Source organism: Molothrus ater, chromosome 1 (genome assembly GCF_012460135.2).
Source record: "Molothrus ater isolate BHLD 08-10-18 breed brown headed cowbird chromosome 1, BPBGC_Mater_1.1, whole genome shotgun sequence".
NCBI lineage: Eukaryota > Metazoa > Chordata > Aves > Passeriformes > Icteridae > Molothrus > Molothrus ater.
In genome coordinates, this window is record NC_050478.2 from 114,930,452 (window position 1) to 115,002,540 (window position 72,089).

The window sequence follows — 72,089 nt, forward strand, 5'->3', positions numbered from 1 at the left end:
ATTCCACAACCACATCCTACTCTCACAGAGAAGCAGTTTTTGCAAAAGCCTTTTGTTACACCATCTGCAATGGCCAAGAAGGGTGTAACCCTGATATCTCTGCAGCTATGCCTCAAGCTGCTATAAAATTGTCTCTTAGCTTTCCCTTCTCCCTGATGTAAGCCCAAGTAACAGTAATAATAACAAATACATTCCTAATATTTTAATAGTCATAATTTCTCTTTATCTACTGGTCATGATACACCTCGCATGTATTTTGCTTTTTTTGCAATGAGACACTGACCCTGGCTCATCTTATGGTGTCCACAAGCTTATTTTTCTGTAAAAAGGTTCATTCTTTCACCTCACAAGAAATGAAAAAAAAAGACATTGGAACATCAATTTTTTGACACTTCTCCTTAGCACTTATGAAGTGACTGTGTGATACCTTAGCAGTCTCAAAAAGAGTAAATTGCAACCGGAAAAATGTGGGTAAACCTTAACTTCATTGCTAGGCCAAGACACTGAGCTCAGTAAGATCCACATAGATATAAATTCATGCTCATGTTTGAAGTTGCCATTTTTCTGCATTCTAAAAGAAATTTTCTAAATTTAATTCACTATTTTCTAAATCAAAATGGAGGCAGAGGAGAACAAATTGCTCTATGAGCTCACAAGCCAAGTCTGTCCCAGACTCCAGGCATATAGCAAAGAGGAAAAGTTGCTCATTCCCCACAATTTAGCCCTTTCAGTGAAAAGTGGAGTGCATTTATCTGTACCTCTAGATAAATGCACTCCTGCCTCTACTTCTGCTGTCTATAGCACAGAGGAGCTGAAAGTTCCTTGAACTGCTCAAATTCACCTAACATTACCCCAATCCTTTCCCAGTTAATCTCCCAGCAGAAGTTTCTGCTTCCTAGGGCACAGTCATGTACCAGGAACTGAGAAGGAAAGAAAGGAAGTGGCAATTTGGAAAGGTTTTGATTTTTAGATCAGATATAAATCGTTTAATGCCTTATAACAAAAGAGAAAATGAAAATAGATTTTGTTTTAAAACTGCCTCCACCATCATAGAAATAGTTCTGCAGACTTGTTCCTTTTCCTTTTTATGCACAAAGTATTTGAAGCCAACCTAGGGCTCTGAAGGAAAATAGAGAAGCAGAATTGTCTCTGAAGTTTCAGATGTCTAAGAGCTTTATTGATAAAAACTGCTCAGAAATATACCTATTTTAACATCCACAAAAAGAAGAGAAATTCAGAAGTTCCTTGTGCCAAAACCAGGCATACATCTGAGACAAAAATTAGAACTTTATGATTTTGTTTTACTTTAAATTCCCATCCTGAGTTTTATTATGAAGGAGTTTGTGGGAATTCACCCTGGAAGGATTTTCAAAGCACTCAAGTATTTGCAGTTCTGATTAAGGACTCACAAACCCTTCCACTGTAGCAATCAGCTGAATAATGCAGTTTAGATTTAAGTCAAACCCCATCACAAAATGCTTTGGAGTCTTCCAGACACGATGTACTCCTGAGACAAAACTACTGTCTCCTGCATAAAAATCAAGGGTTTCCACTTAGGTTACAAGGAGGAAACAGAGCCTGAGTCCACCTCATGTCCTTACAGAGGATGATCTGAATTTCTACCTAAAGTAATACAGTTTTGCCCTTTGGATAATGCTCAAATTTCTTAGGGAGAAATGGCTGTACTGAAGCAGCAGGAAATTGATGTAATTCATCATCTGAACACCCTCAGATGTTCTGTCCATTCTGTAACTAAGGGCACCATAAGGGTGACATAGGAGAAGGATTACTGCAATGAACCACTTAAAACAAGAAGCATATGATCATACTGATCTGAGAAAGCCCCTTTTTATTGCCATTTTTATTGCACACTTGTGAAGGTAGAAGTGTTAACAAAAAGCTCCGAATACGATATTTATAATATTGCTCAGATCTGTGCCTTTGGAAATGTAAAAACCCCCAACTCCCTTGATGGCTTAAAAAGGAAAGAGGAAGAGTCTGTTACTGTCAAGAATTTTAATATTCAGTATAGTGAAATAAAAGGTTCTTCCATTAAGAGAAAAATATTTCTAGAGATGTTGAAAAGCCTGCAGTGTTGAACCTGGAAAACTTTTTTTTTACATTATTTGTCCCATTTTTAAATAGTGTCATCCACAAACTAGGGCATGGCAGACAAATACAGATGAGTGGGTTCTTCAACATGGAAAAAATATTTGAATCATTAATTATTCATTACCATTTCAAGCAAACTCCCTGTGCTTTGTCTGTTAGGCACTTACAATATAATACTGAAATACTGAAGCATAAAAGAGTGAACTTTGTATTTTTAATAAATTTTGGGTTTAATGGATGTTAGTTCAAGTAAGAAACACCTACAAACAAAAGGACCAAGAACCACAAATCAAACCAAAACCTAAGTAATTAATCTATGCATTTTTTTCTGCTTTGGCTTAAAAGCAAGTTTTATTAAATACCATGGATGGATATTTTCTTCTTGGCTGTCAATATGTAATCATCATGATTTTTCATCTCATTTTAACATGAAATTTTCAGACTAAATATTTGGTTTGAGTGATCATTGACATGGTCCCTACATCATCCCTCTCTCTAAGCTGCAGAAGTGTGGAGCTGATAGTCAAAGTGTTCAGTGCATGAGGAATTGGCTGGAATGTCCCATCCAGAGGGCAGAGGTCAGATGGAGCTCAGTGATGAGTGATGCCCCGTGAGAGCCCACACTGAGACCAGTGCTGTTTTATACCTCCATCAGTGGCACAGTGAGCTTGGGTGCACCCTCAGCAAGTTTGCAGGTGGCCTTGCCTCTGATGAGCCCAGTGAATGTGTAGGACAATGAACCACCACCCCCACAGACACACAGAGAAGCTCAGCCAAGTCCTGATGCAGAGAGACTGCGCTGCAGAAAGTGCCTGTGATGAACACAGACCAAGAAAGACTCAGTGATTCAAAGCATTTCAATTTATATTGTGGACAGCTGCTCAAACAAACAGACGATGCTTTCTTTTTTTTTTTTTTTTTTTTTTTTTTTTTTTTTTTTTTTGTTAACACTAGCTTTCTTTTCTTAATTCTCTTTCGTCTCCCAAAGTAGCTAAGTATTTTCACATTTTAAGTATTGCACTTAAATATGCAGCTATATATAATTAACAGAAGGAATGACTTGCACACATAAATGACAACTCCCAAATTAGCTCTCTATTCAAAGTTAGCGTGCCTAGCTTTCCCCAGCTCTTCTTTTTGCTGTTGTTAGATTTTCTGGTATCTGTACCATCCCTCTGGCAGACAAGATCACATTTACATTGGCTTTCAGTAGGAGAGCAACCATCCCTGCAGGAGAATGAAGTTTGGGATGTAGCAAATGGATGTTCTCCAGAACTGCTCCCCTCTCTCATCTTGCCTCAGGCTTGACTGACTGAGAGTCTGTGGAGAGCAATGCACCCCTGCTTCAGCTGGGCAGCTGGAGCAAGGGGCACATGGGCCTTCCTTTTTTTCTCTGTCCCACAGGCCTGGAGGTGACAGTCACTAGAAGTCCATGTGGTACAAATTAAAGGCAATGCAAAGAAAGAAGTAATATCACATTTTTAATACAGTACTGGAAGGCAGTTGTGGGTGAAAGCACAGCTAGCTTCCTGCAAAAGGCTGAAACAGAAAATTACTTCCTTTTTTCTCCCTGCATGTGAGAAGTGAACACAAAGGACAAGAAATGCCAGTGGCAAGAGATAAGAAAAATAAACTCCAAACAACTTCAGTAGCAAGAAACTGATAAAATATTATTTTGATCACTGTTCTTGCAAGCACAGTGGCCTCAAAGAGCCTGGAAATGTGTGATGGAGTTGCTTCAAGATGTAACATTTCCAGATAAGGATGGGTACAATTGCTCTCATGTTTAAGAAAGGTCAAAAAGAAATCTGTTCTTTGCTATCTTGAAGGAAGAATTAATTGTATCAATTGTGCTCGCTTAACTGAAGACATGTCACAAGTGAAGAAAAAAAATGGTGACTTTTCTTTGTAAAAATGAAGCAGGAGTGTAAGTTCATAGGCATCAAGATCGTTTTGGCTCTTCAGGCGATTCATGAGAAGACAGAGCCCTCTACTGGCCTCTGCCCCTCTCTGTTCTCCTCTGCTCTAAGCCTTTTAGCGATCCCAGTGTCAACACTAAAACTTCTCTGCCATATGTAGTGTTCTTGGTCTAAATCTGTCAGGATGAAGTACAATTCAGGTTCCAAAAGCCATTGTTCCACCTGCATAAAACTATTTTTGTAAGAGAAGATTGTTATCTTATCAGAATAGCAAAGAGAGATCTGGGTTACTTCAGTTCCAGTAGAAAATGTTGCATACAAGAAATACTTTACTTTTGCTTAGATAACTAAAATCTTTACTGCTGATACAATTATTTCCAAGAGGTTCAATTATTAAGATTCCAGAATATTATCAGAAGCAGGTTAAAGCCCTTGCCTTTCCCCTAGTACAGATCTCATATCTATTTTATCCCCTTTATTTATTTTAGTTGAACACTATCCCCTTGCAGAAATAGAATATATACCATGTTATTGGCCCTCTGCAAATACAAACAGAACATACCCACCCAGCCCAGGTGGATTTCAGATGAGAGGACTGCAAACTCAACACATCCTTAATTCTATAATGAACACATCACTTCAGAAGAAAATGAGCAGTTTTCAAATGTAAAAGCCAAATCTGTCAAGTTTCACCTTTGTCCATACCCTAACAGAATTATCACCTATTAGCACAATGTTTGTTGTGCTTTTTATTTAGAACACAGCAGTTAATTTGGAAGAATTCCTGTAATTTTACTTAAAATGTACGATAAGTAAAGGGTCACCAGGATTAGGCCCACAGCAGAGATAATGGGCAGCCACTCCATTTTGTCTGCCCTGATTGCAAAGCATTCCCACAGCCCCTTCCCAGCCACCTGACTGAGCAATCTCTGCTTCTCTACCCACTGCCGGGGCCAGGCCAAACTTCCATCCTCTCCAGCAGGACTTCAGCCCCTTGCCTGGGGATCAGACATTCTCTTTGACTGACAGACTCCTAGAATACCTTGAAGCAATGGAGTTAGGGCCCAGGCCAAGTTAAAACAGTGCTGTGCAGCCTTATCCTGGAAAACAGTTTAGTTGTTGTAGCAGTGTGAATGAAGCAACATTTGTAGGAGGGCTTTTAGTGACAGAAGAGCCTTCAGCTCAGTTGCTTAGAGCACAGTTTTGCAAATGATGCCAAGCTTGTGGGTTTGATCCCTGTATGGGCTTAAGAGCTGGACTCTTTGTGGGTTGCTTCCAGCTCAAAATATTCTGGGTGCAGGATGCCTGTGTGCCAAGAGGTGAGAAGCCTACTCAGGACAGCCTTGCTACTGTACAAAGAAAGAAACAGACAAGTGGCCCTCAGGCATGCACAGCACAAACTAAACTTTCTGCATTTTTTAACAAGCTTAGCTTACATTTATAAATCAAATATGGACAGCATGATTGTCTGAAGAGAATAAACAAAACCAAGAAGTTGTGGAACACAAGATATGCAAGAAGCTGACCCAAAAGACAAACAGGAGACAAATTAAATTTGGTTTATGTTGTTGAGAAGCAGGACCCCACCATGGGCTGTATAGTTTTTGTACAGTGTTACATACTACCTTTCACGCTGCTTTAAATAATGAAACTTGCAAAATGCTGGCCCTGGGGCAGGACATGATAGATCAGGTGTGAGAAAGGCACATTTGAGAGCCTCATGGAAATGGCTGACAGCATAGAGCACACGTCTGCCTCTATCTGGACCCTTCAGGGATCCCAAAGGATACAGCTGTTTACAACAAGCCATGTACCACATGCACACAGACATTCACTTACTCATTGTGCAAGGTGGGAAGAATCCCTCCTCCTCTGGGTTGCTCTTGGGACTCTAGCTGGCGAGAGTGACCCCAAAATGTATTAGAAAGTCTCTTTTCCCAGCCCGGCAGTCAGAGAAGGAGTCAGAATTCTTCATTTCTTGGTCTCAAGGCTGTTTATTGTTCCTTATCTATAAAATTCTTTCTCCCAACCTGCTAAGGTCTGCTCAGCAAGACAGTCAGAGGCACTCTGCCTGCCCCCAGGCAGTGTTATCTTTTTAAACTAAAAACTACGTGTACAATATTTACAATTACTTTCCAATACCTATCACCTATGTTAGACAGTGAGCTTCTACTCTAAACCAGTCTAAAAGTGCCAATATCACAGCAGAAGATGGAGGCCAAGAAGAAGGAGAAAGGCTGGACACACCCAGATTCCTCCATCTTGCTCCCTGAACCCCCATTCTAAAAACCCAAAAAAAAAATCTATTTTTCACCCCGCGATAAATTCACTATCATTCTACTTAAACTTTTGTGGCTTGTAATTCTTCATATAAGGTTGGTAATTGTTTTTTCCAAGGGCTAAATCAAAGGCACAGGGGTCTTGGGCTCTGTGCCAAGGTCTCTGAGCGTCCTGGGCAGGGCCTTGAGTCCTCCAGGGCAGCCAGAGGAATTTCGCAGGTTCTGACAGGTTGCGTCTTCTCTGAAGAAGCGTTTTGGAGCATCACAAGAGACTCCAAATTCCTTATCTTGATAGATCACACATAATCTAGGGTTTTCTAAACATCTGTGTACAGCTCTGTGGCATATATTACCTAAGTCCAGGATGACAGAAAATTTCATTGTACATCCAGTCTTGCACATATTGGTAAGGGTGAAAAGAAACATATTTGAAGTTGCATCAAGAACTGCCCAAAATGCCATATTGATGGGGAACATTAAAGGATCTTACAACTTGCTCCATGGTTTCATTTATGAAGAGTGGGACATGAATACAATAAGAGCTAACAATGGTACAGTTACTACCCTGCTACTATTCTCATGGAAGCAGATTTGAGCAGAATAGTGTAACATAATTAGGAAGAGATGTGGAAATGATGATGGAAAGAAAACTTCTTTAGATCCAAAGAGCAATATTATCTGGGGGATTTCTAAGCACTCACTTTCACAAACTGACCAGCTTTCACAGCAACACAGGTATGAAAACAAAACCAGTGGAGTTCTTGAATTATATTTACCATAAACTTGGCTGGACTTATTAGTAACTCCTCGGGCAGGAAGTCTCACACACATGATGGATACAGCACAACTGAAGAAACATGACGTGCATTACTGGAAAAAAAATCTGGAGCACTAAGAATAAATATCTCCTAGAAAGACAAAATATAGAAAAACACCCTCACAAACCAGTATTTTCAGAGAATTTATTTATAGAATTGTTACTTCAATTTGGCACACAATTGGAAAATGCTAATACAATTTGGTGGGACAAGAGTAAAAATACTGGAGAGTTGCTGATCCTTTGGAGAGAAAAAATGAAATATATTTTGCAAATAAGGAACAACTGGTGTAGGAAACAATGTTACCTGAAAGTGGGCTCTATCAGCTGTAGAATACAAAAAACCTGAAAGACCTCAGACACAGGGATGACATTTCCAAATGTAGACTGAAGCTGTTAAGAGGCAACTTTAACACAACACAGGTTGTTTGCTCTATTGACAGAGGTTGAGCTTTTCAGAATTCAGCTTAACTTACTGTTCCTGTTTTATCTGGCTTGGTGCTGTTCACATTGAGTTCTGTGGGAATACTGCTATTGAGTTCAACAAAATCAACAAATCCTTTCACAGAGGACCAATGCAGTCTCTTTCATAAGCAATGAAGCTCTGCACCCAGAGGGGCACAAATGCCAAATGCTTGGAACATTATAATAACATTATAATGAAAAACCATTTTCTCCTTCTTTTTGGGCGTTTAACTTCTTGTATGTTCAGTACCCCTAATTGCATGAACCTCTCCATGTTCCCATTATTTCATTGGCAGCTTCTGGTTGAATCAGTCACTACCTTAGACCTTAGTCCCAAACATTACCAGCTTCAGGATAAGGTGGATAGTTGACTGTTGGGGTCCTCTCATTCTGGGACTGTCTTCATCTCTGATCTCTCATTTTTCTTGTGCACATTGACTAAAAAAGGATCAAGGATCAGAATGGAAGAGCAAAGAGGGAAAAGTGGCCACTGATTAATGGCTCCAGAGAGAGGAAACTGGATGAGCACTTCTCACAGAAGAGCTGAAAGAGCTGCTGTGGCACCTGAAAACCAAAATATATAAGGCTTCAACAGCTTCTCAATATGGATGCATGGCCTGCTTGTGGGGTGGGAAGACAGTCGCAGCAAGTCCTAGGTCATCACTGCAAGAGCTGTCACAAGGAAGCTGTGGCTCACAAGTCAAGCAATTGGGTCCTCAGAGTTACCACGTTCTTGTCTCAGGGAGTTACACTACAGTGAAGCAGATATAGTCCAGTTTTATCACTGACAACAGCAGATTAGAAGACAAGACTAACAGTGATATTTTGGCAAAGTCAAATCTGTAATTGTTTGTGTGAAAGGGCCTAAACCACTAAAGCATGGACAAAGGGCTCAGCATGAGTGGCCTGACTGAAAACCATCCATTGAGGTTTGCCTTGGTTAGAGGCAGTCCTTCCTGCCCTCCTCCTGCTTGGGCTTAAAATCCCACAGGCATTTATTTGTGGTCCATTGAATCTTACCTGAATTAGCTAAGTCCTGAAAGACAAGAGGTATGAAACAATTACTGCAATTTAAAAATAAAGAAACAAAAATAACTGTTCTCTGTTGCACATCCATCTCCTTCTTTCAACTGCTTGTTTACTTCAGAAAACAGATCTACAAAGAAGTTGGGCATAACTGGGGAGCCAGTAGCCTGGGAAAACAGTGGTCTGTGAGAGAAACTGCTACTGGAATGACATCCAGGAAAGCACAAAGCAGCCCTTCTCTGCTGGCATAGCACAGCAGAAGCCCAGAACAACACCTGGTCACTTCTCGCTGCACAATTCTTGGGAGGTGCGGACTCCTTGTTTTAGACATTAAATCAGGAGTATAAAGTACTGCACTACTGTTGTACAACCCAAACAGGTAACAGGATGCTACAAAGACATTGGAATACACTTATTTATAAACAAAAAAGCAGAGATGAACCCCATACTGACTCCCCTCTCCACCTCTGGTCTCCAGCCATTGGCCATTAAAAAAAAAAAAAAATCAAAACTTTTCTCACACCTGAAACCAATTAGAAAATCTGTCCCTTGTAACAACCATGAAGTAAATATATGGAACAATATCACTAGATGACTTTGCAGCTTCACCTGTATGGTTAACTTACTCTCCAAGTATGCCAGATCTGCTAAGTATTTTCATTATTATTACATGCTCTGTAGATCAGAAAAAACAGCTCTTAAATCCATCTGTAAAAGTCTGGCAAACAGGTTAATCTCAAAACCAGTTAAATACAATATTCAACCCATTTATTTCTGTCTCCATTTATTTAGAAAATATTCATTCAAGGAATGAAAGCTAGGACTCTTGGTACAATACCAGGTATTATCTATACTATCATACACTCTTTTTAGAAGAATGAAAAAGAGAAAATACATATAGCTTTAGAATAATTTCACTTGCAACCACCTTAATCATAATAGCCACTCAAAATATCCACCATTGGAAAACCAATGCTAAAATAATACATTCTCTTACTTTCCTTATTTGGAGCTAGAACTCTACTATGATTTTTAATTAAGATTTTTTAAAATATATAGTAGTTTTGTAGGACCTACCTACAACATGCAACTGTTTTAAGTAGCATCCCTAAAAATGGTGTGCGACAACTTCACGTGGAAAAGGCTAAGATGTAAAGAACACGGTTGCAGCCCAGCAGTGAGATTTGGGTATGGCATCATTTCCTATCCTCTGGGCATAAGGTTAAGTCACATCCACGCTGATGAGACCAGACAAATATTCAAGCCAGAATGTAAGCAGAATGTTTCAGAATGGAGTGTAAACAGTCAAAGAAATGACAAGCTGAGTGTTAACACCATGCAAACAAAGTGCACTGGGATGTGTGCAGTAAGCAAGCACTTGTGAATACTTGCTGGTCTGCATAAGAGTTACATTTATTGCAAAATGACATCTGAAACTGATATTCACCAGCTGCTCACCTATTCTCACACCAAAGCTCTTTAAATTACACTGGGAGACCACAAGCACTACCTTAGCCCTCAACTGTGGGAAATGAGCTCAGGCTCTCCTACAAGTAATTAACTGGGCACCACATTCCCACCTCTTCCTCAATTTCACCAGGAGTGAGATCAGGCCAATAATGGTCCCCTGTGAAAGGTACCAAACACTGTGATCCATTGCAACAAAGCAATTTAGGATATTAATGTGTCTGAACAAGCACAAGTCTTCCTAATGGAAGGCTAGGCATTTTAGCCAGCATGTGGGAAGAAGGAAAGGAGGGCCTCTCCTAAGGTACTTTGTTTTCCTAAGGAAAAATAATGTAGGCAAATACTTTTGTTCACTGATCTATGCCTTCAACTAATACAAGTAAGCCCTTGTACATTACATAACATTTTTCATTTCCCATACAGGAAGTCTGATCACAGCTTATGCAAGGATGTGATAGAAGCATTCCCCAGAATAAAAGCAGTCCAATTTTTAGGAAGTATGTTTACATAGGATTTCAAGCTGATTCTAAAACCCCAACTTGCCACAGATTTTATCTTAATTGCATACTTAAATATTGTGCATTTCTTCTCTGTGACACAATCAGGTTTTTATACTAGGCTAACTATGGCTATTTCTCGTATTTAATTTTTAATCCATGTTCTTTAACAAATAAACATACAAACAGCTGTTTTCATTAAATTAGGCTTTAAGACATTTAAACCAGCCTTAAAAAGCTGCAATCTTCTTGTAAAATCTTAAAACCTTGATAAATATGTTTCTTTTAGTCTTCACTGAAGTTTGGAAGCTCAACAACTTTTTGAAATAGATCAAATCCTTTTTAAAAAGGGCATAATCACTTATTTGTCATAGCATATAGAAGTTTCTTATATTTAAGAATTGAAAGTAAAACTTCTTTGTGTATTATCTACATGTGTAAAAGTTATTTTCAAAGAGCAGCAATAGTGTCTGTGTTGGAAAAGAACTTCTCCAAAAACTACCTGTACCAAAAGGCTTGTAGGACTAAGCTTCAGTCTCCTTTGCCAGTGAGTTTAAGAAATAAAAGTGTGTATCTGTACTTATCCAACATCTGGAAGTCTTTTGGAAATGTGAACTTCAGCTAGAAGTTGAAAGCAGTATCTAAACATTCCCCACTACTGACCTAAGGAATAAAAACCTCTTTTTAATCAGAACAGCAGTTCTCATTAACAATATGAAAGAAGTTAAAATTAAAGAATTAAGGGTTTTGATCAAGCAGCCTAAGCCTTTACTGAACAAACTTTGAACAGAAACCATCTATATTAACTTAGAATTTTAGCATTCTTGGGGAGAGATGGGCAGCTTATTTCTGGTAATTCAAATAACACATGTATTTTAACCTTCTGAAACCTTTCAGGGGAATGCAGAGAACAACAATGCAGATGGTTACATGTTTGGAGATAGAAGTCCACAACTTTTAGAGGTACAACAAATTGTCATTTGATATCAAAGGACTTGCATTCTGTTCTGTATGTACTGGATTGCAAAGAACATTTTTCAGTAAAATTTTGCAGACCCTGCTGTACTTCACGTGCCACATGTTCTTCAAACTTGCTTAAGCAGATTCAAGTTCAAATGGTCTCTTCTCTCTCTGTAAATTATCACAAACCAAATAAACACAAGCTGTTTGGAATGGCTGAAGAGCTTTCTGCAGGAGAGCATGTGCTGCAAGCTAAAAAGACAAAGCTGTTCCTGGAGTTGTAGAAAAAGTGCTGGTTTATATCTTGTGTTGGAAATGGAACTAACCATTCAACCTACTATTTCTGTAAAACTCATTCCCTATGACTCTGTCCAATGGAAAGAAAATCCAAACAAGCAAAATAAGAGGTAATGAAGGAAGAGGCTGCTTCTATAGGCACAAACATCACATGATGAACAAGCCCTACATTAGAGAAAAATCTAGCATGCATCTTCAACACTGCTTGCAGAAATCAAGGACAAGAAGTAACTGCTAAAAACTATACAAGGAAATGCTGCCTTCTTTTAAAAAGGTATAAGGAAATAATTACACTGATTAATAAAACACCGATATTCACAACCCACCTGAACTAAAACTGGTTTACATCTTCAGGAAAGAAGTCAAAAAACATTTCCTTTTTTCTCTTAAAAAGCAGAGAGTGCCACACTGTCAAAGATAAACTGTTGCTGCATATAGATTTGAATCAACCTTCTTGTGCTTTCCATTCAGGGGATACAAAATACGAGGTCATGATTCCTGATAAACCATTTACAGTTATCAGATGCCTATAAAAATCAAGCTTTTTTTCTACCTAATTTATTATGGAATCACTAAAACTACAATAAGATGTAAAAGGTTTCAAGAAATTCCTGTGAGAAATACTTAGGTTATTTTACCAAAAAAATTGGATTTTTCTTTAGTTCACCTATGTTCACCAATATATATGGTAAATGCACCTTGAGTATAATAACTGCATCAAAACAGTCTGAAAAAAATAAAACATGGAAACTGATGTGCGAGACCATCGTCCCCTTCCTACTTCCAATTATTATTATTATTTTATTCTTTTTAAATACCACCACTGACAAAACCCAATGCAAGATATAGTTCCCAAACCCACACCAAACTGCTTTGTTGTGCATCTTTTCCAGCAGGTTTTCACACCTGCTTCTTCAGACAGAGCATCTGGAAGCTACAAAAGCACAACTTGTACTTCTCCACCAGTCATGCTTATTTGTGTGATGTTTTTTCCAGATCTGGAAGTTTTTCAATTAGTGCTTTATGGTTCATATTGATACTGGCTATAAGTCCTCCTTCATTGCCATCTGAGCCAGTGTAACTAATTTCTTCACCAGTCAGGGTAGTCATATGACCACCCAATGCTCTCAACACTGCATTTCCAGCACATATGTCCCACTTCTTAATGTAGGTGACATGGATATACACATCAGCTTCTTCTTGATTCTTTTCAGGCACGTCAAGGAGGGCCAACACTTTATAACCTAGAAGAAATGGGCAGAGGAAAAAAAAAAATTAAACCAAGCTTTCCTGTCAAAACACATTAAAAGAAGACGACCAGACACTCAAATATAGTTCTGCTTTTATGTTTACTCATTCATTTCTCAATCTCTATATCATGCTCAAGTCTATCTTTTTCTCCCTGGCTTTTTACTGCAATAGAACCGCTCTTTAATAAAGTCAATCAGCCCAGGGCATTCCCCTATATTATTCATTATACAGTACAAAGTAATTGCTCAAAACAGTATCCATTCTTTTATGGATTTTTTTCAAATTTTCAACTCTTTGACCAATAGTCTTGATTCACTAATCTGTTCATTTCTTCATCTTCTTAAACAGAGTCAAGCCCTGGACAAGACCTGCTATAATCAGTTACACTTTCACTTTCTTTGTCATTTAGTCATTTTCAAGAAGCAATACAAGACTTTCTGGACTAAACAATCTGTAAGGGAACTCTGGCTTTTCACATTAAGGGCACAGAAATATACATTTCTGCAAAAATAAGGAAAAAAAGCCTAGTGCCTCCCATTTATGTTCTGTCAATAACATGCACAAGAACATTGCATAAGTAAAAAGTACTTTAAAATTCCTTTAAATTGAGTATTAGGCAGATAAAAATAGACTTTAGTGATACTAATTTTCCTTTTTTGACATAAATGCAATAAACAATACCAAACTTTAATGGCCCTTTTTTAATTTTTTTTTTAAATCAACCATACTAACAGCTAACTAACAACCAACAGATTCTCTTCCATGATTGTGCCTGTGGTCACACAACACTTTTTCTCCCACTGAGGCATCAGTGCCTTCCATGAACACACATCAGTGTGTTTCAATGAAAGGACCACAACAGCATTTCTGGCCTAGGCTTAGACTCAGTAACACACTGACTTGTGAACAGCCTGAAGTCTGAATCAAGTTTGCATGTAGGCTCCTAAATACAGAAAAAACTTTGTCCCTATTGTCAAGTGTTTGCTTTCAGTGATGTGAAGATCAAAAGACAAAAGGAGAAAGAGAAGATACCACAGTACACCCTTTTGTCTAGTAACAGCTACACCATTAAATTATTCAGAAGCAATAAAATGGATAGGATGCTTGAAGAACCAAACCTGCTCCACCAGCGGGGATTATCACAGTTTTATTTCCAAATGTCTGCCGTGCAACCTGCTCAACTTTTCCTGCATGGGAGCGGGACACGATAATCCTCGGAGTCTTCTCATTGTAGGAGGAACGAGCTTTTACGTTTGACCCACCATCCACCATTGCCCAAGCTACAAGAGAAACAAAAATTCTACTAAGTTTACAAAAGACAATCTCTGTTAAGTGTGAGGAAAAAAGGGTACCTATATAACAATATGTAATTAATACCACTGACTGAATATCTCTCACTACTGTAAAAGAGAAAGTTTGGGCTGACAGAGGATGGGGGGAAAACAAGGGAAGTGAAAGAGGTCACACACACATTGGTGCATATGGCATTATCCCAAACCTGACTGTTCTTGTGTAACAATTCCAAAAAACAGAATAAGAAGGAAAAGTCCCAAGTAGTTAATAATCAGAATTTGCAACTGGAAAGCCACCAAAGTTAAAAGGATGGCTCCTAGTCAGAAATACATCCAGTATTTCCTCAGACAATGTTTTTATGTAAGAACAAAAAGCCCCACTACCCTTTAAAGCAGATACTAAAAATGCTGTTGAGTCATTTAGTTCAGAAGGATAGTAATGCTAAAGAAGGAAATAGCTCAGGAGGATAGTGCTACAAAGAAAAATATTTGATGTTGTGTTTCAGAGAACAGAATTTAGAATCCACAACTTCCCACTTATTTCATCATGAAGTTCAAAGCCAAGCTTGGTAGGTGGTATCCCCTAACCATTAATCTGACATTTACTTAGTAAACTACCCAGAAATTTCATCTCAGCAGAGAACCAGATTGTTTGGCAACAGACTGAGCTCTGTGTAATAACAATGCTGACTGCCCTTTATTGCTTTGTATTTGTGTGGTAGTATTAGGAACAATCTGACTCAAAACATATCGGTATTTCCAGCTTGGAAAATGAATACTTGTCATGCAGAATGACAGAATTCATTGCATCTCCTCTGATTCTATGTCTGAACATTGTGCACTTCACTCTTATCAAAGGAGATAAATTCTCAACATTACAATGCTAAAAACCCATTTTTTAGATAGATATTGATATCTAAAAACATATGTTCCAAAATCTCCAAGATTCTTAAAGCATATTGGAATATAGTACATAAGTGACTGGTAATTAAATTCATATTTATAGACAGCAAAACATTTAGCACAAAATGTTGAGTGTTTAGTCTTAGGGCCAAAAAAGGACAACAAATACAAAATGCATTTATTCAGACAGTTTTTGTTCTAGAGCTACTGCAAAACTTCAGAACTCTAGAGGTCAGTATCGCCTAAGGGAAAATATAAACAGCAATTCCTGTTTTAAATACACAGTAAGACATGAATACTTAAATTACTTTGAAGCTTTCAGAAGTGCATGCAAATTGCCAAACTTGCAGCAAGGCTCACTGATACATCATTAATACTGAAGAATTAATTACTTCACAGCTGTGGCATTAAAAACATGTCAGATAATCAATAGGACTATGCTAGACAGTCTTGCCTGTTACACACAAACCGTTGCCATTAAGATCTTTATTCGATCTTCTTTTCATTCACAGCGAATACACAGCAGCTCCTGGGTATATTATCACAGATCCAAGCTATTCTGCTAAACGAGCAAAGCACTCTTTTTGCTAAAAACTAAAAGCACACATCAAACTGGCCAGTATTTGTAGGTTTAACTTTTTTTTTGTTTGCAATAAGCACTCTAATTGAAGGGATCTTAGCTCTTTAAAATATTTTCAGTTTGTTTGTTCTAAATGCATCATTTTTATTTTAAACAAGGGCAGCATTTTCCTTTGGTTTTATAGCACAGAACACACCTACAGCTCTAATTGTGTGGTCTGCTGCAGTGACCTTTTGCTGCTGGTACTATTTTCTCATTTATACCTAGACATGTTCTCTCAAACATCAAATTTCAATTAATCCTATGACTGACTGTCATGGAAATAGGTGAAGGCATGAAGATACCTGTGTATGATGAGAAGGGCTTGTGTATCACACCTATTACTGGTTTACCATTTACAGCCACACAAACCATGGTCGTGACATACTGTCGAAGATCCTCTGTGGGCAAAACAAGAAAGTGAGCAAGTTTACAATCAGATGCCAAGAACACAAAAGGAAAATAGACAGGAGATTATTCAGATTATTCCCTAAAGACTAGTTTATATTCTAACTCTTGCAGTTATATAACTTTGATGTATCTTCAAATAACCTTTCAGTTTTCAAAAGACTTTGAAGACTTTTCAGGTTTCCAGGAATTTTTCCTGTTCAGTAGATGTAACCTATACTCCTACCAGATCTAATGCTAACAGCTGTGTCTTATGCAACATGTATTTTTGTGGCAATCTGTGCCCCTTCATTCTCCCTTCTCTGCCTCACCTCCTATCCTCTATTGGCTCAAAAATGCTAATTCAAAAACCAAAGAACATCCACTTGAAAGGATAATTGTATCAATTACATAGTCACAAGAAAAAAAATCCCACTTTTCCAGTTGTTCCTTAGTACCTTTCAGCAAGAATTTTAGTTGGATTGCCTTGAACTGCTTATGTGACATCCTAAAACATTTGAAAAGGGGGAAGACTGAATTATGCATGTTTTTTGAAAAATGACAACAAAAAATTTCTTTTATCAAGTTACATTGGATACTTAGTATTCCCTTTAAATAAACAAAACTAAAAATCTAAGATACTTAGAGTTGCCACAGTAATGACTAAAATAAAGAAATGTGTAATTCCAGTACAATCCATAATTGACAGTTACCATTTATTATAGCAACTAGTTAGTTGTAAAGGTACCAAAGTAATTTCAGAGTTGGAATACATAAAAGCAAATGTTGTAAATTGAGAACTACAGAGATTTCATGATGCAATCTGTTCAATTAAATCACGCTAGCTTTGACATAAGAAGCTAGCGTGCTTCAATTAAATCACGCTAGCTTTGACATAAGACTTTAACAAGAGATGTCCTTTTAAATACTTACTATCTTGTCTCTGGTAAAAGGCAAACATCAGAATTACACACATGATTTGTCAACAAGAATCAGCTACCTGTGTATTCTTGTGTAGCATCTAATGGATCGATCCAGACAGTGACACTTTCTGCTGGCACCTCTTTAGGCTGTATTTTTTGCTTTATGTCTTCGGGAATACTGTGATCCCAGGAGACTGTCTCCTGATCAGCTGTATCAACACGCTCCTCAGAATTTATCTGTGGTAAGACAACAAAAGTAGTTGCATTAACATAGATACAGTATGTTGCAACTACAGAAGTAGTTGCATTAACTGCAAATAAAGTAACTGTGGCACTTGTGAAAATTACAGGTTTGCTCACATTTTCTTTTTCTTCCTTCAACTCAATTACAGGAATTTTTTTCATTTTTTCATTATTACAGTCATGTGATAAGCAATGCAAAACCACAATCCAGGATTTTACTGTGAACCACACCACAGCTGGACACTGTTGCTTTGGCTGCAGGTCTCCCTACTGAACATTCCCACAATATGAATCAATTTTTTTAAATCAAGATTTAAATGCAATTGCTTCAAGTACTACAGGCAGAACATTTGACTCTGGAGAAATCATACAGTACACAGACAGTAGGGGGTCTAAAATTCAATTTATACAAACCAGTAGAAGCACATGGAAATGTAGAGATATACTATCACAAGATATTGTGCAGACTCTGCATGACTTGGACAAGAAGAAATCTTAGTATATACATTCCTGCTGCAAGCATTGAGTTACAAGTAGAAGATTAGGCAGCCTAGTTGAATTTAACCACTACACAACTGTTAGACAAATTTTTTTCACAAACAAGTAAGTAACATCCCATACCCATTTTTAGGGTAGGTTGGGGTAAGGTCCTAAGATGGCCCATGAAGAACATTTATTAAAAGCAGTCAAAAGTCATCTTTAAGCCTATTGTCACCTGCTACCCAGCTTAATGAACTTTACTCCACACCAGAGGGCATTTCAGTACATCAAGCAGAGTTTGGCCAGGTAGTGGAGCACACAGCACCAATCTGCTGAATGGAGTAAAACTCCAAAACTGCAAAACCCAACACAACGTCCTTCTGACTGCAGTAGCACAATAGTTTTGAATGACCAGAGACACAGTTATCCCAAAAGTTGTAGGCAAGTGACATGGAAAGACAATGAAAATGAAGGAGCTATCAGACTACATTTGACTGTGACAGACCTTATATGAGCAGGATTTTTACATAACTCACATCATGACAAGAAAAGGCATCACACACACCTCAACTGTAACAGGGTATTAGCCAAGGGTTAAGGGCCATTTTCTCCAAGAGAACTCCAAATGAAAAAGGAAGCAGAACTGCAGCAACTCCAGCCATACATCATATCTGTCTTCTCACGTAAAACCAGTATGTGAAGCTTTATATGCCAAACACGGAGCTCTTGAAGTTGCCGTGACATTTACAAATTAAACATCTGTCACTATACAATAAACCTGATGACTGCATTTCCCCCTGGGGAAAACAGTCCTGCAAAGTCAAGATGAGTAGTTCCACAGACTTGGCAGTCTCAACATAGCCCCTAGGCAGTCTAAGTTCCACTACAGCACATGACATACCATCATAAAAAAAACATTTCCTCAACAGAAGAAAGGGGCCTCCACAAAGTTAAAGAGTTGGAACCAATGCTCAAAAGGAAGAATATCTTGTTAAACCTGTAGTTACAGTACACTAGAATGTAAAGTCTGAAACTATCTGAAAGGTACTGCTTTCAGAGAACCACCACCTACTAGCTCAGATTTTGTAGCAGTGGCCATAACACTAGTATTTATAATGCTTGTGAGGAATCTCTCTCAACAGACATGATTGTTTCACTAGGAAAAAAAAATGGGGAAAGAGTGATAAGGTTGAAAAGACATCTGGAGAAAGTAAAAAAACCCACAAAAACAAAACTCCAAAGTGGTGCACTTGTTCTTCTACTCATATAACCATTTACTCTGTAGCTTTGGCTGAATACTTGCCTGAGAGGGGCTTACCAGGCCTTAAAACTTTGTTTATTCTTCCTGGGGGTTTTTTGGTTTCTGGGTTTTTTTTGTTGTGGTTTTTTTTTTTTTTGTAGTGCCTTTTTTTTTTTTGTTAATGAAGGAGAATATACCTGGAAAACATGCCTCTGTGTTAATTCCATGTTCCTATTTGTCATTCTCATTTGCTGGCAGCCTCCAGAGGCCATGACCTTATACTTTCTACTTTTCTCAGGCAATATGGATATATAGTCCACTGCAATCCCAAATCCTCACACAGAAATTAGGAATAGCTATGATAGAAAGACAATCACAAGGCCAAATATTTCAGGCACTAGACCTTATTTAAGTAAGATGCTCTGGGGTTAAATGCCATTGCCTAACAGCTGTAAGATGTAAAAGCCCATCTGGGGAAGTTCTGGAAGCTGAGCATTGACATTAAGGTTAACTACATTTTGGCAATCTTCCCCACTTATGTTTGAAGCAAAAGCCCTCCTCACGAAGAACTGCATCAAACACAAAGGTTTAATAAGATATATGTAAATCAGTGCATGGAATACTGCTGAAAAGTTACAAAGAAAAAAAAAAACCACAACAAAAAAACCCACCCATTATTTCCTAAACAAGGCAGTCTGGCTGCATCTCACCAGTACAGAGCTTCCCCAAAACCAGCCCGTAAGGTGCAGGAATTCCATAACAAATGAGGGACGCTGCTCATGGAAGCCAGCAGCAGAGGTCCAACACCAATACCAGGATCAGTCCATGCTGTGCCTTCCAAAATAGGAAGGTGTTTCCAGCCTTTGGAAACCTCTGCACAGAGAACACTCCTGTCCATCATGCTGGTGATTGGAACACAGATCTGTTCAGGAGCACAGGAAGCAACTCCAGTGTACCACAAACTTGTCTGGATAAATGCAGTGCTCTCAATACCCAACAGTCCTGACCACCCAAAGACTTCAGGGAACCTCACAGTGGCTCTCTGTCCTGTGCTGGTTTAGTACCTAACAGCACTTCATGCTATCTTTGTGGCAGCTTATCACCCAAAAAAGCCTGCTTGAATACTTGAATACTAGCTAGCTGACCCTGGCATGGTGCACCACTTCAGGCTTTTTCCTGGTCTGAAAGAGTGGAACTGTAGTTTTGCCTTTGAATTCACTCATCAAAGGTAAGTTAAAGTGAAAAAATATATGCAAACAGACGTCCTCTGAAATCCAAATCTTAGTGCTGTTTTATTAGAAAATAAAGCAAGCACAACACAAATATTATCACACCTGTATTATAAAAATACTAATTAAGCTGCTTAAACTGAGGAAAAAAAACAAACAAAACAAAAAAACCCAAAACAACATCCCCACACAGAGTTCAGGTAACAAGAAAAGTTAACATTTACAGTCAGAATATGAAGATAGGAGTATTCCAGGTATTACCTTTCAAAACCAGAGATTGGAACAGGTTGCCCAGAGAGGTAGTAGATGCCCTATCCCTCAAGTGTTCCAGGTCAGGTTGGATGGGGCTCTGAGCAATCTGACTGAGTTGAAGATGTCTCAGCTCATTGCAAGGAGGTTGGGTTAGATGGCCTTTAAGGTCTCTTCCAACCCACATTACTCTGATTCTATGACTCAATAGATAAGTCTATTGATTTGAATAGGACTAAGGAAATGAAAAGCCTGGAGGCCTGCAAGCCTGGAAGTGTGCACAGAGGAACATTAGAAAACATTAATAGGTGGTTGTTTTTGTTTTGTTGGTGCACAACCAATTTGTTGCTGCATGAGCTACACAGCCACTTCACCAGTGATTATCATGCCCAAGACCATGATCATGCATGCCCAAGACTCAACTTTGCCAGGTGTTTTCACCCAACATGAGATGGAGGAAAGAAGTGGACAAAAGTAAATGCAAACATTTGCAAACAATAAACCAACTGTGATTTCAACACCATCTTTCTGAGAGACTGAGAAAGGGGCTTATCATGGATATGTGCTCACAGCCCAGACAGCCAACTACCTCCTGGGATGCATCAAAAAAGCAGCATGGCCAGCAGATGGAGGAAAGCGGTTCTCTCCCTCTCCTCTGCCCTGGTGAGACCCCACCTGGAGTGCTGCAACCAGGTATGGAGTCCTCAGCACAATAATGATGTGGACCTGTTAGAGTGGGTCCAGAGAAGGGCCACAAAGATGATGAGAGGGATGAACAGCTCTCCTATGAAGACACGCTGAGAGCTGGGTTTATTCAGCCTGGAAGGGAGAAAAGGCTCCTGGGAGACCTTAAGGCAGCCTTCCAGTGCTTAAATGGTGCCTGTAAAAAAAGAGGGAGTATAACTCTTTACATAGGCAGATAGGGATAGGACAAGGGGAAATAGTTTCAACTAAAAGAGGAGAGATTTGGCTTAGATTTTAGGAAGAAATTCTTTATTGTAAGGGTAGGTGAGCCACTGGAGCATATTGCCTAGAGAAGTTGTGGATGCCTCATCCCTCAAAGTGTTCAAGACCAGACTGGATGAGCCTGTGAGCAGCTTTGGTCTAGTGGAAGGCATTCCTGCCTACAACAGGGTAGTTAGAACAAGATGATCTCTAAGGTCCCTTCCAACCCAGGTTGTTTTCATGACTCCACAATACCCATAACTACACATCTTGAAAGGCATACTGACCTACAAGGTAGCTGCATGGACTGTAATTGATTTGCTCTTATGTGACTGTGCTTCAGAGATGTCCCGACTCTGAGGATAGGGGTTCAACCTGCAGTCTTTGGGATTTCCCCCACTTAGCAACCCCTTCAACCACTGCTGCTGCACTGCACCAAAGCGCAACGCTATACTCACTACGCTACACCGACTGCCTCCATCGGCTCTGCTTCTCTGTTTTTCTCCTCAAATGTATCAGAGGTGAAAGCTGTCTCAGCTTCTCACAGCATCTGTACATACACAAATGCTGTGAAGGAATCACATGCCAAAACCTCTGAATCTAAACACCCACTAGACAAGTCAGGACATATCAATATGCTCAACAGGAGAGCACTCTCCAGGAGAGCAAAAAGCACTCAAAGCACCATTATTTCCAGTATCTGAGGAAAATATCTAACCTACCCTGTTTACAAAACAAGGCTCCAGAATCTGTTACAGAGGGAGGGGTGTGCTTTCACACAAGATCACACAAGACTTAGCTCACCTGCATCCAGGACCATTCATGATCTCTTCTGTCCAATTTTCAAATTCAGGGGTGGTGAATGAAAACTGCTTCTTGAAAGCTTGGGTTAATTAACTCTGAAAAGAATGCAAACTGGGAAATCAAAGTACCACTTCTCTTTGTAAATTTAAAATGCCTTTAAGCTTTAAAAAATTTGAATAGTAGCCTTACCAGCATAGTAAAAAAAAAAGCCAACCCTGATTTTATTCAATACATTGACATTTTTAAAGCCAGCTGCTTGCTTTTGAAAAGGCTCTTTTCCTCCTTAGATTACCACAACATATTAGAAAGGAAAAATAAGCTTTTACAGGTGATTTTCATGCCTCTCAAAAATATTCCTCTTGACAAGGTCAATTTACATAGTTTTAGCAAGGCAGATTTTATTATGAATGGAAAGAAGACCTTGTAGAATCATATGGTTTTCTAAAAAAAACAACCAAAAAACCAACTTATTAAAAGGTAATTCAGTTCAGAAACTATAAGTTGAAAGTCCTAACTTTTAATTAAGTTTAAAACTATAAAGCATATTTGTATATAAATGTGTAAGTTATAAAATTATACAAATGTATAAAATAATCAGAGGCATAAAACCCACTGGTCTCATGTTGCCATTGATTTGATCAGAAAACAACAAGCATTTCTATAATTATACCACAACACTGAAAAAGGACACATGCCTTTTTCAAGGCACCTAAGTCAAAGCAGACAGAGGTTTTCCTCTATCATCAACTACATCTTTGTTTATTTTAGCAACAAGATGTTACTTAATGCAGGAACAAGATGACAGAATATGCAAAGAAGAATCTGGACGAGTCTAAATATCAAGAAGCTCAATTAGTGCTTATCAATACACATTAGGTGACTTTGGCCATTAAGCCAGCAGGAAGCTGACTGAAACAAACAGAATTTAATAAATGATAAAGACATCCAATGACAACTCTGCTTCTATGGACTTACAATGATAGAGTTTGGTGAAAACAACAAAAGTGGAATTGAGGGAATCAGCACAGATGACAGGATTCACTGTTTCCACCAGTAATCTGCAGAAAGATCTAGAATTTTAGACCAGGAAAATAAAACCACTTGCTTATTAGCTCACACAAGTGGTTTCAGTAGATGGCAAAATTCTCCATTACAGTTCTATACAGACCCAAGTCTAGCAAAGAGAAAGAGATTACTTGCTTGTCACAAGAGTTGTAGAACTTCATTTTAAGAAAACATCCAAATAAGGACAGATTAGAAATCCACCAATAAAATAGATAATACCTGAAAAAGTCCACTGTTTGTGAGTGGCTACAGTAAGAAATGCAGCTTTCCAGATGCTCAGATGATAGATTAAACACCCGCAGTGTACAAACAAGCCAAATAAACTATTTGTAGTTGCATCTGAAAAGATAATCACAGAGCTTATTAGCATAAAGTTACAGTCTAACTTTATTTTTATGCAGAGAGAGTGGGCATAAGTCATCTGGCATTCATTTGGAACCCATGTTAGGAGATGTATCACCTCCAGACAACACCTATTACTGAGATTTCAGATCAACATTCACACTTCTTGTTTTACTTAGAAACCCACTGGCAGTGGGTTCTGCAAAGATCATCTGGGTCATAAGAACACAAACTTTATTAAAAGTTCTCCTCCCTAAGACCTTAGGAGGCTATTCTCCCAACATGAAAAGACAAATTGCTGAACCTACTCATTAAAGTGCAATACCTCTGCAGTTTAAGTAGTATTTCCTTTTTTAAACCCCCTTCTTTAATACACCTGTCTTTCACAGAGAATCAGTATCAGTTGCAGAGCTTGCCATCTCAGATGAAATTCCAGTTTTTTACGTAGGGTAGTTGGCACTGTGATCAGAAGCCTGTAAACAGTGAGTTGAAACCTAGACAGTACTTCAGATAGCCTGATAAAAAAGGAATGCTTGCAGTCATTAATCTTCAAAAGTCAGATTAATTTAGAAGAAAATCAAAGTAAAAGTGACATGTTCCTAAAGTTTCATTTCAAGTGCTGATTGCAGCATTATCATGCATAAGCTTGAAATGTGGTACTTATCATCAGTCTTAACTGGGAAAGAGACATAAGAACATTTGGATTTAGAATAGTGACAAGACTCAAAAAAAGATGCTCAAAGAAAAAGACTGGGACAGAAGAAGACTTGATTTCCACCACAGTCTCAATATTAAAAAAAAGGGAGTGAACAAGATGAAACTCTATTCAATATTTACACTAGAAAACAACAGATATAGCTGGTGCAACTTTAGAACAAAAAGAAGCCAAAGCAGCTCAAAATGAAAATGTAGGGCAGAATACAATCTGACCAGTAAGACTGAATTCTGCATCCTGTGAAAATAACTCTAGCATAGCACAGCAGTGAAATTGCAGAATTGTGTGTGTCACTTTGAAATTGGCTTTTTCAGTCAGAGGATAAGAGGTAATCTGGTCAAAGTGCAAGTTTAAGGAACAGTCTGTCAATCATTCCTCCCTCCGTGATCAAGCAGGGCTGCTCCTTCAGATGTGCTGAGATGGGCTGTAGTGGGAAGTGAACCAGGGTATTCCTAAATAACCTTTCTTTTAAATAACTTTTATTTTAAATTTTTACTTGGGATACAATCATTTATCAAGATCTTGACACTGATCCCTGGACAGGCCACGTTAAAAGAGTAAGACCCTAAAGAATGATGCTGAGAGGGATCTTGTAGCAGGTAATGCTGCTGAAACCCTGCTATCATGAGATCACTTCTTCACAGAAGCTCTTCTGAGCAGAACATAGCAGCATTGAATTTGGAAAGAATGCTTCTCCAGTCCACTCCCACCCCAGCAGCAGGGCTGGGTCAAGCATCTCCTTAATATCCTCACCTAATTCCCACCCCAGTCCTTATCACACCACCACTGTGCCAGCACAAGAATAAATAAGGCTGCATGGAGAACCAACCAGGAAAGAAGTAACCCAGAAAAGATAAAAAAAATAAATAAAAAATGAAAGCAGCAGAGGGGATGATTACAGCTGGATCAGAGCTTTAATTCTTTCTTGGCATGACAAATGAATGAGGACAACATATTGGTAAGGCAGGAGTGGGAACACCTCAAGCCTGTAACTGTAGTTGAGAACTTCACCAAGAGAAAGCGATGCATATGTTTTAGCATTAAGTATATTTTAAAATCAGCTGTACAAAGATGCTTCATGGAATACACATGCAAATATTTACTGCTGGATGTTGAGTGCAATCACACAACTCTGGGTAATACCCAAGGTAGCAGTAAGTGACTTGCCCCTTATCTTTCCCAGGTCTATTTCTGAGGGATATAAAAGCACCACCACTAAATCTAAACTAAATCTACACAGTGATAAAACACAATTGAGCCACTCCTACCTAGGTCTTACCTAACACAGCCTTGAGAAGTCTGAATTGATGCAAATGCATCTATTTATATCAAACAGAGCAGCTGACGTCAGCAGTGGAGTTCCTCTTCCTCTGTAGAGACAATATCTTTACTCAAGAGAACAAAGGCAAACACTTTCTGTGGGATTTTTCTCCCCTCATATTTTGAAAGGGCTTTTTTTATAAATCCCATCTCTTAGTATCATAAGGCTTCCAGATTTATTTCAGCTTCTGCATGTGAGAAGCCTAACTCTTCTATCTTCTCTTAATAACCACACTTTAAGAGATTCAGGTCTGCTTGAGAAAGACTGTTTGCATGTTTTCCCTTTTTATGTCCAGCAGCACAAAACAAGGAATACAATGCTGTTCACTGACTTAAGTTTATTTCAGTTGAATGATTATTCCCCTTGGTTATTTTGAAATATTGGAAAGCCACAGTTATTCTTAGAGAATCACAGAGTAATAGAATGGTTTGGGCTGGAAGGTACCTTCCAGATCTCACTCCAACCTCCCTGCCACGGGTTGGGACACCTTCCACTAAACCAGGTTGCTCAAGGCTGCCTGACATTGAGCACTTCCAGGGAGCAGTCATCCACAACTTCTCTGGGCATCCTGGTCCAGTGCCTCACCACTCCCACAGTAAAGAATTTTGTCCTAATGTCCAATCTAAACCTGCTCTCTTCCAGTTGAAAGCCATTCTTCCTTGTCCTGTCAACACAAGCCCTTGTACAAAACTCCTCTCCAGGTCTCCTAGAGCCCCCTTCAGGTACTGAAAGGCTCTGTAATGTGTCACAGGAGCCTTCTCTTGTCCAGACTGAACAACTCCATTTTCTTTGCTTTACAGGCATATTTTAGCACCTAGTTTTTGTGCTTGTTCATCTTCTTCCTGGATGCAGCATTTGGCAACAATTAAAACACTGAGGTTCTCCTGTTAAGCTGAAGAACTTCAGGATGTGAGAAAATCAGCATTTTGCATAAGCTTACGCTTGGAATTATTGCAGTTTTGGTTTGACAGCTTTTATTAGCATCATCTTCTCTAGCAAGGAGAGAAGAGGAGGTTTACTTGACTTCAGCAGCATCTTTTATGCTGGAGTGTCACTCTGTACAAGGGGGATAAGATTACAGATATAAAGAAGATATTTCTTACATGATGCAATTTATACTGCCTCAGAAATTCCTCTATAATCCTTATATTCACACCAAGACTCAGCAGCTCTGTTCCATGAAAGAGCTGCAGTCTTAGATAGGTTGCTCTGAAGTTACACTTGAAGGATTAGTAGATTGAGATGATACCTTGCCTTCACACCTGAGAAGCACACATAGTATGTACATAGTAGTAAAATAAAGCTTTTATTTTAGTTTGGGCAAATGTTTATGAATACATTTTTATCATGGGCTTAACAGTGTATACACAGCTTAGTGAGTATTTTTTAAACACCACATGAGGTAAGCTGTTATTATCCCCATCATGTTCTTAGAATACTTAATGTCCCACAGCTGATCTGTCAGACTGAAAAACTCCAAATCACCTGAAAAATTTGTCAAGTACACTCATCCTAGATAACCTCAGTGCTCAAGCTCAGTCAGTCTAAGGAAGAGTTAGGAAAAAGAAAAGACATAGGCCTAGTATTTTAGTTCCACAGACCTATGCATACATTTTCAGTTTTATACTGCCTTTGAGAACACATCTGCACTTTCACAAGTACCATCTATTCTTAAAGACAAGCAGCACACATCACCTGTGAGAAAAATAAAAGGGAATACCAAAGTTTTTTAAAAGTAGATGTTGAAAGTTAACATCCTCTGCCAGAAAGACACAAGTCAGACTGTCACTGCTAGGAATACCAGGCTCCAGAGCAAGTTTACATGTGGCCACAGAGCAGGCAATACACAGTCCACTGTGTTCTTCAAGCCCAGACAGAACCCACAGCCTTCTCTAGAAGCACAGACAACTCTTACATCTAGATTAATGAAATCCCTCCATCTGTGAAAGGGGAGAAAGCATAGAGGTTTCAAGCCAGCTAAGCTGTAAAGCCAAGATCTCTAAGAGCACTAAATAATGCAAGAGCACAGGGGTTAATACTTTTTCTTCCTTTAACACTGGGCCTGTGAAGGTGCCATGTCACCAACAGACTAAATCCAGGAAATCTTCAAAACAAAACCGTGCATAATCTTTCTGTAGAGGAAGATTAGTCACAATCTTAAGTTTATTTCAAACACTGAAGAATTTTTGTTTCTTCTAGATTTCATATTCAATAAGTTCTTTACATCACTTTAAAATCCCACAAAAATAAACAAACAAAAAAACCCCAAAAGGCCAACAAACAAAAAACTACATATTTTTCTGAGGAACTTTCAAAACAGCTACTGAAAATTGAATAGTAACTCAATAACCAAAAACTGGACTTAGCTACTTTTTCTCCCAACCCCTCCAGAAATCACCACTTCTGAGACCCAAATTTAGGGCTTTCTACCCATTTCATATGGCTGTGAAAAGCTAAGGAATTTAACACCAAAAGACAGAAGTTCCCATTGACTGAAATGAAAGCAGAAACAATGCAAACAAACTCCAAAAATCCTCGAAATATGGTTCAAAGGTTAGGGTGCGACCTTAAGAGATAGACCCAGACTTCAGGAGTGAAAGAGAGCAGGAAGGGGTGTACACCTCTGAAAGCAAAGTAAACTCATTTTGCTCAGGTAGGCAGTGATCCACAGTATTGACACAGCTCTGCTTATCTGCTGTCCCACAGCCACGAGCGCTAAACACTCGGTTATTGCAGCGCTATGTTCCTAAGCCTCGAATTCTCTCTCGCCCCTGGCCTTCCCCACAACTGACGGCAGGAAGGACAACTGGCAGGACGGACAACTACCAAAACAACGGCGCTCCTAATCTCTGCATCTTAACCGTAGGCGGAATTTGCGCTGCACAATTACCTGCATCCCTAACCACAGAACTCATGATCCGCAACAGCGAGACCCGGCGTTTCCCCCACCCCTCCATGCCCATAGTGTTTGATACTGTTTCACCAGCGTGGCTTCCCTTGCAACACGCTGCAACTCCTTCCCCTGCAACCCAACACCCATGGCGAGGAGCGTGAGGCGGCACTGCCACAAATTCAGCGGGAGGGGAAGGAAAAGCACAAACGAGGGCAGCGCTTCCCGCCGGCCGTTACAGACCGGAGAGCCGCCGGTGCGGAGCAGCCCCACACCGGGGCTCCTCAGCGGGCTCCCAGCGCCGGGGCTCCACCACAGCGGGCTCCCAGCGCCGGGGCTCCACCACAGCGGGCTCCCAGCGCCGGGGCTCCACCACAGCGGGCCCACAGCAGCCCCCGCACCACGGAGGGCGCCTGGCACCCACCTGCACGGCGGGGAAGGCGCCCTTCAGCAGGTAGAACATCCTGCGGTTGGAGAGGAGGTCGCCGGTGGTCAGCTGCTCCTCGGCCCCCTCCCGCGTCTTCCCCTTCGCCTTGGCGTTGAGGACGTTCCCCTCGCGGACCCGCTTCACCTCCTCCCCGCCCCTGACGGCGGCCAGCACAGACACGGCCAGCAGCTCCCGCAGGTCCACGGCGCCGCCGGGCGCAGAGCCATGGGGCGCCTCGGGCCCGCCGGCCGCCGGCTCGCTCAACATGAAGAAGGCGAAGCGGCCGGCCAGGAAGCCAGAGTAGAGGTGGTAGAGGACGCCCAGCCCCAGCAGGCAGAATACAGCCATGCCGAGCGGCGAGAGGCGGATGCCCATGGGGGCCATGGCCGCGGGGCGGGCGGGCGGCGGGGCCGGGCAGTCACCACAATCCCATGGCACGGCCGGGGCGCTCCGCTCCGCAGCTGCTGCGGCGGCGCCGGGCCGGCTCCACGCTCGCGGCCGGGAGCAGCGCCGTCTGTATCCGGGTCAGGCGGAGGCGGAGCCCGCCCCGCGCACTGGGCATGTCCCGCTGCCCCCGGGCTCTGCGCCTTTGGCAGGAGCACGGCGGGTCCCGCCGCTACCTGCCGAGCTCATCCCTGGCAGCGCATGTGGTGCATCGCCCGCTGGTTCTCATGAGCTCGGTGGTTTGGGGTGGTTTTTCCCTCATCTCCCTCTAGGCAGCAGATGCACCAGGAGCCCGCAGCGGCGGGGCAGGACCCAGAGCCTGAGCCCGAGCCCGAGCCCGAGCCCGCCCGGCACGCTGGGAGGGAGTTTTCTGATGGAAATTGCTGTTGGCATAAACTGCTGTTAAATTTCTAAAGGCGCACTGTTAGCGGTGCTGAGCATCATTGCTGAGAAATTCTTGTTTCTGTCATAGTGGCATTCTGACTCTCTACCCTCTGTTCCTCGACGAATTTCTCTCATTCAGTAAAATGAAGCAAATCCAACTGTCTCCTCAGCCAAGTGATGTGATAAAAGCCTACCTGGCTTAATTTATACTTTTGCTTTGCACCTCAGTTGCTTTGGGGGAGTGTGAAACTTCATAGCCAGGATGGACATCTGGGGTGGGAACTAGGAAGAATCTCTGATTTCTTTCTGGTCTCATTTCTGATTCTTTTTATTAGTTTTCAGTAAATTACAAACAAAAGAACTATGTTAATTCAGCATTGTTTGAATGCTTTTTATTCGAGCAGCATTCTTGTCTGTTGATAAACAGGTTGTAGAAACAGATCTTGGCAGTGATTGTGGGAAGAAGTGATTATTAGGGATCATGCATTATAACAGGTTTCTTGGGCATTTAATTTTTTTTAAGCGTTAAACCTAAATAACCAAGAATGTGAAAACTATAAAGACCAAAACTGAGACCAGCCTTGCAAACTGAAGTTGCCCTATAGTCTCCTCTGCATTTCCATTTTAATGGCATCTACATTTACATGGTTACATATCCAGTGTCCTGCAGGATTGCACCCTTCCTGAAGTGCAAGTGTATGTGCAGGGAGTGAAAGTTAAAGGATCATAGAATGACAAAGAATTTCATTTGAATTCAGGAGTTGGGCTTTATTCCAGCTGTGCTGAGATTAAGCTTTATGTGCTATTAGGCAAAAACTAGAACATCCATGCTTTCCAGCTTCCCATTCCTTTTAAGGTGCAAATTGCTGATTTTATTTTTTGGGTTTTTTTGTCTGCAGTTTCTTCTCTGGCAGAATGGGAGTTTGGAAGAATACACTGATCATTTTCCTTAACATTGATTTTACTGTTTGACATTTCATATAATAATTAATGGTAAGAAGCTGTGCAGTGACACAGGGTTCATCTTAGACAGGGTAGACTTGTGTCAGTGATGAGCAAAATAGCTAGGCAGCAAATGCTGCCTCATGCTATCAGTAACAATTTTGTATGTGTTCAGTAAACAGGAACTTTAAACTCCACTATGGGGGAGGAAGCCCAGAAGAAGGAAGAAAACCTGCAACTTTATGAACTGGTTTCTTAATGGAAAGAAAGTGAAATACTAGGCTTTTTGTCCCACTGAAGTTTGCAAAGACCTTACAGAGGTATAGAAAATTACTGGATTTATTACTTGCTACTTATATTTTTATGCCTGCAGTAAACATAGAAAATATTAACAGTAATGTGAACTGAAGAAGATGGTGGACAGAGGGCTCCTTATTTCTGTGATGCTGGATGTACCATCTGTGCCAGGTTTTAGAAGAGGCTGTTCATTACTGAATGCAATCACACAACCAATAGACAATATGCTGTCAGCCTGTTTCTCTGTAGCAATCTTACTCTGTAATTACCAATATCATTATAAAGGTTGCAGTCTGGCATTTTCCATGTTGTTTTCTCAAGATCCATAAATCAAGTTCCTCATGTTGATACAGGGTGCTATGTTTATCCAGAGCACTGTAGGCTTTACCTGGGCTCCAGGACACCCCAGAGATCTTTGCAAAGTGCTCTTGGCAGATAGTATAAAGATAGTTTAGGCAAGGTTTCTTTATTGCTTCAACCTGTGAGATGAGTTTCCAGAGACCATATTGTAGGCATAAAATGAAAACAGCTTGTGAAAAAAATATGTTTGTGTTATTAGCAAAAGCAGATTTATCCCTTTACATGAGGGCTAAGGGCAAATCCTAATGGAAATGGGGAGTGTGCTAGAGCACAGAGAGTTTGGTGTCTGGCTTTTAGAGCCTATGGCAAGAATGTATGAACTAGTGAGCTCCCATCCTTGTCCAGGCTAGCAGTGTTTTGTCAACAGTACTTTACAGTGCAGTATATTGTCATGCCTGCTTTGCCAGCATCGTTGCTGACTCGTGGAAAACAGGCAATGCCCACATCTTGCACAGCTCCAGCCATGCAAGCAGGTTAACAGGGTGTGTCAGCAGCCACAGGAGTGCTGTGCTGCAGCAGTTGCTGTTTCTCTGTGACTCTGGCAAGTTTATGAAACCATTTGTGGGCAACCTTCCTGAGTGCTCAGTTTTTGTGCCTGCAGTTGCAATCTGTGGGAAAGACAAGGATTCCCTCAGGTTCAGGGCTGAGTTTGGTCTGCAGCACATGAGAAAGACCTGCTGTGTCTGTGCTTCCAAAAGGCCAAGAGAGAGCAGATGCAGTTGGGTGGTACCAAAGGACCTGAGGGGAACCTGCTGTGGAAGTGCCAGCACCAGCTGCAGCCACTACATTTCCCTGTCAGTGCTGGGAAGATAGTCCATGACAGAGTCCCATCCAAGGTCTTTCACAGGGAGGGACAGCTTTCCTTTGCACAGGGCATTTGATTGGAGCAGTGTGTGTGTATGGGCAGCTATGCATAGTTGTCGTTTGGTTTATGCAATCAGGTTCTTCCTTATTTCTCTCCCTTTTCTCGTATTTCCTGTTCTTTTCTGGTTATTTTATTTGTGATACCATCATCCAATCCTGTTTACAGCAGCAATGGCAGTTATGGATAGCTCTTTCTTATATCCTGTCTGACCATGCAGGGCTAAGAGCCTTGGGAGGATTGTGCAAAGATATACCGAACCTAAGGGTAATAGAGACTTAATAAGCCTTTTATACCCTATTAAGGTATATAAAGGCTTATTAAAGCCTTTATTTAATGTAAAATAAAATGTTATTTTATGTAAAATAAAAGCTGAATGTTACAAATGTGTGCAGCATGAAGGTGGATTAAACAAGGTAAAAAAAAGGAATGTCTCTATTTTAGAGTGCATCCCAGTGAAGAGTTCCTAGGTACCTATAGTCCAGCTTTTCTCAAAGGTTTTCTCCCCATAGTGTGCTCCTTTTTCATGGATGCTTCCTTTTCCTTTGTGGAGAAAGGATGACTCCAAATACACCCGAAGGCTAGGCTGCCATTCAGCAGAATTTTGATTGGCTGGGAAGTTGGACAGAGAGAAACTAGTGAAATTCAACAAGGGCAGGTGTAGGGTCCTGCACCTGAGGAGGAATAACCCCAGGACAGGCTGGAGCTCACCTACTGGAGAGCAGCTCTGCAGAGAACTGGGAGTCTTAGTAGAAGGCAAGCTGACCATGAGCCAGCAGTGCCCTTGTGGCCAGGAGGACAAATAATATCCTGGGTACATTGGGATAAGTGTGGCCAGCAGATCAACAGAGGTGATCCTCCCCCTCTACTGGGGCCCTAGTGAGGCCACACATGGAAAATTGTGTTCAGTTCTGGTCTCCAAAGTTCAGGAAAGACGAGGAGCTACTGGAGGCACTACATTGGAGGTCCACAAAGATGATTACAGGTTTGGAGCATCTCTCAGATGAGGAGAGACTTCTGCAGCTGGGCCTGTTTAGTCTAGAAAGGAGAAGACTGAGAAGGGATCTCATTAACATTTATAAGTATCCCAAAAGTGGGTGAAAAGGCGATGGTGCCAGACTCTTTCTAGTGTGCCTAGTGGCAGGAGAAGGAGCAGTGGCCATAAATTTAAATACACAAAATTGCACCTGGACATTTTTTACACTGGGGATGGCAGAGCAGTGGAACAAGCTACCTAGGGAGGTTGTGGAATCTCCCTTTCTGAAGACATTCACTCACTTGGACTTGTGCCTATGTTACCTGCTCTAGGTGACTCTGCCTTGGCAGAAGGGGTTGGAATAGATGTTCTCCAGAGGTCCTTTCTAACCCCAATAAGTGTGTGATTTTGTAAAATATAAATATAGGAAGGGGCTATAATCTGCAATCCAGATGGGAGTTACATCTGTACTCCTCACTAGGACAGAATCCAGGTCCTGGAGCTTGCAGCAGGTTACACTGCCAGAACTAGAACTGTCATGGGTGTACATGGTCCCCAAGTAGGAGCTGTGCAGAGCCTGTTTCCTGCATTCCTCCAGGTCAGTTTAGCATGGATACTGAGGTACTCTGCCAGCAGCAATGCAGCAATGCTCCTCGGTGTCTGATTGTCAGGAGAGACTGCTTTGCCCTCCTGCCTGCTTGCTCTCACGAGTTTCTCAGTGCACTAAGCTGTTTCCAGGGAATACTGCTTGCAGAAAGCCTGGCTCTGTGCCAGGCTTGGTTCTGGCTTCATGGCAATGCCAAGATTATAGAATGCAGTACCTATGATTCAGGAGAAGTCCTAAGGGAAAACAGAAGAGCCTGATCCAGGAGAGGGCATCCAAGGTGAAAACAGATGCAAAGTGTGATGGGAAGAGAGCTGTCTATGGTGAGGCTCTGGAAAGGAGCGTGGCCCAAGCCTGGATTTGCAGAAGAGCAGCTGCAGCCAGGTGCTGTGAGCTCAGGAATCAAGGAGTGGGAAGCAACCTAAAAGGACCTGTGGGGTGGTCTGGGAAATTTTGATACAGTCACCTTATGCTTGATCTGATAGGAAAGCGGTTAGCCAAAATTTTTGGAACAAATTTTAATGGACACAGGGTTTATAAATCAGATTGACACTTAGCTAACTGAAGATTTTTTAATGTGCTCCTTCAAGACCTTATGCCATCTTATGCGTACAGTCAAGCCTGGTTTAGGAAAATGGGAAAGAGTGGAATTTAGCTTTTTTTGATAGATTTGTTAATAGGCCAGTTAGGTACAGAGCTTAACAGCTATTCTGAAAAAAAAAGTCCTTAAGGAGCCAAGTGTAGAAATATCTTCTGAATAAGTAAGAAATTAAGAAGTTTAGATGGGAAAAAACTGAATTTGTATGGAACCCTTAGAGGATTAGAAGAGCAAGCTTATCAGTAAAAGCTTATGGGATACATAAAAAGAGGCTCTGTAGATACAAGCTAAGCTATATGGTATGCAGAAGATTGCAACCAAAGGAAATATGAGGAGGGAGACTTTTATATTTGATCTTTGTGCAAAAAGCTTAAGTGCTTGTAACTTTGTCGGGTTTGGATGCTGTACAGAGAAATCCTTTTGTTTGAATTGTAAACAGCTTGGGAGTTGAATGTAATTTCACTGGTAACTGAACACTAAGACTGTGGAGACTCTAAACCACAGCTTACGAAATGCCCAGCACTTGCGAACTGCACTGAAGCTGTACAGAGCAGTCCGGGAGAGTGTCATAAAAATCAAGGAAAGCACAAAAAGCTGCTGGTGACAGCAAGGAAACTGCTGTGCTGACAATAAAGCAGTGGAGAAGACATCAAACTGCAGGAATTAAGGGATTTTATGACAGCTGTCAAGTACAGCCTACACTTTGATCAAGTAAATTAGTTAGCTTAGCATGGAGTAAAGTTTAGGCGTCAAGAAAAAGAGTAATAGTAAATGACGTGATAGTAATTTCTGGTCTTGTACGCAAAAGTTAAAGTACATAAAGTAAGTTAAAATGGTATCAAATTAGAACAGCATTTGCATATGAGTTAGAAATATTTATTAGTGTGAGATATCCATTCCATTTATGAAGGAATTGATGACATGTAAGTTCAAGGCAGTGAAAAACTGTATTTCAAAGCTTTGTAGAGAGTCTTCTTTAAAAGTCTGATATATTGCCTGAGGGGCTTAATGGCTGATGGACTCTAACAGAGCCTTTCAGAAAGGGTTGTGATGGTAAGACCATCTCAGCTAGGCAGAAGTTCATTTTAACACCATGCTGGTTAACAGAGGCACCTCCCAGAGTGGTCACAGATTTTCTGTCCACCCAAAACAAGCCAGTATATTCTCTTGCTTCCAGCACTGCAGAAAGCTACAGAACTGACACTGAATGCTGCCAGCTACTCAGCAGTTGGGTGGCAATCACAGCTGAAGGGAGGTTTTGCTTCTCTGTTGCCAGACATGACTGCTTATTTCTGGCCCTGCACACCTCTACCCCTAGTTGTTCCAGGGCAGCTAATCATGGAGCTCTTCTGCAAACCAAGCCAATTAAAGCAGGTTTATATCCCTGTGTGGTGCTGCCCACCTTTAGCTTGGTACAAGCCAAAATCTGCCTGATCTCTCTTGGAGAAACGTGTCCCCAGCTGTGTTTCCACCTCCTCCATGCAGACTGGGGAGTTCATCGATCTGAAAACTAACCCAGCAAAGCAAACAGAGTGTATTGGGCATAGCCTGCAGGTTCAGTGTTGAACTGCTCTTTTGAATGGCAAATTTGATTTTTTTTCATGTTTGAAGTTGTGTCCTAAGGAACTGGAGGTCATGTTGTGTCATGGGCTCAAAGTGAGGGTTAAGAATACTTGAAGGCTCCTAAATATTGTCCATAAAATCCTGTGTTGTGAAGCTGCCTCCTGTACTTCCTATTGCAGCTCCAGTATAGCTTCACAAAAGAGTGTGAATGTCCTCAAGAAAAGAGCTTGTGCTCTTTGAATGTCTGAGGATGGTTACCTCGAAAGGAAGTAATAAACCCCAGGTCTTCCCATAGACAATATATCTGAAGAGGGAAATCTAAAAATCTAGGGTGGTTCAGCACTCCTGGCAAAAGCCCTCAAAATTTGCATTGGTGCAATGCCACCCCTCCTTGGCATGCCTTTTGCAGCCCCAATGTCCATGGAACTGTAGGCTTTATGATTTTCCAAACCCTAGCCTTTCTTGAAACCAATGGTAATTAGTTGCTTTTGGCTTTTCCCTTTCTGCCACACCCATATCTTGTTTTTTTATCTTCTATACTCCCTTAATTAAATTGTCAGTGGTTCACCTTGTTATTAATAAAAATAATGCTAGTTTTTGTCTTGCGTGAAATATTTATAGAATTACAGAATCATAAAGTCACAGACTGGTTCAGTTTGGAAAAGACCTCTAAGATCATTAAGTCTGACCATTAGCCCAGCACCACCCTGTTAAATAAACCATGTCCCCAAGTGCCACATCCACATTTTCTTTAAAGCTTCAGGGGTGATAATTCCATCTGTTCCCTGGGTAGCTTGTTTCAATACTTGACAACCTTTTAGGAAATAACTTTTTCCTAATATCTAGTCTAAAACTCTCTGGTGAAACTGGAGACCATTCTCTCTTGTCTGATTGCTTGTACCTGGTAGAAGAGGCTACAACTTCCTTTCGGGGAGTTGTAGAGAGCAAGAAAGTATCCACTGAGCCTCCTTTTCTCCAGGCTAAACAATCCCAGTTCTGTCAGCTGCTCCTCACAGGATTTCTGCTAGAGATTCTTCCCCAGCTCTGCTGCCCTTCTCAATGTCTTCCTTTTAGAGAGGGGCTCAAAAGTGAACACAGAATTCAAGGTGTGGCCTCATCGGTGCAGAGTACAGGGGGACAATCATTGCCCTGGTTCTGCTGGCTAAACTACTGCTGATACATGCCAGGATGTCTTTGGCCATCTGAGCACACAATGGCTCATCTTCAGCCAGCTGTTCACCATCACCCCCAGGTCCTTTTCTGCTGGGTTGCTTTCCAAGCACTCTGCCCCCAGCCTGCAGTGCTGCATAGTGCCCCTCATTCAAATTATCAATAAAGGTAATAAACACGACTGGTCCAGCTGCTGAACCCTGGGGAACACCAGTAGTGACCAGCCACCTGCTGAATTCAACTCCATTCACCACCACTCTCTGGGCCTGGCCAGAGAGTTTTTCATCAGTTTTATCCAGCCAGATTTTATTCAGTGAACAGTGCACCCATCCACCCATCCCAGGGGAATGCTATGGGAGACAGTGGAAAGGCTCAAGGAAGCCCAGGTATGCATCATCCATAGCCTTTCCCTATTCCACTAAGCAGTACTCCTTTCATAGAAGATCAGGTTGGTCAAGCAGGACCTGCCTTTCACAAACCCATGGTGGCTGGGCCTGATCCCCTGGTTGTCCTGCACTTGCTGCATGGTTGCCCTCAAGATGGTCTGCTCTGTGACTCTTCCTTTCCTGCTCTGTGACCTTCAGCTCAGGCTGAAAGGCCTGTCTGTAGTTTCCTGGACACTCCTGCACTTCTTGTAGATGTTTGACAACCTCCAGTCACATGGAACATCCCACATTAGCCAAGACTGCTGAAAAATTACTGAAAGAGGTTCAGTGAGCACTTCCACCATATCCCTCAGTACACTTGCATGGATCCCATCCATCCCCGTAGACTTTTGTGTGTCTAAGTGGTGTAGCAGGTCACCAGCCATTTCCTCTTGGATTATGGGGGCTTCATTCTGCTCCCCATTTCTGTCTTCCAATTTAGAGGGCTGGATATCCTGAGGATAACTAGTTTTTACTACTAAAGACTGAGGCAAAGAAGGCATTAAGTATCTCAGTCTGTTTCTCATCCTTTGCCACTATGTTTCTCCTTGCATAGAATAAAGATGGAGATACTCCCTAGCCCTCCTTTTGTTGACAATGTATTTTTAAAATTTTTTTTTTGTTTCTATGTTGTTTTACTGACTTTATAAATTTCATTCTAGTTTGGCTTTGACCTTTCTAATTTTCTCCTTGCATAACTTCATGATATCCTTGTAGTGTTCCTGAGTGGTCTGCCCTTTCTTCCAATAGCCGTAAGAAATGTTTATGTCTCACTGTTTTCTGGTATAGTCCTGGTTAGAATACTGAATTTTCAAAGATGGACTCTTAATAATAATTTTGCATTACTTTATTTAGAAAAATTAGGATATTACAAGTGAGATTTAAGGGCTACCCAGGAAGACATAACTGAAATAATAATTGGTGTTTTGTCCTTTTAGTACTTTTTCTAACTGTCAGACTAGGGAGATGAAAAGGAGCAGTGGGAAGAAAGGAGAATGTTAGCTGAAGAATTATGAGTTTAAAGTAGTGGTGCGTTCTGTTCTCAGGTATATATGGGAAACTTTTTGTCTGTAGTTATGATGAGCATTGTCAAGAAATGTTTTATTGAGACATTCCAAAGTAACATCCACTGTTAAAAATGGCATCCTTCTGCTTGCATAAAATTTTTACACATGTGTACTAGAATGCTATTCTTTTGGTTTTTACTAGTATTGTGAAGGCAATACCTTGATCCCCATTTCTAAAAGAAAACTGTGCACTACCTGCATGTATCTTCATGTCAATTAAATATATCTAAACAATGGGGTTCTTGTTTGCCTTTTCTTTGCTTCAGAAAGTTCTTGTTTGCCTTTTCTTTGCTTTAAACTGTGGGCTGCCTTCCTTTGTCATTTTTTGATTATGAACATGTTCCATGATAATTTTGAAAATAGTAGGCTAAGGATAGGAGCAGCACAAAATCAGGATCTCATTCCCCGCAGAAGCAAAAGATGTGCTCTCAGAGAGGAGGCAATGTTCTCATGCTCATAAAAAAGCATATTTTTATTCAAATAAATGGTTCTGTTAAGCAGAGTAGAACTGCATGCAGCAATTTTATCAGTCAAGTGGATGTTTTTCCCAAGTACCTTTAGATGTTAATCATAAAATGGTTCCAAAAGTAACTATATTTTGTTTGAGCATTGCAGACTGGCATTTTATCTTTACATGTAATTATGACTCTCACAAAATGTTCTATACCAGTAATACGGATTTCTATTATTACTATTCTCCTGAGCAGTAAGAGTAACAGTAATTTTTTAAAGAGGTTAAAATTTGATGCCTTAAACAATTTTTCCTAGTTAGTCAAAGAAAATACTGTTGATTGATACATGTATTTTAATATTAAAGAGCTTGAAAAGTCTACTTTAAATTATTTTTGTCCTCATAAAAATGTATCCCTTATTTTACTATATTGTCCTAGTTATTTTCTGCAACTGGCCCATGTTAATCTGACTTCTACTCCTAAGAATAATTGTGAACAAAATTTTGCCAGTTTTCTCCTAATGACAGTGTTTCTCTGGAATAAAATTAATGTCTTCCAAGACACTTAGTCTGCAGCACATTGAATCCAATAAAGTAAGGATTTTCCTTCCAAATCCCAATTTTTTTCTTCCTGTTTTTCTGCAAGTCAATGAGCAAGACATTTCTTTGAGAGTAAAAATCTTTATGTGAACGCCTCTGTTGAAATTCTTTGCACCTTATGCTAAACCATTCTTCAGTGTGTAGTCTCAGGATGACCATGAACATATTTAGTTCAGAATTCCAATTTTAAAATGTTACCAGTTCACTATGAAGGCCTCTTATCATCGTTCTTCAATCACAGTGTGGAAATGTCAAGTTTTGAAGAAAATTAACATCCAGGGAAGCATGAAATATGTGTTTTAGTTTCAGAAGGAGAGAGAAACTAGTTTTCATGAAGCTGATGTGGCTCACATTCCCATACAAGTTTGCTGTGGTCTGTTAGCACATACTGGGCAGGTGTCCAGCCAGCCAGATTCCTGCATTAACATCAGAGACAAGGAGTGTTGTTGAAAGTCATGCAGAAGTGTTGGGGTGTGCTAGAACTGAGTTCAACCAAATATGTGGGTCCAGGCTCTAGATGTAGCTGGAAAATCTGAACAAGAAGAGCAGGAGACAGATGAACACTGCTCTTCAGATATTAAGAGTGCATTGTGCACCATATTCATGTTTGAAAAAAAAAACCCTATCAGCCTGGAATCAGTAAATGTTTTGGGGTGGGTTTTTTGCCTATTGTGTACATTAGACCAGTGGCATTCCCAGACCCTGTTCAGCTTTCTTCCTTATGACTTGCAAATAGGGGCAGCAGAATGGACTCTGAATACATACCTTGCAACATAACCTGGAACATTTGGATACTAATGACAAAGAGGTAGGAAAAAAGCTATTTTTAAAGCAGGACCCTAAAGGAATAATTAGTTAAAATAGGTCATGTTATTCTTTCATTCAACCTTATCAGTGCCCTTCCACATCATAAGAGATAACCTTAAAGGATGAGCCAGAAGTTTCAGAAAAAAATGCTTGGTTTCTAATCTTTGGTTAAGCACAAAATATTTGGAGATATATGGTTATGAATGCTGTCTTCCAAACAATTCATGTAATACCTTGCTGAACATGACTGCAGTCCTACTGCTGTACATATACAATCTCCCATAGAGTTTATGCCTCTTCCTCTGTAGTCTAAGTAATATATTATTTCCAGAAACTTTTAATTTCTTTCTGATGCATTTTAAGACATTTCATGAAGTTGCAGGTTACCTTCTTATTGTTGGTCCCCAATTTCAGGACATAAAAACTCTTAGGTTGCAAACGTAACATTCTGCCAAAGTACTTGTGTATCTGGTGCTATATTTCTGGTATGATTGCTGTCCCCATCACAGCAACAGTGTTCAGACCCTTTATTGGCTGATTGCTCCCAGAGCTGTTGCTTTGTAGTGCACAGCACTAAATAAACTGACATTCCATACCCCAAAAGGCAAATAGAAGGTTAAACTGGGATGTCATTATCGTATTAATTTCCCAGGGAGGAAACAGTGAACTTGGTAGAATCAGATTGTCTGCTGTTGCTAAGATACTGGCATATGAACAAAACTTCATGGTCAAAAAAATAAGGCTAACACATGTGAAAGAATCAGCCCTAAGCGCTCAATCTCTTCCTGCAGTAGAAAGCTGTCATCCATCAACACAATCACCAGAGGGCTACATGCAGCCTTAACAAGCACTTTAACATACTGGTCATGGATCTCAACAGAGCTGAATTTGTCCAGAAAATGTTTGGAGCAAATGTTCATGTGTAAATTTGTCACACTACATTGCCTGAACCAAAACTGGTTTAGCTGGTGCTCCAGGGATCTCCCTCTCTATGTATGTATGTATATATATGTATGCATTACACAGACAATCATTGATGCTTCCATGTGTTGTGTATTTTAGATTTGTTCCACAGGGCAGGCAAGAGATGCTGGGGCAAGTCAGAGTCAAAAGTGCTGACTGAAAAGCCTTTGTCTTGTACCATTCAGAATTCTCTGAGATTCTTAATAATTAAAACAAACAGCACAGTTCATCAAAGAAAAATTCAATAATTTGTGAAGTGAGAAACCCTACTAAGCTATCTCTGTAATACAAGCAAAGACAATAATGGATCTTGTTCAAGCAAAAACATGATTAAATCTGACAGTGCACATTAAACATTTGATGTGGGCAACAGTCAATACTAATGGAAGCCTTTAGTGGAAATATCCACTGAAGCATCTTGTAGGTGAGGTGGGTTGGAAACCGTGAAAAGATGGGTACATTAACGATCAGGGTACTGTGGTGAATTCTAAAACCTTCCACAAACAGCCGAAGGTTTAGGAAAAAAAGAAAAAAAGAATCACAGTGTGTGAATTAGTAGTACTTCAGCTAAAGACAGTTGCTAAAATGAAGAGGTGAACTGTTTTGTTTTGAGTTTTTTTGTTACTGTAGTTCAATAAATTTACTTCTTTCCTCATGCAACATATCTGTTGCATGTTGTTGCTAACTCTGTGTGTAAGGGCTCTATTTAATGGGCAATTGAATTGCCAGAGAAATCCAGTTATAGAAGTAAGTCTGTGTTGAATAACTGGAGGTCACACTGGAAAATAAACTTAAGGAAAAGAAGATAAAACATTCTAACATTCTTTGAAATATAGCCTGAGCATTCTAACATTCTGTGAAAGAAGGTCTGAACATTCTAATATTCATAAATGAGCATTTTGTGGTACGTTTGACACACCTGAAAGACTACTGATAGGACAAGAGGTGATGGACACAAACTAGAACACACAATATTCCAACTGCACACAAGAAAACAATTTTTTTTACTGTAAAGGTGGTCAAATTTTGGCAGAGGTTACCAAAAGCACTGATTGAGTCTCCATACTTGCATATGAAGTATACATTCAGTGAAGTCTGGGTAGCAGTTTATTGTCAGTGAGAGATATCGTAAATTATGTCTATGAGGGGATTTTTTTTTCTATTTTGTTATTGCTGATAATTCTAACTATTGGTAAAGTATCATTGAAACACAGATGTCTCTCTGCATATCCCTTGCCGTGGGCACCTTGTAAATTTAGCATCACTCTAGAATGTTCCTTAGGTAATGTTGCCATCTGGACATTTTTGAGAGGCTTACTTCTGGGAAAAGAGTTATTTCACTCCTGAGAAAACGTGGAGGCTCAGCTCAGCAGCTCTGCTGAGATGAAGGAGGCTCCTTGCTCAGTAGCTGATGTCTCAAAGCTGTAAATGCAGGCTGCAGAATCAGGCATATCTCAAAGCACTCACTATGCTCAGTCCTTGAGTCCTTTTCTACAAAATGTTATTATTTAAACTTTTTTTTTAAGATGGTAATGAAATTATGTGATCCCAGGGTTGATGGTTGTTCAACCACATTAAAATAATCTATTTAGACCTGCATTTTAGTAGTGTTTAAATCATGCTTTGCATACTGTTCAGCTCCCTGGAGTCACTAGTTTTTCTCTGTTTTCAGAATAAATAAAAGGAGGTGGGAATAACATTTGTTTTATGCACTTTTTAATGATTATTTAAAATTAAATAATGCTTATGTTCCACATTATCCTGACAAATATCTGGAATAATTTATTTGGAACTAATGAAATTAAAATAATGGAAAACAAAATGTAAGTTATATTAGAATCTAACACAGAAAATATTTAGAAAATATTTAGAAATATTGGAATAATTAATCAAAATTAAAAGGAATCAAGTGTTAGTTTTCTTTCATGTTAATAAAATGGTATTTAAATTAACATTAGCTAAAGTTAGAAAAATAACCCCCTTCTGGATGAGTGGTTGTGTTGCTTGCAAGCTGCTTCAAAGGAAGCCATTATAAATAAATTCATTTGAAAGTGACTTGTTTCCATGTTCTAGTTCCATCGTCCTCTTTCAACTGCATTAGTTAAAATTCTCCATGAAATTAAAATGTGATGTTAAAGTGAGGACTAGCAGTGCTTGCTAGAATATATTTTATTCCCTATTACTCTGCCTTAAACCTAGAATAATTACAGCAGTGAAATTACTTCAGCTTTATGCCACCTTCAGTCAGAGCACACTCTGAGTTTAGAAAGGTGTGATTTTGATGTCATGTAAAACTTTCTTGTTTGTATTAGGAGATGCTGACGTGTCTCATGCAGACAAAACCCAACTCTGGCAGGATTATGCTGTTACAGAAAGTTATTTCTGTTTAATGGATTTTTGAGACTTAGCACAATCTTGTTGAAATATTTTCTACTTAGAGATTCTCAAACTGCTGTAATTCTTGGTGTGTGTGGTTCAGACAAGTCTCTGATTTTTGTCTCCCCAAAGCAATCAGAAAGCAGATCATAAGGAAGGGGGCTCTATGAGCCAAGGGGAAGTTGTTTGGGACAGGGGTCCGCCAGCACTGCCCCTAAGAGCAGATGAAAATTGTGGTGGGAGAGCTGAAGGACGAGAAAAGCACACACAGAGAATAGTGGCATCTGGGTAGATATTATAAAGGGAATGGGAAGAACTGGAATGAAAGCTGCTATTTGGTTATATTGCTTGAAAGCATCATGACTGATTGCAGCTGTAAGGAGTGCTTTCCTTTTGTACTTTTCACACATCTCCCCAATTGCCTAGCATTAATCCATGGGCCATCACTGCTTTGTGGGAATGGAAGACAGTTTCTGGGACAAATGGTACATATTTTCTTTATCCTAATGCCAAGAACTTTGGGCATAGCAGGAGACAGGACTGAGAGCTTCATATATTACCAGGGAAATTAAGCATATACATTTTATAACAGGCAAGAATCTTGCACTCAGTTTTCTAGGAAGTGAGGCTTTGGACTTTTAAAAACATGCAGGAACATGCCTATATTCACCCTGCTGCCTGATTTCAAGAACCTCCTGACGCTTCTTAGATTTTGAGGGGCTGTGCAAGACCCACATACACTTTTCAAGGTGAGACAACTTGTGTGGGATTCATCTCACCTACCTTTGTAAATCTCGGTAATTATGCTCTATCATAGTCAGTGGAAGCAGAGTAAAACCACTGGATTGCATTTATCTGCTCATAAACTGAAGTGAATTGCTCTCTCAAGCAAATTGGTTTTCTCTATTGAGTAGACTGGCAACAGAGGACAAGCTAGCTCTTTTATAGCTAACATCAGTTGAAAAGTGCTCTGATCAAATTATACCATATCCCTAAGGAAAAATGCACCCACCCACTGCCTCAGTAGCTTTCCTTCACAATACTAAGCACAAAGTATTTTAACTGTGAGGAATCCTGCATCAGCCAGAACTTTGAGGTAAAGCTGTACCACCTCTTTTATGAAGGAGCTGGCCAAAGGGTTCTTAGTCTCCACAGGTCTAATTTTAGGACACAAAGTCTAAACTAGAGCAAATGCCTTCCCATCTGCGTGATGAAGCATTCTATATGTGAAGATATAAAAATAAATTTTCCCTTCCTCAGTAGATTTTTGCATATGGGGTCCATTTCCTTCAGTTTTGCTTTCTCTTTTGTACATCTCTAACCCCCAAAGAAGCAGCAAAACTGCACTAAACTCAGGCTAATTCAGGCTAACATGACTGGAAACCCTGGAGGCCCTTTCTCCCATGAAGCCCACTGAAGTCACTGCTGAGGTGCCAGCCCCTGGCCATGTCCCTGACCCCAGCCTCCCCTCTGGCTGCCCCACAGCCTGAGGCAGAGACAGCACAGCAGCAAACAAGCATCATTTGCATCCCAGATGAGAATAAGAGAGTAAGATTTCCTGAGACAGCTAGCACACATACCTGAGAATATTTTCCTATTAATGTGTTCACTTACATGCTATCTAGAAGATGTTTCTGACTTGTGTCTAGTGGTCTGGCATGTTTGGTAGCTGTGGAAAATGACAACACTATTACTGACTTCAGTATAATATCTTAGTATCTTAGTTCCTGAGTTCAACAGGGAAGCCAAGGCCACAAGGATTTTCCTCAAACAGTCTGTCAAGATTAAAAACAGAATACTCAGTCTAAATGATGTAGCAAACTTATTTGTTTTTTAGATGCTTGGTGTCTGATTAAAGAGCATAAGTGAATCCTTTTTATCTTTGGCTATTGAAATGTGAATAATTCTTCTGTTCATTCTCAGCTCAATATTTTCCTTGCTTGAAGACAGAGAGAATCTGCATAGATAAAGTTCATGCAAAGAGAATTTAAGAAACTGAGTTTGAGATTGCTGTAAACTCATGTTGTCCTCATTATTCACTGTTTGCATTTTCTGTCCTATTTTATGTGAAATCTTTATCTCCCTGCAGAGGGAGTTCATAGTGTGAAATCAATGAGCACATGTTTTTCGTGACTGAAAAAAGAATTGTCAGTAAACAGAACTCAGAGAATCATAAACAGTTATTTGAGCATTTAACTGTTAGTAGAATTCCTTTCTGTGTAGAAGTATGAGTATAAACATATACTTCTGTCTGTATGACCTTGTGCCTGTGTACACAAATAACCTCTCACAGCATGCAGTTATTAAATAACTCTTCAATTATTGAATAAATCATAGAATCAGTCATAGAATCAATCATAGAATCATAGAATGGCTTGGCTTGGCTTGGCTTGGCTTGGCTTGGCTTGGCTTGGCTTGGAATGGACTTCCAAGGTCATCCAGTTCCACCTCCCCTTCCACAGGCAGAGACACCTTCCATCAGACCAGATTTCTCAGAGCCCCATCCAACCTGGTCTTGAACACTCCCAGGTTTGGGGCATCCACAACTTCTCTGGGCAAACTTTCCAGTGTCTCACCACTCTCACAGTAAAGAATAAAATCTTGTCTAAACCTCCACTCTTTCAGTTTAAAGATGCTGGTTTTTAATTTAGTAAAAAAAAAAAAAATCTGAAATTCAAGTGCACATTGCTCTATTCCAACAACGAAACTACTGGAGAGAGTAATGGGTGGATCAAGGCATTTCATGTGAATGACACTTAGGAACAAATGCAGTAGAAAACTCTAGGACAGTTTCCTTCCAGGACTTCCACTTGCCATCATGGCAGACATTTTGATCTTTTTGTGAAACCTGATGGAGTTTCCTGAATGGTTCCCAGAGTGCTTCCTAAGGAAGGTCACAGAGTTGGAGCTTTTTTTTTAGTCACATGATGGTGTCTTTAACATATTTCTGAACTGGTTTGTTCTTGGAGGATGTGGTCACCACCAGCTTGAAGAGCTTGCACTGCTACACACTGCATACAGCTGGTTGCAGATGAAGTTTCTGATTTCACACAGTGCTTTATCCATGCAGCTGGAACTCATGCTGACAGTCCATGATGGCATCCTGGTGGTTTTGATAGAGGAAAAACAGGAGGCCCAGCTGCGACCATCAGGTCGAGCATAAATTGGAGTAAACATCAACAATCTCAATACAGTTAACACTATACCAACTTGCAAACTTGAGATGGAGGGAAAAAAAAAGTGAAAAAGTGGGAGTAAAAATTGATGGAAAAGCCCCATAACTTCAATTCATGCAGTGTCTTGCTGAATGTAAAAGTGATTATCAGTTTCCTCCTGAAAATAAAAACCCAAACTGGCAGGTTTAGATATATGTGTGTATATCTGGCTAGAAGGTTCTGAAAAATTTCCCTCAAACCTTGGTTGCCAAAACTTTTCTGACCACAAGAAAAACATAAAGAAAAAAAAACAAGTTTCGAGTGAAACAGATACTACAAATGAAAGGGCTAATTGACTCCCAAATCTGATAAATAGATGGATGGAAACTTTTCAGGTAGGTCTTCTGGTGAGAATAAGCTTAGGCAACTCACCAGGGTAGTACCTTCTCTTTGAACTGCATTGACCCCAGCTGTGCAATAACTGCATAAAGCCTCAGGGCTCCTTACAGGATGAGAATGGAAGCAATAAAACATGGAGCCAAGCATATATTGCATTTGCAAGATAGGAAGATAAGGGAAGAGTCTAATTTTCAGCACCATCCAGTAGATTGCCTTCCTCCCTGGGTAACAGGGGCAATGCAAGTCTCAGCTATTTACCAGAAAACTTGGGAGGCTGCAGAACAGCATCTTGCTTCTCAGTTTTAGGCAGTTACTTCATCACCATTTAATCATCTGAGGTGGTTGCCAAATTCCCTTTGAGGGACCAAATTAGGGACTATTTAGGAAATTTTCTCTCTGGGTATAGCTTTTATTAAAGCAACATGCATGGTTGATTACAAAGTAATAAAAGCTGGAAGCTGAAATTTATGAAAAAGCTGGAAAAAAAATGTCTTTCAGTATTTCTTTTGACACAGTAAGTCCTGGGTAAGCAAACGTAAAATGAGCTTATGTGGTTCTGAATAGAAGCATTTAGTGCATTGATGTTGATTATCATGTGTTCTTTTGCCTCAAGCTTTCCTGTTTGCACTGCATTTTTGCAGAAAGCCCCTGTATGTGTTTGTTAGCTGGGCAATGCTGAGAGCTGCAGGCTGAGAATCAGCCTGAGACAGAGCTCTACTCTGATGAATGGACTCCTGTAAGCATCTGCTTTCTGCACTGATGGCCCACAGAGTATCAGGGCAAGGTGACCAAACAGCTTTGCTTTTGCCTTTGAGCTAGTGTCCAAGATCCAGCCTGTGTGAATATTACTGAATAGGCTGAACAGGGCAACATTTCTGCTCTTGAGGCAAAGTGGAAGCCTTGCTATAAAGGGATAACAGAGCTGTTTTGGAGGCACAGAGATTAATAGCAATATTACTGCCATTTCTGCTGCTGTCTAGAAAATAATATCTCAGGACCCCTCCATGATGACATCTATCCCAGTTTGTATGCAGAGTAGTCCAAAACTGGTTTGATTATTGATAGAGAAAGTAGATGTGAAGAGGGAGGCTGAAAGCAGTTGGCACTGGAAATGGAGATGCAGCCATGGGCACTGCACTGCTGTAGCAGCATTGAACACTGGTGACTTGGGGCTCAGCCCTATGGGGCTACCAAGTGTTTGCTCAGAGCTTTAGCAGGTTTTAGTCCAGATTTCACTCTTAATGCTTCCTGTGTTAATTAGCTTAAAGCTGTCTCTGCTGCCTTAACAAAGGCTCCATCTGCTTGAAGCGACTGCAATGTCACTCAGCCTGGAATGAATGTACAGGAGTCAGAGACCAGATAAGTCTGAGCCTGACTGGGAAAATTGAGACTAAGATGGGAAGACTAAAATGTGGGGCCAGGAATGGATAGGATAAGAAATATGATGCAGAGGAGAATAGACCAAAATGAGTAGTGAAGAGATGCTCTCTGCCATGGTGTAATGCAGTAAATGTACAATGCATGCTGAGCAATGCAGAAAACATGAAGTAATTCCTCTGTCAGTGATCATTGCTCATCTGAGGCACAGATTGCACTCATGCCCTGTGAAAAGAGCTGTATGTGACCATGTAATGAGAGACAATGTCACAAAAAGTGCACAGAAAAGAGGCTTCAGGGAAGCTGAACAGGGAATCTTAATCAGCCTGCCTTGACTTTGAAGCAGAGTTGCCATCCACTCTATCCATTCTCACATGTATTTTTGTCCATTATAAGCTGCTGCAGATTATCAAGTGAAAATATACTCGATGTTTTTGGATGCAAGTGAAAAAACCTGTGTCAAGAAGGATTTCTACATCTTCCAAAGCACAGCATGGGAAAATAGCTGTACAAGCTTTTTGTGTAATTTTTTCCTGGCAGAGCTCCTTATTGGTACCCACCGGAGGCAGAAAGTCAGAAAAAGTGGCTTATTGAATGGTAATAATATACAAAAATTGACTAGGTGAATAAAAGCCTAATTGCCTAGAAGTTGAAACTTTTTTCTCTAATGGGTTGTTGGAGGGTTTATTGGGCTTTTTGGGTGGACGGAGATGGGTTCCTTATCTTTTCACCTTCTAAAACATATTGTAGTAGATAGAATAACATCTGCCTTTCTCGCGCAACTCTTTTTCCTTAACATGTTGAATTAAATCTGCTGATCAATAACTCACTGGGTTCAATAGCTGCATTTGATCTTTATCCTTTGGCTGAGATGCTAAATGCAAACTTCTTTTACTGATACAAGCACAACAAATGCAGGTAATCTGCTATCTCCTTTTTGATAGCCTGTGCTATCTACTCTTGATCTATGTGAGAGTAAAGCCTGATCCAGTATTACACATAACATCAGCAGTATGAAGAGATGCAACATTTAAATGAAAAATGAGACTGTTTGAATGCTTTCCAATAGCTTGTAGAAAAATGCAGTACAAATAATAAAAAATAGGGAATTTGCTCCTGCATTTCTAAAACTTTCCTGACAGGCAATGTCATATAAAACTTCAGGCCTTTATCCCCAAATATTGTCTATGTGAGAATTCAGCTGAATCTGTTGGCATATGGAAGTCAATAAAACATGATATTACAGCTCATTATGTTGCTAATTTGCTTTCCAGAATTTTGTAAAAGACTGTCCCCAGAAGACCCTCACTAGTAAACAGGTTGGAAGGTAGGGCAAGTTAGCTTGAATGGTTGCAATGCTCCATACTCACATCAAACTGTTATGAGATAGCAAATGTATATTTCATCTTCTTGAAAAGTGTCTATGGACTTATTAACTTCAAGTCCTTGCAAGGTCTTATCTTCCTCAGAAGGACAAGTGTGAGTGACAACACAAACAGGCTATATTAAGGAACACAGACCAGAGATACTGCATAGAGACAGCCTTCAGTAACCAATTTATATCCTGTAACTTCCCCCTTTTTTCTGTTTTCCTGATGATCCTGCTAGCCTTAAAGCCCCATCCAGTTCTCTCATGGTTTCCCATGCCAAAATTCCATATATGACTTTTCTTCTAAGATTTCTTGAAAGCTAATTTCTTCTGTGATACCTGATAAGCAATCAACCCTGCTGGTCTGCTGCTGGTGGTTTGTGGAGTGTAGAAGCATGGTCATCTTGGTTTGTAGCTCTGTAAGCAACTCGGTTCTCAGTTTCATAGATTAATTTATTTTAAAAAAAGGAAAAGGAAAACAAAAATGACAGCTTTCTAAGTGTTCTAAACAAAGACAAAACAAAACCCAGTTTCTGTCTGAAAAAGGATTTTCAGGTTATTCCAGGAGGACAATGATAAAAGGGGCTTTTGTTCCCTGAAATTATCTTGATATCTAAGGAAGAAAAAATTAAACAAAGTATTTCAGAATGAAAAAAAGTGTAAAAATGCAAAATGACAGACTGGCACATTTTAACTTTTTGGAAGTTGTATTACAGTTCTAGGGAGGCCAAGCCAATCAGATAAACTCAGCATAAGACTGTTCAAAATCAGTCTTTCCATACACTTTCCAGTGTGAAAAGTGCTCTATGGAAAATTTGAGTCAGCTGTAGTTCATTGGTGCAGTTTCTGTTATCCATCATTTATCTCGTGTTTCCATTGTTATCTCTTTGAAGCAGAGCTCTCTATACATGGTCAGATAGCAGACAGAAAGATGGGGTATTGTTCTCTTACTGGGGCTTGTGTGGCTACCTAAAAAGAAACAAAGGACTGGGATTTCAACCCAGTGTTAGAAATGCCCTATTAATGGTCCAATTTTAACACTGTGTTCAGTTTAGCTTGCTAAGGCACTACAGTTTCCCATGCTGCATTACTGAATTTGTCATTGCTCCCTGCCAGCCCCAAGTGAGAGGCAACAGTTTTTCCTCCCAATCATATCACTGCATAAATTTCCAAGCATCCAAAAACAATCTCTGGTCACCAGAGTTTGCACCTATGCCACCAGGGGAAGCAAGAAGCCAAGAAACACACAAGAGTAGAGAGTGAACAGTGATCAGCAAGGTTCATCCAAAGGCACTCAATTTACTTCTTATTACAGAAACAATTTTTTCCTTCTCATATATTAATTATCAGACTCACTCCTCCTGTTTGCCTGATTATTCTGATCCTGCACATCTCCTTGCCCATCTGGAGGTGGATTGCCAGAGTCCCAGCTATCCTTCACCTTGTGTTGTCATTTACAAGGATGATACATGTCCCTGAGCTCTGCTCAGAATATAATGGTACAAACACAGTAGACAAGGGTGGATTGCATTTCACATCTGCCGTCCAGATGTCTTGCAATTCTCATTGCCCCTTTAGAGAGGCTAAGGTCAGATGTGATGAAGATATCCATGGCTTTCCCTGTAGTGCTGGTGAGGAAAGCCCATCTCATTTGTCACACATGAAATTCCCTGTCCAATTTCCTCGCAAACAGCGTGCCCTTTACTCTCTGGTGGTGAAGGGCTGCTGCTCACACAGGGTGATAAAGTCATTTGTGCCTGGGACCTTGACTGGGCTGCTCACAAATTTTGTGCCCATGAAAACTACTAGAGTTTTGCTAGCTTATGGCTTAGCACACACCTCTGTACTCATCTTGTGACAAGGCTGTCTCAAAATAAACAGTCTCAGGATATGCTTAGTCCTGCAGAAAAAGCCCAGGGATATGCACTATTAACACTGCATTTCTACCTCCCAGATCTTTCACTGTTGAAAACATTTCCAGTGAGAGACAAACTGGTGAAAAGATAAATTGTTGCACCTATGGGTGTCCCAGAAGGGTTTTTTTCCCTCTAAAATCCCCCCCTGCTCTGCTTTGTATGTGTAATTGCATACTTTTCAGAGCAGGGACTGCAACGTGGCTTTCCCATTTCCACCCAGCAGAAGTCACCCTCTCCCCATTATTCTTTTCCTCTGGGTACAATTAATATTTAATTAAGTGTATCCAAGGGTAGAGCTCCAAAAGAAGAAATTAGGAGAAACCTGTTTCAGATGGTCTAAACTGCTGACAAAACTACTTTTGTGAGAGGTGGATAAGCCAAGTTTTGTTCCAGTTCTGAGTCACACAGAGGGAATTTGAATGGATGGAAAAAGAGCAGAGTAACTTTAGGAGATTGTATTGTAGGACAGGTAAATTTCAGACATTGTGTCAAAGTAGGTTTTGATTAACTAACTTTTGATTTCTCAGTAGTGATTATTGAGAACTTTTCAGGGAAAAGAAAAATTAAATTGAAAACCAATAGTATTTGTTGGGGGGATAGAAAGTAAAAGCCCTGTGTTTGAAAGAACTTTCTTTCTTCTTTCAAGATTTATATGGCATTGGCCACATCAGGAACTGAAATTTTGGAAAAATTAATCAATATATTATAAGTGGGAGGTAGAAGAATGATTTTCTGCTTCAGAATCTCCTAGGGCATATTTGAGTTCAAATTGCTTCAGTCAAAAAGCAAGTAAGTGATATTTAATTAAGTGTAAACCCACATGACAAATAATCTTCCAAGTCTGATCTGGAAGGCCAGTTATCCCAATCAAAATAGAGCATGTAGGAGAGCAGGACTTTGAGATGGTATTAGCTTAAGGCAATTCAAAATTTTTAATTTGATTCTTGTCAGGAAAATTACGAATGTGCAATTTTTGAAAAAGTTGAACAAATGAGGTAGAGGTCAAAGTTTAATTAGAAATTATCTACCTGCTCTGTTTTTGATGACAATAACCAAAATGTTGTAGAAAAGGGAAAAAAAAGAACAAAAAAGAACTGAGAAACTTCAGAAAATTTGACCTAGGTAGAATGGCTTTACTGAATACATATTTCATTTCAGTCCTAGCCAGAGATTCCATCACTCATCCTGGAGGGAATCAGTGTGTCAGCATTAAGGAAGTAAACCTGAGGGGATGGAGATGTTAGGAGTCATCCCCACACCTCATGCTGAAAAACACATGCCTTTGCTGCACTAGAAGTCTTATTCCATGGAAATAACAGTCAGCCCTTTCTTAAAAAGAACTGGTTTTGAGTTTGGACATATGTCCTGGTTTTGCCTGAAACAGAGTTCATTTTCTTCTTGGTAGCTGATACAGTGCTGTGTTTTTTGGGTTTAGTATGAGAATAATGCTGATAACATACTGGTGTTTTGGCTGTTCCTAAGTGGTGGTTATCCTAAGACAAAGAATTTTCACTGTCTCGTGATTTGTTGATGAAGAGTTACAGAAGAATCCAGGAGGCAGCATGGCCAGGACAGTTACCTAATTGCCTGAGTGACCTGATCTGGCCAAGTGTGAATCCCATACCACAGAAGGTCATGCTCAGTGTATGAACTGGGGGAGTTACCTGGAAGATGGATGATCACTGTTAAGGGATGGTCTGGCTGTTGATCAGCACATGGTGAGCAATTGTGTTGGGCACCCCTTGTTTCTCTTGGGTTCTGTTACTTTCACCTTCTCTTTATCCTTTCTATTACTGTATTGTACTACTATTGTTATTATTATAAGCATATTTATTATTATTATATTTTGCTTCAATTATGTAATTGCTCTTATCTCAGTCCATGAGTTTTATCTTTTCTTTCTTATCCTTCAGCCTACTGGCATCAGGGGTGGGAGGCAGTGGGGGAGCAGCTGTGGGGTACTTTGTTGCTGGCTGGAATGAAATCACTGAAAAAATATGACCAAACAGCTACAGTAACTGTGGCAATTTTTCTTTTGTTCTAGGATTTTACCCTTTAATAATGATGAGAACACAATAGTCATAGCAGTGATGACAATGGGTGCCCAGGAAGGAGGTGGAACAGGACAAGCTTGTATCACCTTTTTACCGACTGTTCTTCTTGCATCTGAGCTTTCTGAGCTCAGGGCATTTCCTGGGAATTCCAGGACTGTTCTATTTAATAACTGGCAATGGTTCTCTTCAATATTGTGTCCAGGCTCTACTTATATCCACAGAAACCTTTTCCCTTTAAGGGTGCCACAGGCCTGCTGCACACTAGTGGACAAATAACTTTCTTTCAGTAATTTCAAACTTGGTTTTCACTGGTTTCCTTTAAGGCATGTAAAAAGTGTACCTGGCCTCTGCCCTATTGCAAGAAATTTTGAGGGGAGAGGTGGCCACAAAAATAGGGAGACCTGACTTTTGTTTGTAATATTTTCCTTTTCTTCATCCAGTATTAATTTCTACCACAATGATTCTTTTGCTCTGACTAGGGGTTATTTCAGAATAATATATCATTTTTTTGCCATTGGACTTGACCTGATTTCTTCCAAAACTCATTTGACAGAAGAAAAAGGGGCATGCTACATAATTCATTAGATACCAGAAGTACATTAAAAATGTATTTAACAAGAACTTATCCCACCAGGAAATCAAATAACAGCTTATTTCCTTAAAGCAGTCTTGATAGACCCAGGCCTGTATTTAAACATTAGAGATTTTCTTTATATTAATTGGGGAAAAAATGGTTCATCGTGCTGCTTATGCTCAAAAAGCCCCCCAAATAAATCAAAATACAAACCAAAACCAAACAAACCCAAACCAACAAAATAAAACAAACACAAAAACAACAAATCAAAAAAAAAAAAAACCACCCCAAAACTCTGTGACAAGCTCAACTGAACAGTAGGAACTTAATGAGCCCAAACAAACAGTGCTGTGCTCAAACTCAGAATACATATACCTTCAGGCAGCAATCTTAAGAAAAACTAGAAAATTTGTTGAATTATTTAGTGAACATGGCAGATCCTGGATAAAACCTTTTTTCATCTGCTCAACCCCAGAGAAATGGCACGTGTAGGTAACCTGTGCTTGGGGGTGAGGGCTTGTCCCCCCGCAGAAAGCGGCTGTACAGAGAGGTGGGTGGGGTGGCAATTGCCCTGGTGCTTGTGGTTGAAGGGTGATCTTGCTAAGCACAGAGCGCTCACTTTGAGCTGCCAGTGGGGCAACACTGCCTTATGTCAGGGAAGATATTTATAGCAATTCACTGTATGCCTTGAGCAAAACCATCCTGAGATCTCCAGAACCTATTTTAACATCAGCCAAACATAAACTATTGATCACTGTGCTGTTTAGATCTCTTCCCTTTGACCCTTTGCATTTAACAAGAAAACGTGCTAGTGTATGACCTCTGACATGGAAGATTTCAGAGAAAATTTCTTGTTTCTTCTTTCTCTTTTTTTTTTAAACTTTGATTTCTGTCAAGGAATGTCAGTCTGAAAGAAATAAAAACATCCTGTAGAATTGTGTCAGTTTGTGGATCAGTTCAAGAGAAGCAAGGCAATTTTCCCAGGGAAATTTTCTCTGTTTTCCTTCCTGTCTGACATGCCCTCCTCCACCCTGTCTAAAAGGCAGATGCTAAGCCTGGAGTCTGGCAGCCATGGCCAAGAGCCTCGGGGTTTTTTATAATGCGATAGGATGTCTTCTATAGGTGAGAAGGGAAAGAGGGTTACCCTCATCCCTTTTGCACAGAGTATGAAATATCTCTGGGATTTCTTCCTATGATTTTTGAAAATGTTCGGGGGATTTAGACCTATTAATCTCATCTGTTAATGTGTGATGCTTTTAGGTGGGGGTGTGTGAGAGCAGTGGATGCTGGGCACTGAAGAACATGGGAGGCAAATGAGGAATGGATTCCTTATAGCTTAGCAATTTGAAATCCTTAATGAATAAATGATTTCTTTCCTGTCCCAAGAACTTGTCCTGCAGAACACAGTGCTCTGCAATTGTCTTAGATCAATGGCCTATCTAGGACAATGTACATTTTGAAATCCTAAACCAGATATTTAATTAGAAGGCATTTCCATTTCAATTATCTTCATGCATCCCATTAATACTCCTAACTTTTCATCAATATTTCCTTTTCCACTCACTCTGAGAAGTGCAGGCCTTTGCAAAGAGTTATTTTGGCAATTAGGTAACTAAAGGAAATGACCAGGGCTGCAAAAGTGCTTTACCCTAACTCTTACCCACTAAAAGCAATGGTAGCTTCTATATATGGCAAAATGATGAGACCTCCACTGGTTGTCTGCATAGAAAATGTCCCATCATTAAATACCTATGATTAAGATAGGAGAAGAAATATATTGCACAGTGGGGAAAAGATTAAAAAGACAGATGTTTCATGCAAAACAAAACAAAAAAATTACTAGCTTTCAGTTTTTCCTGGGCCTCTCATTTATTGTCTAGCATAAATTTAAATATAAATTTGAAGTACAAAACCAGATTGCAATATTTATAAAAAACCCAACAACAAAAACCAACCACCATGGAATAAAGTTCTAACTCTAGATAAACTTAAATTTCAATTTTAATGCATTTTAATCAGATGAAAGCTGCTTAGTATGAGTAATGTATGGGGATTTTATCGTTTGCAATGTCTCTATTAAATGAGATAATACCAAGGAGACCTTCTTTTTAAGGATTTTTTTTCCATGAGCAATTTTCCCATGATCAGATTTTCACTGAAATTTGATCATTTCCTATCAAAAGCTTATTCATTTGGAATGAGTCTTTCCCTACTCAGGCTAATTATTCAGTGTTGGATAAGAGAGCTGAGGGTCTTCCTTTGTAATAGATATGTTTCTGAGATCTATTAAAAACACTCTTTAGTTCACAGCCAGATGCCACATTTCTCTAATCATTTGCAAATCTTTTATGTAGATGACACAATTGAAACAGCAAAAGTGAAAAAATACTGCTTGTGGATGTTTTTTATTTTTTAAATTTAACCTGTTTCCACTTAATTTCCTCATAAAATGTGTATATTCTGTTCCCAAGCTGCAGTTCTGGGTCAAAGAATTGGTGTCTGTAATTCTACATATTGTTATGAAGTTAGCCAAGACTATAACATGTTGGTTTTTTAAAAAAGTAAAAAGGGATACCTGTGGATTTGAGATGTGATGGAGAAGATGTTAACTTAGCCTTACACTATAATCAGGCTTGGTAAGACATAAATTTTCAAATGAACTACATTTATTGGTTGTAATTTCACATTTTAATGTGAGCTATATAATGAAGATATATTCACGATTCATTTTATTTAATTATAAAATGAAGATTCAAATCACATTAACTAAATTCCATCTTGCTCCCCATCCCTATTTGGTGAGTCTGTGCCTTCAGGGTCACCTTACTAATAGACTGGAACTTGACTTATGTTTCCAGTCATGCAAATAATTAGTACGACCATGGGTAATGAAACTATTAGAAGAAAACTAATTACCAGTTGAAGTATTTGCAGCAACAGAGCCCCAAATCCTTAGATATATTACTTAGTTTCCTCACTAAGGAAAGGATTCAGCCCTCTTCACTAATTTTGACTGAAAAAATGGAGTTATTTTCAGCAATGAAGGATGAAATAGGGTGTCAGGAAAATCCATATTTTCATTCTCTTGGTCTCAATTTTTAGGTTTTATCATGAATCACATATGAAGCATGACCCATCAGAATACCTCTAGCCTAGTCATGTTCCTGACCCTTCAGTGGTCTATTACATCTTCTTGCAGAAAATTATCTGATTTTTAATGGGTAACCGCAACTCTTTCTGGGTCTAAGAAGCAAAGTAATTTCTGATATGCTAAATGTGAGAGTCCAGAGAGAAATAGATTTCCAAGACCAAATGCTATAACCCTAGAACAGATTTAAAATACTTCCATCAACACCTACAAGAGATGCCAATTTTCATGACCAACCATTTGTACTTTGTGTCCAGAATGGCAATGTATTTCTTTCTTATATTTCAGAAGTTTTCTGATGACTAACTGTGACTGCCATAAGATACTCTGGAATACATAGGTTTTGGTTGTGATGAATCCTACTAGAGCAGTTTGGGATCATCCATTATCTCAGAAGCCTTTATAGTGCACATAATGTCTGAGATGCAATGCTTTGTGAGTAAAACTGAAGCAAGGAAACACAGAATGATTAGGGTCAGAAGGGACTTTTGAAGTTCATTCCAGAACCATAGAGTGGCTTGGTTTGGGAGGAACCTTCAAGATGATCCACTTCCAAACCACCTGTTATGGGCGAGGACCCTGTCAACTAGACCAGTTTGCTCAAAGCCCCATCCAGCCTGGCCTTGAATGCTTCCAGGGAACAGGCATCCACCATTTCTTTGGGCAGACTGTTGTAGTGCCTCACCACCCTCAGAATAAGAATTTTTACCTTATGTGTGATCTAAACCTACTTTCTTTCAGTTGAAAACCAAATCCCTTGTCCTCTCTTTACGTGCCCTTGTAAAAAGTGCTTTTCTGTATTGCTTCAAGGCTCCCTTCAGGTACTGAAAGGTCACAATTAGGTCAGTCAGAATGATTCTATTTTCCAGGCTGAAAAATCTCAGCCTTTCCTCATAGGAGAGGTGCTCCATCTCTCTAATTATCTTGGTGGCTTCCTCCAGACTTGCTCCAACAGGTCCATGTCCTTCCTCCCTTCCAGTGCTGGGGACCCCAGAGCTGGATGCAATGTTCCAGGTGGGGTCTCATTAAAGCGAAGCAGAGGGGCAGAGGGGCAGAATCCCCTCCCTGTCCCTGCTGGCCAGGCTGCTTTGGATGCAGCCCGAGACACATTTGCTTTTCTGGGGTGCAAATGCACATTGCTGGGTCATGTCCAGCCTCTCATCCACCAGCACCCCTAATCCTTCTCAGCAGGGCTTCTCTTGACCTGTCCATCCTCAGCCTGTGTTGATACCAGCCCTCTAGTTCCACTCAGTTTGAATAGAGTCACCCAACAGAAGGTTGCCCAGGACCATGTCCAATCAGGTTTTGGATGCTTCCAAGGATGGAGACTCAACAACTTCCTTGGCTAACCTACGCCAGATTTTGACAGCCCTTATGGTAAAAAATTGTTTTCTTGTGTGCAGTTGGAATATCATCTGTACTAATTTGTATCTGTTACCTCTCGTCCCATCAGTGGCCACTACTAAGAATAGTCTGGCTTCCCCACTGCCGTTTGTTCCTATCAGGTGTTTCTAATCAATGTCATTGATCAGGTGATCAAGTCTTCGCTCTAAGTCTTCTCTCAGCTAAGTCCCATCTCTTTCAGCCTCTCCTCACATGGAAAAAATAAGGAAATTTTCAACCTATCATCTAAAAACATTTTGGAAGTTTTTTTCTAAATAAGAAACTTGAGACATTAGTCTTGATCTAGATTTCCTCATAAGCTATGCTATTTCAGTTCAGTGTACAAGTGCCAGATTAAATCATTAACAGGGTGTTAATTTGGCAGTTTTTGTCAAGAAGCTCATCAGAGCACTCTGTTGCACATCTGGAGATTTCACATGTGTTTTGCTCAGGCTGGATGCTGAAAAGCACAGTGGTGGCAGAGCAATGCCATGGTTATTGTTCAAGCTATGTGTGCATTGACAACTTGCACTGCATCCAGAATTTCCAGGCTGTTTTGATCAAAAGCTATTGAAAAAGATATGAAGATGGTGCAAGGAATAACTGTTGGGTGACTCTGCCATGGTCTTGCCCTTGGTGGGAAGGTGTTGGTAGTGAGAACCACACATTGTGGGATATTGCTCATCACTAGCACAGAAACCAAAGTAAGAAGGTGCCAGTGTCTATCATCAAGGACTCAGGTAGGCTGTAGTTGAAAGTAGGCATTGATTTGCCTTGCCAAAGAAAACTCTATCTCCACAGTTTCTCAACATAGAAGTCAGAAGTGACATTTGCTACAATATTACATAATTTTTTATGCCTTGGTTTGTTAATCAGCTTTGCTGGGCAATGGACAAATCTGAGCCATTTGGCTTGTAGATGGCATCAATTTTCAAATGCTCAGGTAATAGTTTTGGTCCCAATTTTAAGTATTTTTTTCTGGTAATATTTCTAATTAAATGACACTACCAGTGTTGAGAAAGCTTCCACAACTGACAGAAGTGTCTTCCTGGAGACATCATGATTCCCCACTTGACAAATGTGCTGCATTCCTCTGCTCTGCGTGTGTTTATTTTGATCATACCTTTAAAGGCTCAGGGACTGACATTCCCCAGCCTGGCAATTTGAAAAGAAATCAAAACCCTGCAATATATTACATGCACATCCCTAAATCTCTGATCTCTCTGAACCTAAGGAAGATTAGTGGTTGTTCAAATTGTTTCTGAGCCTGTTCTTTGTCAGTGTTGTTTGTGGCACTGCAGAGCCTGTGAGCACCTGTCACTGATCAGGACACTCACTGCACTGATGACTGCACAAGCCCCAAACAGGAAGGTGCTCTGTGGCTCCGAATCCCGAAGATCACAAAGGCACCAACTTCTGCTCATCCTAGAGAGGTCAACCCCCCAAGCACAGCTTTTTGTCTCCTTATGTCTCGTTATGCATGTGCTAGAATATTTTTCAGTACAAGATGGTAAATGTTCTACTTATTACAGGTGACAGTTCTGTTCGGCTGAAGAGATGAAAGTCAGACATGAATACTTTTTATATCATTTGCTAGTGGATATCTGTATCCAGACTACCAGTAAGTCAAGCAGTGTCATTCTTTCATGTCTCCTTTAAAGTTACAAAACACTTGACCCTTATTTTCCAGATTGTGAGCAGTGGCATGGAGAAATAATGTCCCAGCTCCTTCAGGGAATTTATTTCAGTGCAAGTGTGGATTTCAGTGATTTTCCCAGCCTCCAGGGAGCAGCAAACTGCAGCTTCCCAAAGTCTAGGTTAATAATGTCCTACCAAACATAGTCAGCTTCCTTCATCCACCAGCATTTTTCTACCGAAAAAAAAAAAAAAAGAAAATACTAATGTATAAAGCTGCCACAGCTCAGTCCAGGAAGAAAGATTTTATTCCATCAGATAAAAGGAATGTCTATAGTTGCTCTCTCAGGGCCTGCCAACTAACCTAAGATAACAGAAGAATTTTTTATGTGCTACACTACTTTCTCACTAATCTTATTTTAAGAAAAGTAACATAATGAGCATTTATTTGGGGCACTTGGTATACTTTTCTTAAAGCCAGACAAAAAAGGAAATCTGGTACTTGTTTTATTTCTACTTTAGCACTTTATCTGACAGCTTGACATAAGAGCAGACATAAAAGCATAGCTCTGTACAAGATATTAATCTGAAATTATCATAAAATAATTTTCTCCAGATTATCTAACACAGTCTAATTGGCAAGGGTGGATCTGTGTATAAAAATAGTTTGGAGATATTATTATTATAGCAGGGCAGTATTTTTTTTCCTGGAATCTATTTTAAATGCTTTTATTAGTTAGTTCTGTGGGCTTTTTTTTCCAGGTTGCTTTATAAATCTTTGGAAACTCTGAATTCTCAAGTGCTGTCTCCTGACAATGAATTCTGGAACGGCGACCATCAAAAAGCCATACAGCTTGAATGGCACTTGAGCAAACCGCTTTCCCAGAAAAATAGAAAGTGCTTGATGAGTGTGTCTCACAGTCTGGATATTGTATTGTAGCTGGATATTTAGGTTGACTTTTGAAAAGTAGTGAGTTCACAGTAGCCCAGTGGGTTGCCATGATGGCTCTGAAGGTGTCACACAGTGATCCTTTACCATGAGTTTGATCAGATTACAGGCTGTGTTCACTGACATCAAATGAGAGCATTCAGACATACGTAAAATATGACAACAACCTTTATGAACTCATTACAACAATTGATGCTTTTTAATTTGGGATCACAACATTCCAAACCTGGTGATGCAAGTACAGTTATCCTCGTGCCCCCCTTAATGTGTACCAGAAGAAAAGTATCAGGAGTAGATATTAAACCACTGGAAGGTTGAGGCAAATGCTAAAGTGTGGGGAATTCATTAAAAACAACTTTGACATTTTGACAACTGGATAAAGTTGATTGATTGTATTTTGCTGGTTTTGAAATCTCTTAAGTTTTGCATGTTCCAAATGTCAGGTAAGTTTCTGAAACCTCAGAGCAAAAGAGTGAGATATGAGATTCAGGTTCCCTCTTCATCATGTGTTAAGGTCTTTTTCTCAGTTGATCTCAACTAGAGTTACAGATTTCTTTAGTTTTGTCTGGAATTGCTACTGTGGTGTCTTTCTGTAGTTCTGTATTTTAATACCAAACTTTGTAGTGTTTGTTATTTTTAATTAACAGATTTATTGAGGGAATATGATGCCTGCAACATTAGGGTTTTGTTCCTGATGCCCCAGCATGCTGTTGACATCCCAAGGACTCCTAATGTATTCCAAGGAACCTCCTCCTGGTTCCTTGGCCCCCAGTGCCAGACACCACTGGCTGCCTGGGGAAAGGAGCAGGCTGTCCTGCTCTGCTCTGTGGTCACAGCCACCTTGCTCCTTGCCACCTGCCTTGCCAGCTCCCAGCACCATCACACCTGCCTCTCAGGAAAGGCTCTGGGTGGGTGTAAACAAGTGAGAGGAGTCAGGGAGGCTGGGAGTCCATTACAGGAAGAATATTTAGACAAATTAATGAGGAGTTGCTATGAGATGCTGTCATGGCGTAAGACGTGTGTTGCACCAGGGAACTGGCTATTTGAAGTGCAAATCTCTAAGCTTTTGTCATCTCATCTCTTAACCACCCTAATGACTTTCTGCAGTGCTCCAGCCACTGTTCAGGAGCTCTCAGGTTTCTGTGGTTGAGATGACTCCCGAGGTATCAGAAAGTCTTTTCATTCCCAGCCCTGCGAACGAAGAAAAAGTCGAGATTCGTCGGTTCTGCTTTTCAAGGTTGTTCATTTTTTCTTATCTATTACATTCTTTCTCTGATCTGCCGAGATCTGTCCAGTGGGTGGGGTTGTGGCACAGTCCCTGCCCTTGGGGTGGTGTTAATTTTTTATACTACAAACTACGTGTACTTTATTTACAATAACTTTCCAATACCTATCACCTATGTTAGACAGTCTGTCTCTAAACCAATCCAAAAGTGCCACCATCCCAGCAGAAGATGGAGAACGAGAAGAAGGAGAAGAAGGACAGGACATGCCCAGATTCCTCCATCTTGCTTCTTGAACCCCCATTCTAAACCCCCAAAATTCTACTTTTTCACCCCGTGACAAATTAACTATCATTCTATGCAAACTCTTGTGGCTTATAAATTTTCACACAAAGTTGGTAATATTTTCCATGGACTAAACTTGAAGGCACAGGTGTTTTTGACTCTGTGCCAAGGTCTCTGAGCCCCTTTCCAGAGTCTCAAATCACCCAGGCAGCCAGAGGAATGTCCTGGGTCCCAGCAAGGAGCCCCAGGCTTCCTGCAGGGATTGCCTTTCCTCTGCTTGAGGCTTTGCAGGAGCCTGCTGCAGGCTGTGAGCCACAGGTGGGTCTGTGGGAGCACAGGAGCTGTGCCAAGCACTGTGGAAAACGGGGGCATGGAAAAGTGGTGCAGAGTACTCAGACCTGACAGAGCTTCCTGAAATCAATGGCAGTCCCTCCCCTCCTGTGCTCGGCCACACAGCTCTGGGGTGATCCCAATGGGTTACTTGTGTGGAAGCAACTAACTAATCTCCACAGTTAGTTCTGCGTCAGAACTAACTATTTTTCTTCTGTTGTTACTACATATTAGAGGAGAGGAGTCCACGACCCACAAATTTCCTGTCTGGATTTGTACAGCCCAGTGACAGCACTGCCTGAAAGGCAGTCCCCTCCCTGAGCACAGGCAAGAGAAATACATGGACTTTAGCTGCAATTTGCTTTCCCGTACAGCAGATGGAGTTTTTTATTTACAATAGCACAGCTTTCTGTCAGAGAAAGGAGAGATGGCAAAACCCCAGGCAAAACACTGGAGCCAAGCACCCATGGGCATGGGAAAGTTGCCTTCTCGATCCACATGCTGGAGGGCTCTGGCAGGCCCACCTACCGCAGGAACAGATGTGAGTAATTAATATTTGACTTGAGCTAGCTGATCAATCCTAGATAAATTGCTTGAAAGTTAATCACAAGGTTCTGAGTCACTTTTATTTTTACTTTTACCTGAATTCTTGAGGGATTTCTGCCACATGTGAAAGGAATAGAAGGACTTTGATGTGCAAAGGAACTACATGGCGGGAACCTCACTGCCACCATGAAGTGTTTGGTGATGGGAATGGTAGTGATTAGGTATCAAAAGGACTCAGCCAGTCTGTATACAAAAATTTCTGTTCTTGGACAGATTTATAGGGGAAAAATCAAGAGATGAATAATTGTCTTATGCGTTCCAGCATGTGAATCAATAATAGTGCTGCTAATTGGGCCCCGGCAGATTTATTCAGATGCAAACCTCTCTGTTTATGATTTGGGTCTGTCTCATTTCCCTGCAGGTTTCATTCATACCACTGTTGTCTGAGGTCACATGAAGCAGTGCTGTTAGCTAATAGACAGCTGTTCACCAGTGGCTGAATGTCAACGTGCATGAAAAGAAAAATATTATTGCATCCCTCACTCAAGTGTAGAAGTGTGGATTCTCTGAAATCACTCCAGCTGCAGTAGAGTTTCAAGAGCCAGGTATTTAATCTAGAAAGTGCACTGGCATAATCTAGATGCAAAGTGCTGCTCAAAGATAATTCATTATCAATACATTACCGTGCTCCTGGCCAATTGCTTAGTGTTAGATATCTCTAAAAGTAAATTATTACCATAGAATATACAGTAACCACTTCAGTTTATGTTTGCAAATTAGAATAAGAGCTAGTTGAAATTACACTCCAACTATAGCTTACTCTCTTGTCCTGGGAATTTTTCTTCAGTTGAAGATGACGTCTGTTCTTTTTAAGCCTTACAATCACCATAAGCCTTCCAGATTATTTTTTTTATTGTATTGGCAGTTGTCAATTACTAGCAAAATCCTGCAATTGGCTGCAAATATTGTAAATGCAATGATGCCCTAAACCCCAGACAGGTGAAGGGCAGTGGGCCTAAGAGTATTATTCTTACTAAGAGCTCTTTTTTCACTTTTCCTCAGTAATATTTGTTGATCTATCTGTCCTCAGGTACCAATAATTTTTCATGTTAAATAGTATTTCATCAAAACCTCCACTGAATGAGTGGTAGATCTGCAAGGTAAAGCACTTGCATGTGATGCCAAAGGTAATCTTGCCTGTACAATGAAAGATTTACAGTTTGCATTTTTGAGACTGTACCACAGTCTTTCAAATAATGGCATAATGACAGTCTGACTATATCTCAAATCACTCAGTCTTATCAAGAAGGACAAAATTGGTCGTGCTCTAAGCTCAAAGTTGTATCCAGCAATCATTTTTACCCCTTAGCTTTGTGTCCAGTTGCATAGCTCTCAAAAATGCAGGCCAGGGAACATCATAGAAAGGTGGGGAAAACAGTGAGGGAGATGATGGGAAGTACCATTTTATTTATATAATATTTTTATATAATATATAATATATAATATATAATATATAATATATAATATATGTATTATATATTAATAATTTATATTATATATTATATTTTATTTATTTATCCCATACTAAGCACAATACGTCCCTGTGAAGTTTCAACCAGGACGAACCCTCTGCCAGCTGTGCTGATGGTGAGGCAGAAATACAAATGTACCCATTTCACTTAGCCCACATTGCAGTGTCCTGCCTGAACTGATGCCCTGGAGAAGCATCCCTTGGGACTTTCGTACAGAAAGCAATGACAACCTGTTATTTGTGCACAGGCCACAATTTCTTGTCCTCACAATTGTGACCTGTGCTTTGCTGGTGTGCCCAGCCCCTGTACAGAGCAGAAAGAGAAGGGGGGATGGGAGCTTTTTTTGGGAAAGTGCTGGAGCTGTGTGTGCTCCCTTCCTGCAATCCCTCATACATTGCTGTCCTTTTTCAGGCTGCACAGCAAGAGTTTGAAGGCTGCCAATGCAGCATAGGAAACAATTTGGGGATCCCATAATTGTAGTGTCATGTAGGTATGTGTAATGGTATCTGAAGCCTGCAGTGGTAAGGTAACATCACTCTGCATTTCGTAATTGCTGAGGCTGACTGGTAATTGCTCTCTCTTTAGAGTCAAGGGATGATAACCCTCACCACAGATGGCTGCAAGTTTAAACCATTAATTTATACTCCTCTCTGGAAGTATTTGAATCTGACCTCAGATACTCTGACCCTAATGTTCTACACTCTGATTCTAGGTATTAAGAAGTGTAGGATCCAGACAGACTTTTCAGGTTTAGCAGTGACTTCAATTCAGCAAATTGTCTCATCTGAGCAAAACACTTTCTTAGTATTATGTTCTTAAATCTAATAATTAATAAATAAATCTAAAATAATTAATAAATTAATCTAATAATCTAAGTTTCCTGCCTTCCATTAATGTGATGCACATGTGATTTTGTTTCTGCTTTGTTTTACTATGTCACATAATTAAATATAACATCTATTTTTCCCAAGCCACTGAGCACATCTGCTGCTAGCATATATTTAGTGGCTGTGTTGTAATGGATTCCCAGCTGGCGTGCTGCAGTAGACCAAAGCCTGGCTGGTACAACATCACTAAGTGCTTTAAAGAAAGCAGACAAGATTGCTTAGGCCTGTAAATGTAGAATGACCAGGATGCATTTGCAAGGAGATGATATGTTTTGGTTTTGTTTGCAGGTTGCTGCTCAAAGGTTAGCTCATTCAGCAGAGTATCTCAGAAACTGAGAGTTGAGTATCATCTGGGAGAGTTGCTCATCCAGTCCCTGCATGCTGGGGCAGGATCAGTTACCAATACTGGGAACAGACTGAAGTGAAAGAATATTTTTCTGAGACAAGCAAAATGCAAAATAAAGTAGATTAGAGCAGCTCTGCTTCAAAGGCTCCCTGTTCTTTAATATATTGATCACAGTGTTCAAAGATCTGCATGATGCCTCCTCCCCCCAAAAATGTTCCTAATTGAATATTGGACTATATTCTGATAAGACCTCATGTAAATTGCAAGAGCAGAACTAATTTGTCAGCGTTAAGTGAATGTCAGAATTAAAGGCAGCTTTGGTGCTCAGTTAGTGTGCAAGTCTGTGAGTTGAACCTTCTTTTTTTAAAGTGAAGAAATAAAGTTGCAGAGATTCACAAGTGTGGTGCATGGTCCATGAAGCAATGTGGAGATTTATTCATCACTTATTGCTGCAAAATTGAGTCATTCCTACCAAAGTCAACCCTTCAGAAAAGGTTTGAGACGTTGAGTTTAGACAGTGAGGAGAGTGGGAAAGGAGCTTGAGGAGCTTAGCACATGTGAGTTAACAAAGAACAATTCTTCAGGTTGCTTGCAGAAGTAGCAGAAGTCTGCCTTGGCAAGCCTCCTTCCCCTTCTCACCAGGGTTTTTGGTTTGTCGCCTCCATCAGACAGTCTAGGAAGCTCCTCATCCTGTAGGAGTTGGGAGGTAGACAGTAATTCCATTGGTTAAATAAAGGCCAGGTGATGTGATCCAGGGCAGGACCTGCACATGCTTCTTTGGGCTCCTCAGCACACAGGGAGAAGGGGCACTTTTGATCTGACACTGAGAGGAAATCTTACTGCAGGTGTTGTGGAAGTTGAAATGAAGGGTTAGACAAAAGAAAGAATTTTTTAAATGTCTGTTAATTCTTTCCCTAACAACTTATTAGCCAAAGCAAAATTATTTTAGCAACCCTGTAGCCAAAACTAGAGATTTTTATTTTCCTTCCTTCCACTTACTGATAGCTTTGCAAAGAGAAAGAGGGTTCAAAAGCAGCTGTGTTGTGTTGCCCCCACTCACTGTCTTTTTTCTCACCAAGCCTGAGGGTTGCAGTGGCTTCTTGTGCACAGATTTCAGCTAGTGGGCAACTCCCATTGGCTGGGATGGCTTCAGCAGCTGGCTATGGGCTCTTCTGGCCCTCAGGCTCTGCCATGTACTGCTTTTGTCCTGGCAAAAGGAAGTGCACATATTGTAGACATATCATAAGCACCATTTTTTTCTGAACCTGAGTCAATAATTTTAGTCAAAAATGAAAAAAACGGGGGAAGATACCAAAGAGCAGAAGCATTCATTTAGACATTTTGATAATGAAAAATATCAGCCTATTTATCTTGGCATATTCTAGATAAAAAGTTTCTCATTTTCATTTCAAGAGAACACTGTTTTCATTTAAAATTGATCTGTCTCTAAAAGCAACGGTAACAAGAGAACAACAAAACTGAAACATCGATTTTTCTTTTGCCTGAGAAAAACCTTGAAGGCTGACCTAAAAATGTTTATCTGGAACTGGGGTCTGCTGTTCTTTTTGGTATGTGGCAATTTTAAAAAGAAAACAAGATACTGTGCTGTATTTTTCCTTCATTCAGTAGTGGTCTCTCTCTTCCTTCCCACTCCCATCCACCAATCCAGTTGGGCTTTCAACAATTTCAACATTTCCTTGACCAGTTCTTGGTGTAACTGACACAGTGTAAAGAAGTGAGATAGCCCCTAAGTGATATTTATTCATTATCTGTGCTTTCATTAAATCCTCACAAAGTGCTCAGTCTCTAATAATCCATTTTCCCAACCAATTTCTCATGCAGTGGCACTCAGCAGAGTCACATCTGTGGCTAGAAGTGAAAAGCAGAAGTCTACACTTGAGTTATAAATAGCCCATAGATGTAGTTATAAATATCATTAAAAATCTGTTTCTTTTCAAAGGCTAGTAAGGCTTTTCCCATTATGGGGAATGTTGGAGAGGGCAGGGAGTATATATTCCAGTGAAAACTACCTGTACTTGCCATGTGAAGTAACAGAGTACATAACTCAGATCTGATACTGACCTTTTCATCATGTTACAAAGCAAGGCTTCCTTCATCAGCTAAGCATGACCTGAATATATCTCCATTTTATTTCTCTCTGTGTTCCCCTAGGTGAAGCTTTCATATAGCTATAGCTTTAGTGACCATCTAGAGAAAGTTCCTTGTGGAAATTTCTTTTCTTCTTGCTGTCGTGGATCACCTTAATAGGCCAGCCTGTGCTCTTTGAACAGCTATTGCTAATCACATGAAGCTGAAGAGCATTTGAGATTACATTTCAGCAGTTACAATAACAAGACTACCATAATCACTAAAATCATGTCCAGAAACACTGCTTTTCTACCTCTGCTGTGCAGAGAAAGAAACCAGCCAGTGTGAATGAGAGAGTGAGACATGACTGTTTGAAGGAAGGGAAGATCTTCGGAACTGTAAATTCCCTTAATAGATCAGGAATATTTATGTCTATTTGGCTTATTTCAGCAGGGTAACTGTACTGCATTGTGAAATGGACCACAAGCATCTCAGCCTAAGGGTGTTGGTGGAGGCCTTGGGTGATTTATGCTCTCATCTAAAGAAATGCCCTGAGGTCCAACTGTGGAGACATCCTTTGCTACACTGATTTAATCTGGTTTCCATGAGCATCTATTTGATTACTTTTGTCTTCTTCCCTTTTTTAACACTATTCATCTTCTGATCCATCTCCTTTCACTTGTTAGTACTTATCACTTTGTGCTGATGGTGCACAACTTTATTTTTGTCCATGGTGACTTTGGTGAGGAAGGGCTTTTATCTGTAGTTACATAAGTCTTGCTGAGAGCATGAGCAAGTTTGGGCCAGGAGCTTTACTCATGAAGGAGGGATGAGACATTAACTGAGCATTATCAGATGAATTAATATGAATGTCTAGCATGGTCTGTGGAAAAAAAATATTCCAGGTGATTCTCTTTAACACAAGCTTGCTTTGGAGTCACTCATGCAGTTAAGCAATTTGGAAAATACTATCTAGTTATCACAGTAGTGCACAGATGCTTGAATTTTCAGAAGTTCACTGCTTCATTAACTACTCACTTAGCAATGAAGCTGCAAACAATGTGGATGTTAACATTGGCCTCACCTAAAAAAACCTGATCAGCTGTTATATGACTCCTGGATCCCTCTAATTGTTAAAAAAAGGGAATTGGAAAACTTGTCTCTTAGAGGTTGTACCAGACTCCAGTAATGCATTTTTGTGTTCAGCCAAGCTGAATTTTGATTATTGTCCAGCTTATTCCCTTTGAACTGCCAGCACAGGCTTTTTGTCTTTTCAAGCATTTAATCTCTGTTTTGCTGATGCCAGAGTTCAGCTTATTTTGCCCTGTGTTTGAAATACTGTTTTCTTCAGAAGCTGCAGGTCATGGACTTATCTACAGATTCTCACAGACACCTAAGGTCAATGCCTTCCTCTTTTTTACCAGTATGCTGTTGTCATCTCTCTCTTGCAAAGCACTGTGTATGTGTTCAGTCAAACGGTGCTGTTAAATTTCCATCTCAGTGGACTGAAAAGTTATTTGGTACATTTATATAATGTCCCTGACCATCGTAGGTCTAATAAAGACTGATGCTTAAGCTTGGCATCATGCACTGGCCTCTGCCACTGCTTTCAAGTGATTAATCACCCAAGGCATAAAGAGCTGCCAAAGCATAAACCTTTGTAAATCCTGTGTCTTTAGGTGACTGGCAACTTATTTGATGTTATTTACATCAGGGTTCAGGTAGCTGACATAGCCCAGAGGTATAAACAAATCAAGAGCTATAGTGGGAAGGAAGAATATTGTGTTTCACCAATAGAGTTAAAAATGCAAGTCCCCTTTCAAAAACAGGACCAGGGTTTGTACATTCAGCAGCCTGTGTGTATGGAGGGGGGCTGTTCCAGTTGCTGTTCTCTTGGGTTTCTGTGGTTGAGATGATCCCCAAGGTATTAGAAAGTCTCTCTTTTCCCAGCCCAAGAAAAAGTCGAGATTCGTCGGTTCTGCTTTTCAAGGTTGTTCATTTTTTCTTATCTATTACATTCTTTCTCTGACCTGCCAAGATCTGTCCAGCAGGTCGGGTTGAGGCACAGTCCCTGCCCTTGGGGTGGTGTTAATTTTTTCATACTACAAACTACGTGTACTTTATTTACAATAATTTTCCAATACCTCTCACCATGTTAGACAGTCTGTCTCTAAACCAATCCAAAAGTGCCACCATCCCAGCAGAAGATGGAGAACGAGAAGAAGGAGAAGAAGGACAGGACATGCCCAGATTCCTCCATCTTGCTTCTTGAACCCCCATTCTAAACCCCCAAAATTCTACTTTTTCACCCCATGACAAATTAACTATCATTCCACGCAAACTCTTGTGGCTTGTAAATCTTCACACAAAGTTGGTAATTTTTTCCATGGACTAAAATTGAAGGCACAGGTGTTTTTGACTCTGTGCCAAGGTCTCTGAGCCCCTTATCAGGGTCTCAAATCACCCAGGGCAACCAGAGGAATGTCCTGGGTGCCGAGACTGTTCCATTGCTGTTCCTGTTTATTCTCCATATGTTTTCAGTGCGAGGAGAATAAAATCCTCTGTGCCCCCAGAATTGCCAGTGAACCTGCCTCAATTCTGGTTTTGAACCTTTCACTTCTGAAGAAATCAATGTATTTCCTTATTTCCAGTGCTGAATTTCACATCCTTATCCAAATTTTCTGAGAATTCTGCTAAAAAATGCTAAAAGCAGCCTTAAATTTTAAATAAGTGAATTACTGCAGCTCCTGGGGTAGAAGATCGGTTCTCCACCACCCACAGAGGATGACCCAGCTCTGCAGAGGGTCAGAACCCAGGGAACATCCCTGGGAGATGAGGGA

General features: G+C 40.2%; 1 protein-coding gene across 1 annotated transcript; it reads right to left on the reverse strand.

Moving 5' to 3' along the window:
* Positions 1–7,258: 7,258 nt before the first annotated feature.
* Positions 7,259–29,803, reverse strand: BPNT2 (3'(2'), 5'-bisphosphate nucleotidase 2). The gene is made up of 5 exons (XM_036402357.2): positions 29,162–29,803; positions 17,292–17,451; positions 16,210–16,305; positions 14,209–14,370; positions 7,259–13,083 (listed from the first exon to the last, which is right to left on the reverse strand). Exons 1-5 carry the CDS (start codon positions 29,546–29,548, stop codon positions 12,812–12,814), a joined length of 1,077 nt encoding a protein of 358 aa, XP_036258250.1. The 5' UTR covers positions 29,549–29,803; the 3' UTR covers positions 7,259–12,811.
* Positions 29,804–72,089: the final 42,286 nt, after the last annotated feature.

Bases quoted from the DNA above. Each gene is read 5' to 3' on its own strand.
- BPNT2 (XM_036402357.2), bottom strand. From the start codon at position 29,548: ATGGCCCCCATGGGCATCCGCCTCTCGCCGCTCGGCATGGCTGTATTC. The intron at 14,371-16,209 runs GTATCTTCATGC...TTTCTCTTGTAG, and splicing joins GCCCTTCTCATCATACACAG to CTTGGGCAATGGTGGATGGT. The intron at 13,084-14,208 runs GTTTGGTTCTTC...CATTTCTTCTAG, and splicing joins AATCCCCGCTGGTGGAGCAG to GTTATAAAGTGTTGGCCCTC.